This window comes from Solanum stenotomum, chromosome 12 (assembly GCF_019186545.1).
Source record: "Solanum stenotomum isolate F172 chromosome 12, ASM1918654v1, whole genome shotgun sequence".
Taxonomy (NCBI): domain Eukaryota; kingdom Viridiplantae; phylum Streptophyta; class Magnoliopsida; order Solanales; family Solanaceae; genus Solanum; species Solanum stenotomum.
In genome coordinates, this window is record NC_064293.1 from 22,041,213 (window position 1) to 22,095,305 (window position 54,093).

At 36.4% G+C, this 54,093-nt stretch overlaps 1 protein-coding gene and 1 long non-coding RNA gene across 3 annotated transcripts; both read right to left on the reverse strand.

Annotated features, from left to right (window-relative positions):
- Positions 1–25,159: 25,159 nt before the first annotated feature.
- On the reverse strand, positions 25,160–27,159 carry LOC125848600 (uncharacterized). 2 transcript variants are annotated; one of them, XR_007444535.1, is made up of 2 exons: positions 26,740–27,159; positions 25,160–25,493 (listed from the first exon to the last, which is right to left on the reverse strand). It is a non-coding gene; the product is annotated as an uncharacterized LOC125848600 (long non-coding RNA). The 2 variants fall into 2 exon arrangements; XR_007444534.1 differs by having other exon boundaries at positions 25,160–25,490; positions 26,740–27,143.
- Positions 27,160–30,098: 2,939 nt separating this feature from the next.
- Positions 30,099–32,012, reverse strand: LOC125847224 (uncharacterized mitochondrial protein AtMg00860-like). The gene is made up of 2 exons (XM_049526889.1): positions 31,863–32,012; positions 30,099–30,326 (listed from the first exon to the last, which is right to left on the reverse strand). Exons 1-2 carry the CDS (start codon positions 32,010–32,012, stop codon positions 30,099–30,101), a joined length of 378 nt encoding a protein of 125 aa, XP_049382846.1.
- Between the last annotated feature and the right edge of the window lie 22,081 nt (positions 32,013–54,093).

Sequence of the window (54,093 nt, forward strand, 5' to 3'; positions counted from 1 at the left end):
CTTCCCATGACTACACTCTCAGAGGGAGAAGTGATTTTCTTTACCCATGACTTGTACTTCCAATTCTGCCTCGTTTAGATAGAGCATCCAACTGGGTAACTAGTTCATCCCACTCCTGGTTCTTTTTGGCTTTTTTGCTGGCTTATACCATGCCATCAAGGAGTTTTCCTACAACTTCATAGGGCTGGTATAACATGCCTCGCTCGTAAAGTTGATCGGCTACACTTCTATTATCGGGTCCAAGACCCTATAGAAGCACTCTAGTAGTGCCTTATCTGTCACCCCATGAGATGGGCATGGTTGCACCACCGCTTGAAACTTCAGCCACATTTCCTGAAGTGTTTCATCCCCCACTTGTTTGAATGTCAAGAGGTTGTCCCTTAGATTAAACAATTTCAAAAGGGGATGATCTGCGTGGTATCCATAATGATCATCCATTCATATTTCCCGGCTTTGATATTCAAACTAGCAAAACAAAACTACAATTTTAGATTAGTAAAGCTAAAACTAAGAGGAACCAAAACTTCTACTTAACTAAGAATTTCCAAATAACACCACTCCCCGACAGCGACGCCATTTTGATGTTTGCGGTATCAAGACACAACTTCCGATGCAAGTGTCTACAATCGTACAATAGTTTAGAAACTCAACCAAGGGTTGGGATCGTCCCAATAGAGTGGTTTTGACAATTTGTAGAAAAGTAAAATTTAGTTCTAACTAGTCGTAGCTAAAGACATTAACTAGTAAAAACATTATAAAAAGATGGGGGACACAAATGTGTCAATTAACAATGGAGGTTTTTATCACTAGTAAGTAAAAATAGCAAAATAAACAAGGGTTTCTAAATGATGAGAGGGATACTTGGTATGTGACGGGAATACGGGTTAATCTAGATTATTGGGTACATGTTTTCGATCGAAGATTCATAGAATAATTGTGACTAGGCAAGAATTTAAAGGGGATAAGCTACCTCTCGAGCAACTTACCCCGTTTAAAATGTGTTCCTCTCGGACACCCATTTGTCGCATGAGACTAGCCTAGGCCTTAACCAACTCACTCTCTCGAGCTGAATGTGTGGATATAGGACTAGGATTCACTCTCTCGAGTTGAACCTCATGTCGACCCACTCACACTGGCCATCAATTTAGTGTTCTTAGTTTTACGACCTCTCTCTCGAGCAAGCTGAAAACACAAAAATAAACTTGTATTTGCAACTACAAATTCATTAGATTCATCCACAACCACTAAAATAAATCACAAGTAAACCACAAATAAACTATCAACAAGCAAGACCCAACAATTATCTTAACCCATATTCGCTAAATCACACCCCAAGAATTGGGGTTTTCAGCCACACATCAAGAGATAGAAATTTATACCTAAATGAGCTTGCATTCAAATGGGTATGAAGATTTAAGCCTTGTTACAGGCCAAGAATGAAGAATCCAAGAGACCCAACTCCAAATCTTAAAGATGAAACCCTCTTCTTCTTCAAGTCTCCAAAACCCTCTCAAACTTAGAGAAGAAATATCAACAAGTACTATTCTATGTGAAACTTATAATAATTGTTCGACCTCCTTTAAAATTAATAAAGAGTTTAGTATTTATAAACTTCAAAAAATAGTGCTGGCAGATCGCTCGGCGAGGTTAGTCGCGAACGCCGAATGACTAGGTGATTCGCCCTTCTTCTAGTCCATCGTCATTTGTGCTTTGCCTTCAGCATCTATGCATTCTAGATCATTGGACGGTATACTTCTACTTTGCGGAACTGATCGACAAAACGCCGACTGCTCCTTTCATCGTCTTTTTTATCCTTCTCCTTACTGGAACAAAGGGTGGAGTGCGTCCCTTCGGCAAATCGCCAACCATGTTTGGCCATGCTCAGGCTTTTTTGTTCAAAGTTGGCCCACTTTGATTGGCCATAAAACACCTGGAAGGACTCTTAGTCTTCATGTGTGAATGTAAAGTGAGATCAATTGCCTTTACAATTACTGCTCTACAATTCGATCTCATGTCTCTTCCAACTAACTCTCTTTCTACATATAAGGGTAAAGCTAAATTTTTTGATTTTTTTCTTTGAAAGATTTTTGTTATCTTATTTTTCTCATCTCTGTATTTCCTAATTTTCATTCGTACGGATGTAGTTTCTGTTGGAAATTTGAATCCAATTTTTTGGCAATTTTCTGATTTTTTATTAGTTTGCTGTGAATATTTTTACTTGCATGTTCTACCTTTAGATGCCTCAAATTGAAGGGACTAATATAAATTTAATAGGGAACTTTGTTAGTTTGATTTGATCGTGATTCTAAATTTCAAGATGGAGCCTGTTATATTGAGATTTTGAGAGTTCGTTTTCATTTGTTATCAGAGAATATTAAGCTTTGCTCATTATTTGAGATGCTAAAGGTTTGAATTGAAGAAATTGTAGATTTGTTATACCACAAAAGACATATGCTCTCATGCATGATGGTGCCCAGAATTTTTTTCCTTTATTCACGGGTATTATACCCATAACTTCTGAATTCTTTCAATATTTGTGCATTTTTGCTTTAATTTTAGTTTTTTACTCTTTCAAATAATCTCCTAGATATATACATTACGCCTGAGTTGCACAACATCCCATTTAGTGTATTTTCCCCATTTTTTCTTATAATTTTCTCTTTAAGTTTGTAATTCATTCTACGTAATAGGTTAATCCTAAGATACTTGCAATGCTGCGGAGAGTACAAATTTTTGTAGCTGAATTCGGACTCCATCTGTTCACTTCTATAATATAGAAAATAATATTCTTTTTCACTTTTGTGATGCGATCCATGAAGGCAAATGGATTCTTCCTCCCCATCATGATTAAAAAAAAGGGGTTGGATTGGAGTTTCAATTTCTCTGCTTCTCAGATATTCAATTCTTAATCATTGTTATATTATGTCATTCTATATCCTCCAATAGTTTACTTAGTTCTTCGAAAACATTTCGTGATAGGTTTTTCTAATTGTTTCAATGGAAGACAATGATAAGCTTGATGATCAAAATGATGACGAAGTCGATGAAGGTTGCAGAGACTCGGATGAAATCCTAAAATAAACAAAAAGTAAATCCCCCCCAAAAGTTCAAGTGCCTAAATTCATTTTAAAAGCATAGTTTTTTTCTCAAGTAAAGGTACTTCTATTTTCTTTCCGTTGTTCATCTCACTAGATTATTTTTATCAATTTCTTATTTAGAAATTTGTTTTTAGATTTTCAAGTAGATGACGAGTTGATACTATATATCGCAGGGACATAAGAGTAGTTGACCAGACAAGCGAAGTGATAAGAACTAGCAACTTTGAGAAATTATTATTACTTGCCTCCTTGAATTAATCCTAAGGGGAAAACTTGCAATTGGATTTTATTCAAGAAAATTAGTCATTACTCATGTGATTGATCTCTTCAAGGATTTCTAATCCAACTTTATAATAGGATTATTCTTTCTTTGCTATTTGAGCATGTAGTGCGAAATTTTAATAGCTGGTCTATTTTCTTTTCTTTGTTTTCTAAATTGTCAATTCTATTGTGATTTTGCCTAAGTTTTGCACTTTGAGTTATAAGTTAGCAGCTAAGGTTTATATTTATATTGTCATAACTTTTGTGGCTATGTTGAGAATGATATTGGTAAGTCATGGTTTTAGCTGATAATTGAGGCAATGATCTTTTTAAGTGTTTCTTTGTTAGTATAAAAAATTGATAAATTTCAGTTGAATTTTGGTTCGATAAGTTTGACAGTAGACACGGTAAATTTCATAAACTGCTCTTCCTTTTTGTCAAAAATTATTTTAGTTTTATTGTGATTTACCAAAACATTTAACTTTTGGTTAATATTTAGTACTATAGATAACTATTTCTCAGTCATAACCCAAATATATGTACTGCTTAAATTCTTGCACGCATGTTTGCTCGATTCCAGTTCCTACAATAGTTATGTTTTTCTAATGAATATTTGTATCTATTACCTTAAAGGAACACATCTTTCTCCAGGTTTTAACGAAAGGAACAAAAATAATGCCAGGCCTCTAAGTGCACGTGAGGTAGAAATGGAAGCAACAATTGTTATATCTAAATTATCAAGCACAAGGATGAAATTTGAGTCATCCTCACCACCAAAAGAATGTAATGGAGAGTCTTCTTAACTACCTATAGTTGAGATTTGGTTCATTCCATGACTTCTGAATTTATAAGTTTGAAATATAATGTAATTTGAATTTTCTTATTTTATCGCAATTGACCGCCTTAATGTTGTCCACTGACAGAAAATATCTTCCTTATTTTGAGATTTTTGATTGTTGAAAAACAAAACATTTTTGGGTTTTCAGGTGAATGGTATATTCTCTCTTGGTATGGGAATGATCATTACGAACTATGAACGATGAAATAGCGAGGATGATATGCTGGTTATTCTAAGTTTCTTTATTGTCTTAGTGCTCCAGATTTACAGGTAAGTTAATATGCGACTTTATATTAGGTTACTTGAAATAACTTTGACCTTAACCACGTAGGATTAATTAATTTTAGTAGATATTTACATCAATTTAGATTTGACGATTCATCTTTGTATGATTGTTGAATCATGAATGACTATATTTAAAGGTTTCGTGTAGTGTTGTTATGATTGGTGATACGACGTCATTTTAATTGTGTGATTGTTTTTTACCCTTTGCCATGTGAATCCCAATGTCCATTTGCATATGAGAATTAAAACAAGTGAGCATGTTTATGGTTACTACATGGCACATGTACAACCACTAGCACTCTTTGAATTTGATAAAAGAACTGCCAAAAAAAGGTTTATATTCTCATATTGGTGTCTTCAGTTTGGGTCTTAATAAAAAAAGAGGGAAAAACCAGTAAAAACGTTAGATGAATTGTCAATTTTCTGATCCTTGAGAAATTATAATTCATGCATTTAAGGACTCCTTAAGAAGTTTCTCCTTTCTTATAAATCTATTCAAATATGTTTTAGCAGAAAGAAATCTCACATACACTAGACCACATTATTAAGTAATCTCAGTTTCCTACTCCTTTACTTTGAATAACTTGAATGTTCACCTCTTTCTAAGTTCTCTCTCCTCACTCTTATTCTTTCCAATTCTGTTTGTAGTTTCTAAATATATTTGGTAGCTTCTTCTAGTTGTTCTAGCAATGACAAAAATTCCTGAAATCCCAAATAATCATCACAAGTACTCTTTCTATTTTGTGCCCATTCAGTGCGCGGTATTCATATTGGAGCTCGACTAAAGTAGGATTTCCTCTAGGAAATCCTACCTTAAGGGGTAAAGTGTTTCATAATAAAAGTGACTATGTACCCCGGAGACTCGAATCACATAAGTACTCTTTAAATAATGATAAAAGAATATGCATATATAATGTACCAAAATATGAATCTACTATGTTTGTAAATTTTGTGTTGTGTTTGCAATTGTGTGTTGCTGCCATGTAATGGCTTGTTTTTTAGTGAAATTTTGATTATTATTTGGAAGGACCATCCCTTCAATCTGCATTTTGGTCCCTTTTAGCATCAGTTGATGTTACAACATTATGTCTATACATGACCTATTCGCCAACTAAGTGATTACACTAATTAGGCACAAGCATGAGCCAACCATGATGATTTTTTTGGAAGTCTCTTGTGTTGCATGTCCCGATAAAATGATCATTTCTTAACTACTTATAAGTGCATCTGCACATATCTAACCCACAACTTATTCACGGTATAATCTTGCTAGATATTCACTTAAGTAGCCGATAAATGCACAAATTATAGCAAATTTGTAAACTAGGCAATGTTGTGGGTGGACTACCACCAGCCCTGGCAGTAAGTATTAATCTTTGGTTTGATTTTAATTATATTTTTCGTATTCATTTTTTTTTGTTTAAGCCCTTGGACATCAGGTAATGATAGTATCTCCTTGATATTGGTTATTTACTTGATCTTCACATTGTGACTGCTTTGTTCACTGAAAAATATGGAGAAAATCTAAAATAGCTAACATCAAGACACATTAGTTTACTTTACCAGAATAACAAAAAGAATTGCACTTTTACTTATACTTTACGTGATAACAAATCAAACAACAGACATTGACACACTTTTCACTAATTTTTTATTTTTCATTCATCTGAAGTGTCTGCAAATTTGCATTCTCTCTGTTAAATTTCCCCCAAGCGAGACAGATGCATCTTTTGTATTATATCGCTTTGATTTTATTTTTGCAACCATCTTAATTTCAAGTTAATTCAGCTGATTGGTTTTTAGTGTTTTACTAGCTTTTTTTAGGTACCTCAAAATACCTCCTTACTATGTGGTTCTTTGAATAGCCAAGGTTAGCTACCAAGACGTGGAGTGTAGCTCTAGGTCATTAAAATAATAAATCAAGACATATCCGAAGATACAATATACATTTGATATGTCTAATATTATTTTCATAATGTACTTGCATCTTTTACACGTTGTAGAGATAACTATCTTATTAAACACAATGATGTACATAGAAGATACATTTCACATGTAACAATAGTTTCCGGTTAATGTCGTATTTGGAAGAATTTACAATTCACAATTGTGTGAGCATCAATTTTCATTTGTAAGGACTGTTGTTTTAGTTTATAGCTAGGTATTTTTAGTTTGGATGGCATATACCCAAGTGATGATGTCTCTTTTGTTGCATGAGCTTAATGATACCATGTAAGTAGACCATACTAATAGAAATCTACTAAATTTGATTTATACTAGTGACCCAAAACCTCGAGCATTTTGATATGGTCCAATATGATTTTCAATTTCATTTCACAAATTTGATAGTGTTGGGCCCGTGCCATGGCCTCTCTAGTTTAAATATAAATATGTAATATTTACTTTTAAAAAAATCACTTGAAATGAAAACAACTTAAGAGATTGTAACACCCTATATCCAAAACAGACCAAAAGTGCAGATTTTGAGAAGTTGCAGGTGCAACCCACGGTTGCCATCCACGGACCGTAGGTCAGACCACCGCCCGTGCTAGTGGTCTGTGGTTCACCACTGCAACCCCTCCCAAAACCCAACTCAAGAAATCAGCTAAGTCTCGACCCACAGATAAACCTACGGTCCGTAAGTCAGACCACGGTCCGTGGTATGTGTTCGTGGATCAAGACCCCTTTACCCAGCCTCTGATATGAACTAAGGCCTACCAGCACGGACCGTCGATCAATCTACGGTCTGTAGGTCTGACCGTAGGTGGGGTCAAAAGTCAGTTAGAGGAAATTTTTGATTGGGTCAGCTTCAAATGGTCATAACTCTTAGCACAAAATGAATTAGGTGTCCTATGACCTATGATATGATATATAATTGAATCCTCTTTCCAACGCCATCAAGTTAGCTAACATCTGACCACCGAGTAAAAAGTTATGTTTGTTTTAGTGAAGCCTTATCAGGAAGAGTTGATCGACGACCCCAATCTACGGACCGTAGATTGAACTACGGCACATAGGTCCAGTTCGTCAATCACTCTAACAGCAATTAAGCCAAGGGTCTTTTGGTCTTATCCTATTTCGTTTGACCCCTAAGATACGTCGTTTAGACCCTAAATCATGAGGTTTTAGTCAGTTTAAGCCTAGAAACATAACTAGAACTTATCTAAGTCAAATCATTAATCAAAACTTAGAAAATTAGAATCAAAAGAGGAGAAAAAGGTCAAGAACCCTAGTTCAAGAACGCAACAAGGTTCCCTCAGTTCGAGCCCCAAAATCGAAAGATTTCTCCGTGGAATTCGTCACCAAGTATGTGGGATTTCACTAGTGGGTTTCTTTCGCCCATTAGGTCCCTAAAATTCAGTCAGATTCTTCATTCCATGAATATGAACAGACCTAGGGTTTCTAGAATTTCAACAGATCATCATCAATTAGTTATTTAAATGTTCCAAAATCATATTATCATGTTATTGCTCAATTTATTGCATAAATTTCAGAACCCTAGCTATGTAGTTCTTTAGTTCTTGAATTACACATGCTAGGTCAGATATTTCAGTATTCAGTTATACATGCCTCAGTTTATGAATGCATCATTATCAGATTATTTGTTGCATTCTCAGTTTTGCATGTTCAGTTTTGAGCTATCCAGTATTACAGAAATTCAGACATAATATATTAATCACTTAATCTATTGGGAGTAGCATAATACCGAGTTGGACTAGGGTTCAGCGTACTCATATAGTCCCAGAACTACCAGCCACGTAGGTGTAAGTCCCCTTTGTGGGCATTATTTTAGTGATCACGTCAGTATGCCTCTACACCTTTGGCCGGGTGTATTGGGTTCTCTCGATGGGGCGTATACATCGGACTTCACATTTAGCTCATGTGGCTATATGTCAGTTATTAGTAGCTCCCACAGTTCAATCAGATTCTATTGCATTGACTATGTATCAGTATATTCAGTCTCAGCATGTTATACATTGGTCATTGCATTCAGTTAGCTCAGTATTCAGTATCTATATCATGTCCAGATTATTTCATTGTTTTATTGCTTTGTTAAGTTCTATGTTATTTCAGCTTTACTCTATCATGCATGCTCAGTACCTTTCAAGTACTGACACATACATGTGCTACATCTTCTCGTGATGTAGGTCTAGGTTCTCAGCATCTAGATCACGCTTAGATTGGTTCCCGATCTCCAGTTCAGCAGAATTAGTGGTGAGTCCTCATTCTCTAAGGACAATAGTCACGAGTTTCTTTTTAGTATTTTTAGTATCTAGTTTCAGTTTTGCTAGACCTAGTTGGGGCATGTCCAAACATTTCTAGTCAGTTTAGAGGCTTAATTCAGACATAGTTAGATTCAGCTTAGTATTGAGTTAACATCTTATTTGTATTAAACTCATCAATTTTCATATATCTCAGTTATAGTATATGGGTATTCCCCATCTTTTCATTTTGTTTATGATTATAGCTTCCACATAGTTTCTGTTATTCAGTTTATATTTAGTATGCTCATGATCATTCCAGCAGGGTTAGCCTGGGATCACTTGTGGTCCTAGATCCCGTGTCCACATCTCGGGGGGCAGTTCGGGGCGTGACAAACTTGGTATCAGAGCATTAGGTTTAAGTGTCCTAGGATGTCTGAAAAGCCGCACTAAGTAGAGTCCTTTTCATGGGTGTAAAGTGCACCACATCTAATGAGAGGGAGGCTATGAGGTGTTTTAGGAAAACTTCACTCTCTTTGTTATTTTTATCGTGCGTTGGTATGATCTCCTTTCCAATCCGTCGTTATGAGCTTAAGATCATGCCTCCCCGTAGAGCTAACACCAGGAATGCTAACGCAATTTCTCTAGTCCCAGACCATGAGGTTAAGAATGNNTATGGGTATTCCCCATCTTTTCATTTTGTTTATGATTATAGCTTCCGCATAGTTTTTGTTATTCAGTTTATATTTAGTATGCTCATGATCATGCCAGCAGGGTTAGCCTGGGATCACTTGTGGTCCTAGATCCCGTGTCCACATCTCGGGGGGCAGTTCGGGGGGTGACAAACTTGGTATCAGAGCATTAGGTTTAAGTGTCCTAGGATGTCTGAAAAGCCGCACTAAGTAGAGTCATTTTCATGGGTGTAAAGTGCACCACATCTAATGAGAGGGAGGCTATGAGGTGTTTTAGGAAAACTTCACTCTCTTTGTTATTCTTATCGTGCGTTGGTATGATCTCCTTTCCAATCCGTCGTTATGAGCTTAAGATCATGCCTCCCCGTAGAGCTAACACCAGGAATGCTAACGCAATTTCTCTAGTCCCAGACCATGAGGTTAAGAATGAAGAGTTTCAGAATGTGATCCAACTATTAGCTCAGAGTATGACCAACAAGAACAATCAGCAGGTTCCGGTTCCTACTAATAGAAATGGTGAATCAGTGGCAGCTAGAGTTCGAGATTTTTTTTAAGGATGAATTCGCTTGAGTTTTAGCGTCACAAGATGGTGAAGACCCACAAAACTTCATTGATGAGGTTAGGAAAATCTTTTGAGTGATGCAAGTGACTGGTAATGGTAGGGTTAAGTTGGCATCCTACCAGCTTAAGGATGTGGCTCACATATGGTACACACTCAGTGGAAAGATTTAGAGGCTACTTTATCTTTTGTGACTCCCTATATAGCAGTAATCTTAGATGTCAGTCCAGAAACTCTCCCAGAACCCTTCTCAGCCTCTACTCTAGTCAGTGACCCAGTTATAGCTAGACAGGTATACAGAAATTGCCCTGTCACAGTCTCTCAGAAAGTCACCTCAGCAGATCTGGTAGAGTTAGAAATGGTAGACTTTGATGTCATTCTAGGCATGGATTGGTTACCTTTTTGTTATGCCACAGTCGATTGTAGAACTAGGATTGTTCGTTTTCAGTTTCCAGACGAACCAATCCTAGAATGGAAAGGTAGTAGCTTAGCGCCTATAGGTCGATTCATTTCTTACCTTAAGGCTAGAAAGATGATCTCTAAGGGTTATCTCTATCATCTAGTTTGGGTTAAGGATTCAAGCTTTGAAACCCCAACTCTTGAGTCAGTTCCTGTGGTTAATAAGTTTCCAAAAGTGTTTCTAGAAGATCTTCTCGGAGTCCCTCCCAATAGGGAAATCGACTTTGGAATTGATCTCATTCCAGATACCTAGCCTATCTCTATTCCTCCTTACAGAATGGCTCTAGCTGAGCTTAAGGAATTGAAAGAGCAGTTGAAAGACCTTCTAGATAAGGGCTTTATCAGACCTAGTATTTTGCCATGGGGTGCACCAGTGTTGTTCGTAAAGAAGAAAGTGGTTCTCTCAAAATATGCATTGACTATAGGCAATTGAACAAGGTCACAATCAAGAATAAGTATTCCATCCCCAGGATTGATGACTTGTTTGACCAACTTTCGAGTGCTAGTCATTTCTCAAAGATAGACCTCAAATCGGTTATCATCAGCTTAGAGTCAGAGATAGTGACATTCTAAAAACAGCCTTCAAAACTTGGTATGGTCATTATGAATTTGTAGTTATGTCATTTGGACTAACCAATGCTCCTGCAGGTTTCATGGATTTGATGAACAGAGTGTTCAAGCAGTACTTGGACTTGTTCGTTATCGTCTTTATTGATGATATTCTCATTTACTCTAGGAATAAGGAGGAACATGCGAGTCATTTGAGAGTTCTTCTGTAAACTCTCAAAGATCGCCGGTTATTTGCAAATTTTAACAAGTGCGAGTTTTGGTTATAATCAGTTGCCTTCCTTGGGCATATTGTGTCTAGTGAAGGAATTCGAGTAGATTCCCAGAAGATAGAAGTAGTGAAACAATGGCCCAGACCTACCTCTGCTACAGATATCAGAAGTTTCTTAGGTCTAGTGGGATATTACAGACGGTTCGTGGAAGGATTTTCATCCATAGCCTCACCATTTACTAGGTTGACTTAGAAAAAGGTCAAGTTACAGTGGTCAGATGATTGTGAGAAAAGCTTTGCAGAACTGAAAACTAGGTTGACTACAACTCTTGTCTTGACTCCACCAGAGGGTTCAGATGGTTATGTGATCTATTGTGATGCATCCAAGGTCGGCCTAGATTATGTGTTGACGCAACGAGGTAAGGTTNTGGAGACACTACTTGTATGGTGTTCATGTAGATGTGTTCACAGACCATAAAAGCCATCAATATGTGTTCACCCAAAAAGAGTTGAATCTTCGCCAGAGGAGATGGCTTGAGTTCCTCAAGGATTATGACATGAGTGTGTATTACCATCCCGGTAAGGCAAATGTAGTAGCAGATGCCCTTGGCAAACTATCTATGGGTAGTGTAGCACATGTTGAGGAAGAAAGAAAGGAGCTAGCAAGGGATGTTCATAGACTTGCTCGCCTAGGAGTTCACCTTATGAACATATCAGATGGTAGTGTAACAGTTCAGAATGGGGCAAAATCTTCTTTGGCAGTGGAAGTTAAGGAAAAGTAAGACAGTGATCCAATATTGCTAGAGCTAAAGGGTGCAGTCCATCAACAGAGAGTTGAGGTATTCTCCCAAGGGGGAGAAGATATACTTCGCTATCAGGGTCGGTTATGTGTTCCTAATATGGGCGAGTTAAGACAGCATATTCTTGCAGAAGCCCATAATTCTAGATATTCTATTCATCCAAGTGCCACTAAGATTTACCGTGATCTGCAGGAAGTCTATTGGTGGAATGGTATGAAAAGAGATATAGCAGATTTTGTGGCCAACTGCCCCAATTGCCAGCAAGTCAAGGTAGAGCATCAGAAAGCAGGAGGCATGACTCAAGAGATTGACATTCCTACTTAGAAGTGGGAAGTGATGAACATGGACTTTATCACAGGTTTACCTCGTACTCGCAGACAGCATGACTCCATTTGGGTGATTGTTGATAGGGTTACTAAGTCTTCTCGCTTTTTGGAGGTCAAAACTATAGATTCAGCGGAGGATTATGCCAAGCTTTACATTAGTGAGAATGTGAGGTTGCATGGTGTTCCTTTGTCTATAATCTCAAATAGAGGTCCTCAGTTTACCTCTCATTTCTGGAAGTCATTTCAGAAGGGTCTTGGTACTCAGGTTAACCTTAGTACAGCATTTCATCCACAAACGGATGGTCAGGCAGAGTGTACCATTCAGAACTTAGAGGACATGTTGAGAGCTTGTGTGATCGACTTCAAGGGTAGTTGGGACAATCACCTTCCTCTTATTGAGTTAGCCTACAACAATAGTTACCATTCCACATTCAGATGGCCCATTATGAGACATTGTATGGGCGTAGATGTAGATCGCCAGTTGGTTGGTTTGAAGTGGGTGAAGTAGCCTTGATAGGACCAGATTCAGTCCTTGATGCTATGGAGAAAGTGCAACTCATTAGAGATAGACTTAGGACTGCCCAGAGTCGCCAGAAGTCTTATGCAGATGTGAGAAGAAGGGAACTAGAGTTCCAAGTTGATGATTGGGTTTTCCTAAAAGTGTCACAGATGAAGGGGGTGATGAGATTTGGCAAGAAAGGGAAGCTCAAGTCCCAGATAAGTAGGCCCTTACCGGATCTTGAAACGGATTGGAAAAGTGGCTTATAAGTTAGAGTTGCCAGCAGATTTAGCAGCAGTGCATCTAGTCTTTCACATTTCTCTTTAGAAGAAGTGCGTGGGTGATCCAGCATCCATAGTGCCATTAGAGACTGTGGTTGTAAAAGATAGCTTTGCTTATGAGGATGTACCAGTTAAGATTCTCGATCGTCAGGTTAGAAGGTTGAGAAACAAAGAAGTCGCTTCAGTCAAGGTTTTGTGAAGGAGTCAGTCCGTAGAGGGAGCTACTTGGGAAGCAAAAGCAGCCATGAAGTCCAAGTATCCTCACCTATTTCCTTTCGATTCCATTCCAGCTTAAGGTAATAGTTCCTCTTCAGTTTTTCAGTCATTCATGCGTAAATTCAGTCTTAGAATCATGCTCCTTTAGTTTGTACTTGCATTTTTAGCATATTTCCATGTTCTTGGAACTCAATTCAGTTAGAAATTCATTTCTTAGTGTTTAGTGGTAGGGATTGCAACCCTCTCCCTCCATTTCAGCTAGTTTAGTCTTCATTCGAGGACGAATGGTCCCAAGGGGGAGATAATGTAACACCCCGTATCCAAAACAGACCAAAAGTGCAGATTTCAAGAAGTTGCAGGTGCAACCCATAGTTGCCATCCACGGACCGTAGGTCAAACCACCGCCCATTTTGGTGGTCCGTGGTTCACCACTGCAACCCCTCCCAAAACCCAGCTCAGAAAATCGTCTAAGTCTCGACCCACGGACAGACCTATGGTCTGTAAGTCATACCACGGTCTGTGGTCTGTGTCCGTGGATCAAGACTCCTTTAACCAGCCTATGATAAAAACTACAGCCTACCAGCATGGACCATCGTTTGATCTACGGTCCGTAGGTCTGACCGTAGGTGGGGGTCAACAGCCAGTTAGAGGAAATTATTGATTGGGTCAGCTTCAAATGTTCATAAATCTTAGTACAAAATGAATTAGGTGTCCCATGACCTATGATATGATAGATAATTGAATCCTCTTTCCAACGCCATCGAGTTTGCTAAAATCCGACCTCAAAGTAAAAGGTTATGCTTGTTTTAGTGAAGCCTTGTCAGGCAGAGTTGATCGACGACCCCAATCTACGGACCGTAGATTGAACTACGGTCCATAGGTCCAGTTCTTCGATCACTCCGACAGCAGTTAAGTCAGGGGTCTTTTGGTCTTTTCCTATTTTGTTGGACCCATAAGATACGTCGTTTAGACCCTAAATCATGATGTTTTAGTCAGTTTAAGCCTAGAAACATAACTAGAATCATTAATCAAAACTTAGAAAATTAGAATCAAGAGAGGAGAAAACGGTCAAGAACCATAATTCAAGAACGCAGCAAGATTCCATCAGTTCCAGCCCCCAAATCGAAAGATTTTTCCGTGGAATTCGTCACCAAGTATGTGGGATTTCACTAGTGGGTTCCTTTCACCTATTAGGTCCCTAGAATTTAGTCAGATTCTTGATTCCATGATCATGAACAGACCTAGGGTTTCTGGAATTTCAACAGATCATTATGAATTAGTTATTTAAATGTTCCAAAATCAGATTATCATGTTATTGCTCAGTTTATTGCATTAATTTCAGAACCCTAGCTATGTAGTTCTTTAGTTCTTGAATTACACATGCTAGGTCAGATATTTTAGTATTCAGTTATACATGCCTCAGTTTATGAATGCATCATTATCAGATTAATTGTTGCATTCTCAGTTTTGCATGTTCAGTTTTGAGCTATCCAATATTACAGAAATTCAGTCATAATGTGTTAATCACTTAATCTATTGGGAGTAGCATAATACCGAGTTGGACTAGGATTCAGCGTACCCATATAGTCCCAAAACTATGAGCCACTTAGCTGCAAATTCCCTATGTGGATATCATTTTAGTGATCACGCCATTATGTCTCTACACCTTTGGTCGGGTGTATTGGGTCCTCTCGATGGGGCGTATACATCGGACTCCACATTTAGCTCATGTGGTTTTATGTCGGTTATTAGTAGCTCCCACAGTTCACTCAGATTCTATTGCATTGACCATGTATCAGTATATTCAGTCTCAGCATGTTATACATTGGCCATTGCATTCAGTTAGCTCAGTATTCAGTATCTATTTCATGTCCACATTATTTCATTGCTTTATTGCTTTGTTCAGTTCTATGTTATTTAAGCTTTACTCTATCTTGCATGCACAGTACCTTTCAAGTACTGATGCATACGTGTGTTGTATCTTCTCGTGATGTAGGTCCAGGTTCTCAGCATCCAGATCACACTTAGATCAGTTCCTAATCTCCAGTTCAGCAGAATTAGTGGTGAGTCCTCATTCTCTGAGGACAATAGTCATGAGTTTCTTTTCAGTATTTTTAGTCTTTCGTTTCCGTTTTGCTAGACCTAGTTGGGTTCTAGTCAGTTTAGAGGTTTATTTCAAATATAATTACATTCAGCTTAGTATTGAGTTAATATATTCTTTGTATTAAACTCATCAGTTTTCATATATCTCAGTTATAGTATACGGGTATTTCCCATCTTTTCATTTTGTTTATGATTATAGCTTCCGCACAGTTTCTGTTATTCAGTTTATATTTAGTATGTTCATGATCATCCCAGCAGGGTTAGCTTGGGATCACTTGTGGTCCTAGGTCCCGTGTCCTCGTCTCGAGGGGTAGTTCGGGGCGTGACAGAGATCAAAATGATTTAGTAAATCTTGTCAAAATAAGGATTAAAATATTTGAAATAATCTAAGAAAGAAGTGATTTTAAACAATGAGACTAAGTAGATATGTAATAAAATAAAGAACTCAAAAAGTTTTAAAATGTTACTCGTTAGAGGATTTAATTAAATTAAAACCAAAACAAATAAAGTTAGAGTTAATAAAAATAAATAATAAATAATCACAATTAAATAATTTAGGAGAGTAAAGGAGAATATGAATTTGGGCCCTTTTTTGTGCCAAACTTGATGTTGCTTTTAAGCTTCGGTTCAATTCCCATTTTTGTATACATCTGATGTATATAAGTGTATACAACTCATATATCAGCTCTGTTTCTTGTCTTCCAGACATGTAACAGCTTATGTTTCTTCGAACAAAGATGAGGCTGACTCAAAGACGGACCTCAACTCAAAGAAATGCAAGGAACGAGTCCAAAGTGAACTCGAATTGACGTTCATAGGGCAGGAACTACGACCAAACGAGCCGACGGAGAAACTTTTCACCCCACAAAACTCCAACAGACGGCAAAAGAAAAGAATCTAAATGTAAACCCCCAAGTTCTTACCGTTCGAAGCATGTTTCTGTGTATTTCGATCGATTGAAACAATGTGTGGTTGGTGATATTTTTCTATATCATTTGTTCCTAATTCGAATGGCTTTCAATTTCTATTCCTTTTTTCGTCCATTCTCCCATGAACAGTGAAGACAACAAATTATTTATAGAAGGCGAATGGGATTGAAAAAATGGGGAAACGGGTGGAAAATTCAAATTTTGTTTGAATTTTCTTTCCTATTTCCAAGCTCAACAGTGAAAAGGAAAAAGTGCTCTAAGACTTCATAAGAAAAGGGGAAAAGGAGATTGCGCGGATACTGATGGGATAGAACCATTGGTGCCGCTGCCGATGTTGACGGGTTTGGGCGTCTAGATTATTTCATTGGGAATTGTTGTCGTCGTTGTACTTTGGCATTGTTTTAGCCGTTTGCTACAGATTTGCTTCCGAATTCTGCACAGATTTCGGGATAACTGAGATTTCTGTTCGTTCTGCAGAAGAAAACGTTGGCGCGTCGTTTTGGTATTGTTGTATTTGTATTGTGATGTTGGGTTTAAACTAGGTTGGGTGAAGGTTGGAAAAAGAAAGTTGATGTAGGCTGGGAATTGTTATAAAAAAAAAAGGGCCCAAAATTGGCCAGAAAGAGTTGAAGTAATTGGTAAGGAAGGGGTTGGATTTCCAATTAATAAAACGGACAAAGGATTGCAAACTTAGCCAACTTAAATTGAGAAGTTAGTCAAATTGAGTTTAACTAGCAAATTTGACTAAAACTTAAATAAGATGAATTAATATTAGTTAATTAACGAGCTTCTTAATCTTAATGAAATAAAATAATTAACTTAATTATAAACTAATTATGTCAAAATATAAACTATTAGTTTTAAACTAAACTAATTTAATAAAATATTTAAGTAAGAAATAAAATCATTTTGACGCGATTTTTGAATATTCATAAAATATACTAATTATCTACATAATTATCTAAACATATATATTATTTTAAAATTATAAAAAAAAAAGTGACAAACTATTTTTATTTTTAAATCATTTGAAATTGAAGAAGCTCGATGATTAACCTATATTGTGGAGACCCTAAATTGCTTGTCAAAAGTAGGAAAATAGGCTAGTTAACTTTCTGTCAAAATAACTCCACCAATTGGAGATTGTAATCTAACCTCATCAACAACTCCGCTAATCGGAGACCACCGTCTAACAGCGTCAAACTCCACAAGTCTGGAGTTGTAGAAAATGTTACTCAAACTCCACCAATCGAAGATGGTACATAGCAAACATCGTCAAACTCCACCAACCGGAGGTTGTACATAGCAAACATCGATCGAACTCCGCCAATCGGAGCCTGTATATAAGAAAAGAAGAAACACTCCGCCAATCGAAGACTACATCGTAGTGACGTCACTCAAGCTCCACCGACTGGGGGCATGCACGCATAGCAAAGTTGTCATACGCCAACAATTAAATGTTACATTACAAGTTTGGCATAGCCAGATGAATGCTTTTACATTACAACCCCCCACCCTGCGAGTCAGAGGCCTTACATTACAAACTTTACGCTACCAGATGCATGATTTTACATTACAACTGCCTTACCAGTCGGAGGCTTTACATTACAAGCTTTACACAGGCAGATGCAGGCTTTTACATTACAACAGCCCCGCCAGTCGGAGGCTTTACATTACAAGCTTTACACAGTCAAATGCAGGCTTTTACATTACAACAGCCCCGTCAGTCGGAGGCCTCTATATTACAAGTTACTTTACCTACATCACATTCACAACACAAAAAGAGACATCAACAATCATTTGAACATCTACACTCTACTCATTATATTACTATTTCAATTTTAAATTATTTTTTTGAACCGCAATAGGTACATTTCACCCTCTTACATGTTTTGCAGGACAACGCATGACAAGGCGAAACTCCCTCTGTCACGTCACGAGGCTACCCCCTGGACGTAACACGGGACTTAGGATCACGAATGACCCCAAACTAACCCTAAGTTGGCATATCATGAGCAAACTGAACATATCTGTGAAAAGATAACTAATAAGGAAGATTAAAACATGAAATAACTGAATGATGGGGAATACCCAATACTGGTCTCAATATATATAAAATTCTAGGAGTTCAATAACAACTGAAAGATAAAACTCAATCTAAAGCTGAATTTAATACTATGTCTGGAAAAGCCTCTAACTGACTAGAGCTGCTAGGACATGCCCCCAGCTAACTCTAGAAAAACTGAAACTGAAATAAAAAAACTTAAATGGAAAACATGTTTATTGTCCTCGAAGTAGAGGACTCGCCACTGATTTTGCTGAGTATGGATCGAGAACCGATCTATGCGTGATCTGGATGCTGAGTACCTGAACCTATATCATGAAAGGATGTAGCATAGAGTATGTGTCAATACTTGGAATGTACTGAGCATGCAAGATATAGAGAAAAGTTGAACAACCATGTAAACTGAACAAAGCATATTGAGCAATGATGTAATCTGAACATGATGGAAATAGTAAAATATACTGAAAAGAACTGAATTTAATGCAATGACCAAGTACATAACATGTTGAGACTGAATACTGAAATATAACTGAAAACCTGGTCAATGCGCTAGAGTCTGACTGTGGGAGATACTAATAACCGACATAAAACCACGTTAGCTAAACGTGGAGTCCGATGTATACGCCTCATCAAGAGGACCCAATATACATTGCTAGGGGTATAAAGGCATAACTACCATGATCAGTAAATATGATGCCCAACAGAGGGGACTTACAAACTATGGGGGCACATAGTTCTGCGACTTTGAAGGTAACTGAACCATAGTCCAACTCAGTATTAAGTCTACTCCCAATGGAAGTGTGTACAATACAACCTGACTGAAATATACCGGATAGCTCACTGTTCAGACATGCAAAATATGAGAATGCAACATTTAACTTCTAACAATGAAACATTCGTAACTAGAGCATGTATATTTGTTTAACTAACCTAGCAAGTGCAATTCATGAACTAAGAGAATCTACAGAACTAGGGTTCTGAATTTCATGCAAAGAACTAAGAAACAATTTCATGAAAACATGATAATCTAATTTGGAGCACTATAACAGCTAATTCACAACAATTCTACAAGGTTTGAAAAACCCTAGGTCTAAACATGATATAGAGAATCAAAAATCTGACTGAATTCTAGGGACCTAGTGGAAGGAAGGAATCCACTAGTGAAATCCCACATACCTGGTGACGAAATCTATGGAGAAGTCCTTCGATTTTAGTGTTGGAACTAAAGAAAACTTGATGCGTTCTTAGAGGGTTTTGGTCGACTGCTTCTTCACTTTTTGCTCTAGTTTTGATGAATTTGATGAATGAATCACTTAGGGTAGGTTCTAATTAAGTTACTAGGCCTAAACTGACCAAAACTACATAGTTTAGGGGTTAAACAACGTAGTTTAAGTGACCAACACATAGGGGAAAAGACCAAACGACCCCTCACTTAAAAGTTGTAGAGGCCAACGACGGGCCTGATCGACTGACCGTGGATGGACCTATGGTCCGTCCTATCATCTCATCGTTTGGCGTGTAGGACCAGAACCTAAGGACCACGATCCACACACCTGGACCACGGACCTTGGTCCCACTTGAAGTCCGTAGGTCAGGCCGTGGGTCGTGCCTTTCTGGAAATTTTTAGAGCATGTTAGGTGGCCAACCACGGACCACTCCTACAGTCCTGGTTCAGACCACGGGTCATGGGTTGGCCTCGTCGGTGGCACCTGCAACTTCTAAAATTCTGCATTTTTGGTCTTTCTCGAATCTGGGTGTTACATTATCTCCCCTTTGGGAACATTCGTCCTCGAATGAAGTCTAAACTAGTTGAATATGGAGAGAAGGAATTGCAATCCCTACCACTAAGTACTAGAACTTATTTCTAACTAAACTGAGTTCTAAGATCATGCAAATACGCTGAAAATGCAAGACTAACTAAAAGAACATAATACTAAGACTGAATTTACGCAACAGTAATCTGAGAGACCGGACAGGAACTATTACCTCAAGCTGAACCGGAATCGGAAGGGAAGAGATGAGGATACTTTGCATTCATTAGCTAATTCTGCTTCCCAAGTAGCTCCTTCTACGGACTGACTCCTCCATAAAACCTTAACTGAAGTGACTTCTTTATTTCTCAACCTTCGAACCTGATGATCAAGAATTCCAACTGGCACTTCCTCATAAGTGAAACTATCCTTCACAACCACACTCTCTAATGGTATTATGGATGCTGGATCACCCACACACTTTTTCAACAAAGAAAGGTGAAAGACGGGATGCGCCACTGCTAGTTCTCCTGGCAAATCTAACTCATAAGCCACTTTGCCAACCCTTTTCAGGATTTTGTAAGGACCTACATATCTAGGGCTGAGCTTTCCTTTCTTGACAAATCTCAACACCCCTTTCATAGGTGACACTTTTAGGAAAACCCAATCATCAATCTCAAACTCTAAATTCCTTCTCCTTACATCTGCATAGGAATTCTGATGACTCTTAGTTCTCTTGAGTCTATCCCTGGTGAGTTGAACTTTCTCCATAGCATCATGAACCGAATCTGGCCCAATCAAGGCTGCTTCACCTACTTCAAACCAATCGATTGGAGATCTACAGCTATGCCCATACAATTCTCATATGGGACGATCTGTATATTGGAATGATAACTATTGTTATAAACGAACTCTATGAGAGGTAGGTGATCATCCAAACTACCCTTGAAATAAAGCATGCATGCTCTCAACATGTCCTCTAAGGTCTGAATGGTGCGCTCTGCCTGACCTTTCATCTGGGGATGAAATGTTGTGCTGAGATTTACCTGAGTACCAAGACTTTCTGAAACAATCTCCAGAAATGAGAGGTAAATTGAGGACCTTTATCTGAGATAATAGACAAGGGAATCCCATGTAACCTGATGTAACCTGATTATCTTATTAATGTAGAGTTTAGCGTAGTCCTCCACTGAATTTGTAGTCTTAACAACCAAGAAGTGGGCGGACTTAGTAACTCTATCTATCATCACCCAAATGGAGTCATGTTATCTGCGAGTACGAGGTAAACCCATAATGAAGTGCATGTTTATCACTTCCCACTTCCAAGTAGGAATGTTAATCTCTTGAGTCATACCTCTTGGTTTCTGATGTTCTGCCTTAACCTGTTGACAATTAGGACACTTAGCCACAAAACCTACTATGTCCCTCTTCATCCCATTCCACCAAAAGACTTCCTGCAGATCACATTACATCTTAGTGGCACCAGGCTGAATAGAATACCTGGAGTTATGGGCTTCTGTAAGGATCTGTTGTCTCAATTCACCAACCTTAGGAACACATAAGCGACCCTGGTAATGAAGCACGCCATCTCCCCCTTGGGAGAAAACCTCAACTTTCTATTGATCAACTGCACCCTTCAATTAAAGCAATATAGGATCATTGTCTTCTTCTTCCTTAACCTCCGCTACCAATGAAGATTCTGATCTATTCTAAACTATCACACCACCATCTGACATGTCTGTAAGACCAACTCCTAAGCGATCAAGTCGGTGAACATCTTTTGCTAATTCCTTCCTTTCTTCTTCAACATGAGCTACACTACCCATAGATAGTCTGCTAAGAGCATCAGCTACTACATTGGCCTTACCAGGATGGTAAAGCACATTCATATTATAGTCCTTGAGGAATTCAAGCCATCTCCTTTGATGAAGATTCAACTCTTTCTGGGTGAACACATACTGGAGGCTCTTACGATCTGTGAACACATCTACGTGAACACCATACAAGTAATGTCTCCAAATCATTAGGGCAAATACTACGGCCACAAGCTCGAGGTCATGAGTCGGATAGTTCTTCTCATGAACCTGTCATGACCCAGGGGTACACCCTAGATGTAACATGGCGTACTAGACCCCGAAAGGCCTAACACAAGCCACTTAGCATATCATAACATAAAGTAAATAGAAATGATGCGGAAATTTTAAACTTTTTCCATACAATCGAAGTCTTTATAAAAGCAAGTGGAAGTCTATAACACTTTGTCTCAAACCATCTAAAACAACTTTGAATAACTCTTGGGAAGCAGCCCATACAAAAGTCTAAAACATAAAAGAAAAGACATAAAGAAAATGGTGGCTTTATCCTCAATGCTATGAGGACTCGCCAATCTTCAACTACTTGCTCCTACTATGAACCTAGCCTCAAAGATGGAACGCAAGATCTCCGGACCCTACATTTGATAAGAATGTAGACAAGAGTATGCATTAGTACAAAATGTACTAAATATGTTAGCTAGCATAACATCATAAGAGCATAACAAAAGTGTTAGCCAACATAAGAGATAACATAATCTCCAACATAGACATAATATGAGCATAAGTCAACATAAGACCTAATCCAATAACATAGGAGATAACACATATTCATAAGCATAGTCCATACTTAGTCCCTCATAACATAAGAGAAACTTCATAAGTAACGTTCAAGTCATACTTGTGTAATGCATAGATGAGACCACATAATCCCAACTAGGTTAAGTACCACTTTTAGGCCATCATACTTTTTTATCATCTTTTGATCTCATCCTTAACTTACTTCTCATAGACAAGGAAATCTCTCATCTTAAGTCAAGCATAACATGGAAGGCAACTATAGCAACAATCCATCAAAACATATATCATACAAGAGAAACACTTTTTAGGTAACCTTATGTCATACTTATGCAATGCATGGATGTCGCGCCCCATTTTTTCTGCAAAATGGGTTTTGACGCACGACCTAACAACTCTTTTGGGCTTTGGGTGAAGTGAAAAGTCGCCACCTAACGAATTAAGGTGCGTTAGGGCACCTATCTAACCTAACTAGTCTAAATAAAGGTCAATGAACCAGAGATCGGGTAAGGGTTCAAATTACCTCGAGGGGAAGGTGTTAGGCATCCCTCGAGGTCCACAAATGTGAGTCCCGGCCGTATCTCATGCAATTTATGCGGGGGTTACAAGTAGCAATTAAGGTCACTTTATTTATTGGTTATTTAAATTAAACATGCTTTCTATGTGATAACTACTTTAGTTATTTTAATTAATTAATTAATTAACTAAGCATGCATAACTAGGTGATATAATAGATAACAAACAAATACTACACAATTAATAAAAGATAAGCAAGGAGACAGAAATTGCACAATAAGATAAGCAAACAATTTTTATATTTTATTTAAGCTACCCCAAACAATTATAATTATAAGCAAATAAAGGAACAAAAGGAAAGGGAGACTCTGAAGGACTTTACGGATCAGCACTCGACTTTTCTTTATTTCTATTTTTTTTATAAGCTTTCGTGTAGCGACAGACAAAACCAAGGTTTGTCGCTTTGAGCCTGAGTCGATGTCATCATCTCTGTAGGGCCTAAACTACCCCTACCCCACCTTCCGCATGCATTTCATCTCTAAAAGGTGCCTAGAGTCCCCGCTTAAGGTCCAAGAGGCAATGGACTACTAATAAGGAGGTTTTAGACTAGAAATAAAATAAATGTTCCTAATAGGCCCACCTAGACACCAAGTCAAACAAATAGGACGTTCATTTAGCATGTAAAGTCTCAAGTTGGCCTCTAGTTTTTATTAAACATGTTTTCAAACACACGTAATTGTGAAAAGGTCTCATGCTAGGTGTGCGGCATAAAAATACATTACACATAATGGACAGACTTAAAGCAGCAATATTGAGCAAAACAAGCGGAATTATTAAATAGTATGCAGATTATAGTTATTGACTGGTTTTAAATAGCGACAACAAAGTGGTTCCAGATGCAGAAAAATATGTTTTAGAATAGTGGCAGATTAGATTATTGCTAATTAACATGCTGAGAGAGACATTAATTTATTTTAAGTAGCCAAACAGAGCTTACTTTAATGCAGAAACTACTTATTTTGAGCAGAGAATATTCATAACAGCCTTATTTCTATTTTAAAACATGTGAAAAGTTATTAGAAACCTATATACATGCTATCTAAGTGATTAACAGGTTGGTTGGTTAATTACATGCAACAGTACAGGGCAGATTTTAAAACATGTTGGCAATTAATCTTTGAGTGAGGGAATAATTATTGTAGAAAACAAATGAGCGAGCAGATAAATATTTAGAGCATTTTGATCAATTTACTTATGCAAGTTCATTATACGAGCAGAGAGGAATTAGTTATTAAGCATGCTGAACAATTTATTATCTATAAAAAAAAATATTGCAGAAATTATTTAATAGTGAACAGAACATATTCAAAACAGATTTGTTTCAATTTTAACATGCTGAAAGTTATCTTATTATTGTTATTTTTTTAGTCCTATAGGCATGATTTTCTAGTTGATAATAATGCTAAAAATTGACATACTAAAGTTATTAGTATCTGACTAACTGATTAACATGCTTAAACTATTAAAGTAATTTCTTAACCACATCATTATCAAATCAGAGTTATTTAAATTATCTTAATTACGACAAAATAGTGGCAGATATACAAAACTTATAAAAAACATGGTATCTCCTATTTATGCTAAAAGAAACCATTAAAAGCCTTGCACGTTTGTTAACCACAATAATATCAAAGTTATTTAAATTCTAAACATGCTTTCTAACTCTTCATTTGGTGCAAATAGATTATTCAGACAACACTTATTTTACTCATAAAGGGGAGTAAGAGAGCATATAAAAGTTTATTATTTTTTATTATTATTATCATTGTTTTATGTTAAATGTCAATATATATTCAGTAATATAAACATATATACAAAAGGAAGACGACATATATTTAAACCAAAAATTTAAGGAAAATCAATTAATCTACACAGAAAATATCAAACAGTGAGCAAGTAGGCGAACACAACCTATCGACATACTTTCTAACACAACCAAATTGCAATAAAGTAAACACGTAGCACATAAATCCCCATTTCCCCCTTAGACGATCCCCAAGTTATATCATGTATGGAGAGAGTTAGAGGTTTATACAAATTACAAACTGAATAAAGTGAAATATAAATACGAAGTACAAATTCAAAATGTAAAGCATAAAGTCATCCCGTCCGGAATCCTATCCCATGTCAACTCTTCAACACTTGAACTCAAAGTTCAAACCCCTGCTGAGCAAAACAAAACAATACAACCTAAATATAATGCAAAGGACACATAGTATTATATGTTTTAAGCAACGTAGGACATACACATTAATTCAACCAACATACTACACAAATACCATCATACATATAGAAAGGGAGAAGAGAACGGACCTCGATGCTTCCTGTTATTAATATCCATTTTTGGGCTTATGCATACAAGTAACTAAATAATGATGCAAAACAGAAATTAAATACATGCATGAAGGGCATCAACCAGTTAAGCAGTTAAAGATAAATCAGCAATGAAGACAAGTTGACTCCGCTAATCGGTCTGAACACAGCAAAAGCACTTCTTAAGAGTTCATTGGAAATCCTTTCTTTTAAGTAGAGAGAAATCTTTTCAAAGTGTTAAGAGTGTGAATCCGTCCTTCAGAATAATGAAAGGAGGTCTCCTTTTATAGTGAAGGGGAGGGCATATAATAATGGAAGAAAATGATTTTAGGATCAATTCAATATTTTTCATTATTTCAAAGGAGCTAAATCAGAATTATTTTAATTTTATTTTACCAAATATAAAAAGCAAGAAATCTGCCCACTTTTTATTAAGGTAAAGAAAGACAATTAACCATAGTAACAAAATATTCATTAAGGTAAAGAGCATAATCAACAACGATAAATAGACATAACTAAATAAGAAAGATGCAATTACAGTCAAATATTCATGCTCATAATTTCCATAGGCGCGTTCCACTAAATTAGTCAACAGTAAGATTCACTAAGTACGAAGTTGTCCATATTATTCTTATGAAAATATAAAGTTACCATGAATCAGAGAGTACCAAACTTCATTAATTAGAGCAAATGAAACGGATTAAGATTGATTTAGAGATGATTAAAATTCCATAATTATGCATAACAACGGCTATTCCAAATTACACAAGGAAAACATATCAAAGAGACATAATACAATACCAACAATCTTTATGGATTTTGAAAATCAAACATGCTCCAAATCAACAATCTAAGCCTATAGAATTGCTTCTATTTTAAATCTAAGAGGGGACAAATCATTAACAGCACACTACTAACAACACACCATACATAAAGTATGATTGGAACATCATTTAAACAAAGCAAAGGATTGGATACGCAACAAATGGTGAAACGAGATCAAACCAAACATAGAAATCTCAAATTCTTGAAATATTCATCTCACAATAGCCAAAGATGAAATGAAAAAGCTTAAAAAAACATTTAGATTAAAACTTACTAGGACAGATCTTTTGAGATCCATCTTTGAACTCAAACTTCGCCGGAGATGAAAGGAATGGAGACACGAGGGCCTTGCTGGTTCGTTGTTGTCGTTGCTGCTGGTGCGCTGTTGTTTCACCAGTAGCTCGCCAGAGTCAGAGCTGGCTCTCGCGCTGGTTGTTGTTGTCGCTACTCTTGCCGGCTCGATGATCGCTACTCGGAGCAGCTGGCTTCGTCCTCCTCGCTGCTGGCCAGAGAGGAAGAGAGAAAGAGAAGGTGAGGAGAGAGGGATGGAGGAGGCGACGCTAGAGAGAGGAGAAGAGTGAGAGACGCCTGCCAGGCGACTTTCGCCGACTGCTCACCTCGCCAAGTTGTTGGTTGCTACTGTTGCGTCTCGCCGGAGAAGAGGAAGAGATGAGAGAGGGGCGGCAGGTCTTTGGAGAGAGGAAGAGAAAGAGAATAGAAAAGTAAGATTAGGGCTTCTTTTGGTAGTTTAAAATAGGAATGAATGACCTTTTGATCGTGACCGTTCATTTAAAAGAGATGTAAGGCTGAGATTGAATACAAGAGATCAATGGTTAGGATTTAAGGATGAGACTCTTAGGTGTGGTTTCAAAATGGCTAAATTTGAAATAAAAATCAAACCAAACAGGCTAGGATTGAAATGAATAGGTGGCTATAATTGAAATAAAATTGGAATTGAATAGGCTCGAATTGAAAGGAATTAGAATATAATAGGTTAAAATTTAAATGATTTTGAGGAAGATTAAGAAAATGCTATTCAATTAATAAAATAATACATATATTATAATATTTATACATAATTAAACACACCTAAATTTTAAAAACATTTATTAAATAAGTAAAATAATTATTTTGAGTTTAAATAATGATAAATATAATAATTTAATAGATAATATAATAATAATTACAATATTTTTTATAATCATGCATACTAAAATATATAATTTTTAGACAAAATTGACTAAAATTTTAAACTCGAAATATTTTTTAAAAATACTTACTTAATCGAATAGCATTTCTGAAACTACTAAAGGTCGGTCAAAATTGGGTGTCAACAATGGACAAGACTCCATAATCCCATCCACACTAAGTACTTCTTTCGGTCATCATACTCATACTTCTTTGTTGGAGACTAGACCCCCTCTTGAAACCTTAGAACACTATGAGGCACTTCCTTAAGCACATCTTAGTTCATTATTAGGTTGAACCCTATGAGATACCTCTCTAAGCATGTCTAAGTTCATTATTATCTTGAACCCTATGAGATACCTCTCTAAGTATGTCTTAGTTCATTATTATTTTGAACTCTAGGAGATACCTTTCCAAGTATGTCTTAGTTCATTTATTAGGTTTAAACACTATGAGATGCTTCTTCAAGCATGTCTTAGTACATGATTACCTTGAACTCTAGGAGATACCTTTTCAAGTATGTCTTAGTTCATTTATTAGGTTTGAACACTATGAGATGCTTCTTCAAGTATGTCTTAGTTCATGATTACCTTGAACACTATGAGATGCTTTTTAAGCATGTCTTAGTTCATTAATGCTTTTTAACACTTGGAGATACTTCTTCAAGTATGTCTTAGTTCATTGGATACGGAGATTGCTACTAGAAACCTTAACTCCACTAGGTGAAGGCTTCCATCTCATGAAACCTAATTTGGGAAAACCCGAACTATACTATGTGAGAGTTCCCCCTTATCTTGGATAGTCCGGACTTCTACTAGGTGTGGTTCTCCTTTCAACTTGGAGCCCAGACCCGACTATGTGTGAACTTTCTTCTCATTGTCAATATCCACTTGGGGCCAAGCATACACCCCTTAGTTGCATTATTAAGTCTTGCTTAACATTCATGTCTCATGGAAAGAATGTCCTTGACAATCAATCCATTTTCAAGTGATTCTATCACTTAATGCAGTCAAGCACTCATAAGGTATCTAGGTGAGTATAGGCCTTCCACCACAATTATATTTTTTAATCTAATATTCTCATATAGACTTTACTCTCAAAGCCTCAACATACATAATTCATCATATTAGCTTTTATTGTCGAAGCACTGGTGATCAACATTCATGACTACAAGCCTTAATCTCAAAGCTTTACTTCTTACAATCATCATACATATCTATATCACAAGACATTCTAGTCACAAGCTTCATTCTTAAGCAATTCTAGTCATATTTCATCATAAAGGCTCAATCTCAATCATTACTTGTTATGATCCATCATATATAATTTATTCTAATTCAATTTATGTTCACATGCTTCTATTCTTGAACAATTTTCATACATCTCATCATTTCTAGAAGATCATCTATGAATTCTTAATTTCCCTTCACAAGGCATCAACCCACATTACTTCAGTTTCATCAATTGGACTAGGGTTAACCATGGAAAACATGTAATATCATCATAAGACTTGCTACTAATTCTAGCTTAGACAATCAATACCCACTCAATTGGGTCTGCATACAACATAACCCACAACATTGAAGAAATCCTAACTTGAATTGGGGAAGTTCTTTATCAAATTGGGGAATTGTATGGGGATCCATGGATGAATAAGCTAACATACCTTGATTATAATTCCCTACAAAGCTTGGAAGATTGGAGACTTCACCTAGCTTGAACCCTTCTTCTTCTTCTTCTTCTTCTTCTTCTTCTTCACTTTCTAGAGAGAGAATTTCTCGGAGGGAGTTCTTTTTGGTGATTGAAAGAATGACTTAATTGACTTAGTTTAGGGGTCTAAAGTCTTTATATAGGTAGTCTAATCAAAGTTAAAACGACACTACTTAACCCCTAATTAATTCTATAAAGTTCCACTAACCCTCAACTCAACCAACTTAAGGACCACAATGTCTCAACCTACGAGACAATGTTGACGGGCCGTGGGTCTACCCATGGTCCGTGGTGGTCAATCATGGGTGAGGTACTAGGAGTTAACTTTTGGGGTCTTAATCCACGACCCCTCCCCCATGGGGCGTAGGTCCCTCACGAAGGTACTGTTTTGGGCAGTTTCTAGGGTGGTTTTAGGGTCCTTCTCAAGGACCCTTGGTTGGTCCTTGGGGAGTCGTACCTTGATTTTTTAACCCCTAACCCTTCATTCTAAGTACGGGAAGTCAAATCTATGACTCTAACCCTCACGTCAAGCTCTAGTTTACCTACAAAACTACGGGGTGTTACAGAACCTTAAATTGTCTAGAAGCATAAGTCATAACCTTACCTCGCTGCATCAATACACAACCAAGGTCGACCTTGGATGTATAACAATAGATTACATAACGGTCTGAACCATCGGGTAAAGTCAGGACAGGAGTTGTTGTCAACCTAGTTTTCAATTCTGCAAATCTTTTCTCACTCGTCCGACCACTGAAACTTAACATTTTTCTGAGTCAACTTAGTCAATGGGGAAGATATGGATGAGAATCCTTCAACAAATCTCTTGTAATAATCAGCCAAACCCAAGAAATTTCTGATATCGGTTGGAGAGGTGGATCTGGGCCATTGTTTCACTGCATCTATTTTCTCAGAATCCACTCTGATTCCTTCACTATATACCACATGACCAAGGAAAGCGACGGACTGTAACCAGAATTCACACTTGCTGAACTTAGCGAATAACTGGCGATCTTTGAGAATTTGCAGACAACCCTCAAATGATTCGCATGCTCCTCCTCATTCCGAGAATAAATAAGGATATCATAAATGAAGACAGTAATGAATAAGTCCAAATACTGTTTGAACACCCTGTTCGTTAAGTCTATGAAAGTTGCAAGAGCATTGGTTAGTCCAAACGACATAACTACAAATTCATAATGAACATACCGAGTTCTAAAGGCTTCCTTCGGAATGTCACGATCTCTGACTCTGAGCTGATGATATCCGGATCTGAGGTCTATCTTAGAAAATCAACTAGCACCCTAAAGTTGGTCAAACAAGTCATCAATCCTGGGTATGGGGTAGTTGTTCTTGATGGTGACTTTGTTCAACTGACGATAGTCAATGCACATCCTGAGCAAACCATCTTTCTTTTTCACGAACAATACTGGAGCACCCCATAGGGATATACTAGGTCTGATGATGCCCTTATCTAGAAGGTATTGTTCCTTCAATTCCTTAAGCTCAGCTGAAGCCATTCTGTAAGGAGGAATTGAAATAGGCATATTTATTCCAAAGTCGATTTCACTTTCGGGAGGAACTCTGGGAAGATCTTTTGGAAACACTTATGGAAACTAATTTACTACTGGACTGACTCAAGAGTTGGGGTTTCGGAGCTTGAATCCTTAACCCGAATGAAATGATAGACATACCCTTTGGAGATCATCTTTTTGGCCTTAAGGTAAGAAATGAATCGACCCATAGGCACTGAGCTACTACCCTTCTACTCTAAGACTGGCTCGGTTGGAAACTTAAACCGAACAATTCTAGTTCTACAATTGACTGAGGCATAACAAGAATGTAACCAATCCATGCCTAAAATGATATCAAACTCTACCATTTCTAACTCTACAAGGTCCATTGAGGTAACTCTTTGAGAGATTGTGACACGATAATTTATGTATACTCGTCTTGCTATATAACTGGGTCACCAACTGGAGTAGAGACTGAGAAGGGTTCTGAAAGAGTTTATGGGCTGACACCGAAGTTTACTACTATAGAGGAAGTTACAAAAGAAAGAGTAGCCCCTAGATCTAACAAAGCATAAACATATATATGAAAGACTCGTAACGTACCAGTGACCACATCAAGAGAATCTTCCTGATCCTGGCAAGCCTAGAGAGCATACAACCTGTTCTGGCATTGAACGCCACCTGTACTAAATGAAGCACCCTGCTGAGTTGGGCGACCTATTGGGACTGCTGGAGCGGTAGACTGAGACCTATTATTATTTTACCTTCATGCCCCTATCTAAAAGAAGGACAATCTTTCAACCTGTGGCCAGGCTAACCACACCCAAAGCACCCTTCATTTCCTGCAAGACACTCTCCCAGATGATTCTTACCACACTTGGGAAAAGTTGGGAAAGTCTTGTTACCTGAAACACTCCCTTGAGACTTGGAGCCTAATGTCCTACCTTTCTGATCCTGTTGGAACCTGGGGGTTGGAGCACTAACTGACGAAGGTGTTGGGGCTGTAGACCTCTACTGAAACTGAGAGCGATTTCCACGATTTTTGTTGAGAGTACTCATAGTTATGTGTTCTGGCCTTCTTGTTGTCCTTAGCCATTTCGCTAAGCTTGTCTCCATCAACCTGCTGAGCATGAGTCATAAGCCTAGAGATATCCATATCTTCCAGCAACATAGCATTCCTGCACTCTGTTCTCACTAAGTCGGATACTCTATATAGAAACTTACTCATTTGTGCCCTCAAATTGGCAACCATATGTGGAGCATGTCTGGAGAGTTGGGTGAACTTAAGTCCGTACTCTTTGAGTGACATGTTACCTTATCTCAAATTTATGAACTCTTGAGCTTTAGCCTACCTCAACTCTCTCAGGAAGAACCGGTCCAGAAAAGCTCCCGTAAAGCATTCCCAAGTCATAGGAACTGCATCCGTACCTCTATTTTCTTTCCACTGAGTAAACCAGATGTGAGCTACATCCTTAAGCTGGTAGGTTGCCAACTCTACCCTGTCATTACCAGTCACTTGCATCACTCCAAAGATTTTCTTAACTTTATCAATGAAGTTATATGGGTCATCATCAACCCTTGACCCAAGAAATTCTGGCGGATTCATCCGAACAAAGTCTCGAACCTTGGCTGCTCTTGACCAATGATTAGCATAAGTAAGAACTAGGGATTGCTGATTGTTCTGGTTGGCCAAACTCTGAGCCAAACGTTGAATAGCATTCCGAAACTGTGCATTTAAAACCTCATGGTTTGGAACTGGAGGAACTGTGTTAGCATTACGTGCGTTAGCATTTCTTACGTAAGCTCTACGATGAGGCATGATCTGAAATGCATAACGACAGATTAGAAAGAGATCATACCCACGCACGATAAGAATAGCAAGAAAGTGAAGTTTTCTTAGAACACTTCGTAGCCTCCCTCTCATTAGATGCGGTGAACTTCACACCCATGAAAGAGACTCTACTTTGTGCAGTTTTTCAGACATCCTAGGACTCTTAATCCTAATACTCTGATACATAGTTTGTCACGTCCCGAGGCTACCCCCTAGACGTCAACACGAGACCTAGGATCACGAATGACACCAAGCTAACCCTGAGATGGCATATCATGAGTGAATTGAACATATTTGTGAAAAGATAACTAATGCGGAAGCTTAAAACATGAAATAACTGAATGATGGGGAATACCCAATATTGGTCTGAATATATATATAAAATTCTAGGAGTTCAATAACAACAGAAAGATCAAACTCAATCAAAAGATGAATCTAATACAATGTCTCGAAAAGCCTCTAACTGACTAGAGCTGCTAGGACATGCCCCCAGCTAACTCTAGAAAAACTGAAACTAAAATTTTAAAAAAAAACTAAATGGAAAGCATGTCCATTGTCCTCGAAGTATGAGGACTCACCACTATATGGATCAGGAACCGATCTATACGTGATCTGAATGCTGAGTACCTGAACCTACATCATGAAAGAATGTAGCATAAAGTATGCGTCAGTACTTGGAATGTACAGAGCATGCAGGATATAGATAAATGTTGAGCAACCATTTAAAGTGAACAAAGCATACTGAGCAATGATGTAATATGAACATGATGGAAATATCAAAATATACTAAAAAGAATTGAACTAAATGCAATGACCAAGTACATAACATGTTGAGACGGAATAATGAAATATAACTGAAAACATGGTCAATGCGCTAGAGTCTGACTGTGGGAGCTACTAATAACCGACATAAAACCACGTGAGCTAAACGTGGAGTCCGAGTATAGGACCCATCGAAAGGACCCAATATACCTTGCCATGGGCATAAAGGCATGATTGGCATGATCACTAAATATGATGTCCAACATATGGGACTTATAACCTACGGGTCACGTAGTTTTGGGACTATGAAGGTAACTGAACCATAGTCCAACTCGGTATTAAGTCTACTCCCAATGGAAATGTGTACAATACAACCTGACTGATATATACTGGATAGTTCAATGTTCTGACATGCAAAATTTGAGAATGCAATATTTAACTACTGACAATGAAAAATTCGTAACTTGAGCATGTATATCTGTTTAACTGACCTAGCAAGTGCAATTCATGAACAAAGAGAATCTACACAACTAGGGTTCTGAATTTCATGCAAAGAACTAAGCAACAATTACACGAAAACATGATAATCTGATTAGGAACACTATAACAGCTAATTCACAACAATTCTACAAGGTTTGAGAAACCTTAGGTCTAAACATGATATAGAGAATAAAAAATCTAACTGAATTCTAGGGACCTGGTGGAAGAAAGAAATCCACTAGTGAAATCCCACATACCTGGTAACGAAATCTATGAAGAAATCCTTCGATTTCGGGGCTGGAACTGAAGAAAACTTGTTGTTCTCTTGGAGGATTTTGGTCGACTGCTTCTTCACTTTTTGCTCTAGCTTTGATGAATTTTGGGGAATGAATCGCTTAGGGTAGGTTCTGATTAAGTTACTAGGCCTAAACTGACCAAAACTACGTAGTTTAAGGGTTAAACGACATAGTTTAGGTGACCAACGCATAGGGGAAAAGACCAAACAACCCCTAACTTAAAAGTTGTCAGGGACAACGACGGGCCTGACCGACGGACCGTGGATAGACCTACGGTCCATCCTGTCATCTCATCATTTGGCATTTGGGACCAGAACTTGAGAACCACGATCCACGGACCTGAACCACAGATCGTGGTCCCACCTACGGTCCATAGGTCTGGCCGTGGGTCGTGCCTTTCTGGAAATTTTTGGAGCATGTTGAGGTGGCCAACCAAAGACAACTCCTACAGTCCGTGGTTCAGACCACGGGCCATGGGTTGGCCTCGTCGGTGGCACGTACAACTTCTGAAATTTTTCATTTTTGTTCTTTCTCGAATTTGAGTGTTACACCCTCTAACCAGCAAACTAGGGTAAGTTAGTGCAATGTCAAACATCACTAGCTACGTCAAGGATTCACTTTCAAAACTCAACTCGACTCGATTTTTAAAAGTTCAGNACAACTTCTGAAATTTTGCATTTTTGTTCTTTCTCGAATTTGAGTGTTACACCCTCTAACCATCAAACTAGGGTAAGTTAGTGCAATGTCAAACATCACTAGCTACGTCAAGGATTCACTTTCAAAACTCAACTCGACTCGATTTTTAAAAGTTCAGATTTTAATCTTACTCACAACTCTTTCATGTCTCAGTTCATTATAACTCAACACTGGGCAGTCGTTTTTAAAAAAAAATTCATCTCTACCATAAATCTTTAGTAGAAATTGCTACGGGGCATTTCTCATTCAAGTTTCTTAAGAACTATGCCCCAACCCTCTATTCGTGTTAATCTCTTCATACCTCACCACCAGAAGATTTCAGTATTACCGTAATTTGATAATGGGGCAAATTTTAATCAAAATTTTCTATGTTTCTACACTCTCGAACTATATATGACTTGATTTCTCATGAAACCTGAGATATGTCGGCAGCTCAGAAGCCAGAGTTTTGCCATAACTCCATAAACATTTATTGTCAAGTTGCTTTTCAGAGTATATTTTGGTGGTTTCCCAATATTGGATTGTGTCAATATTTCTTTGTCCACATCTCCTTTACTCTTCTCCGTGAACAAAGAAAGGGACAAGCTGTTGACACTCAATTTTGGCTCTCCACATTTATTTAGCTAAATAATAATATTAAATAATAATAATAATAATAACAACAACAATAGTAACAATAATATATATATATATATATATATATGCATACATATGATGAACTTTTGCAAGATTATGATAATAAAATATATATGTTATGAAATTTTGTAGGAATACGAAAAAAACATTTTTTTTAAATATAGTTATTTTTATTCTTATTCGATAAATTTACTTCATAAATATTATTTATTATAAAAAATTAATCTATTATAAATATTACTTAATTTTTCATTTTTTTAAATTTACGCCAAAATAATTGTCGTTTGTAAGAATTGAATCGGTTTTTGTTCAAATATAATTCCTATTGTTGAAAGTAAATATATTTTCCTACATTATTCAAAATTAGGAAGTTTAATTAATTAATGAGTTAATAATTTATACTAATTTAATTTTAAAAGATTGTCTAATTTTGCCAAAAAGTTAATCTTGCAATATAATTATATTTTTTATTTAAATAAATTATAAGTATTTAATAAAGAAGGGGTTATAATTTAAATGATTTAATTGGAGTAAAACTTGGCAATCCATGTCTCCTTAAACTGGCCAATCCATCTATGTCACGTGGGCGAGCACATGGATTGTGCTTCTTCAGCTTTAATCTTGATCATTCAATCTAATCTAACGGCTCTAATTAATCCAACCTTTTACTATATATATATATAACCATCAAATCAAATGATCAGACAGTCCAAATTAAACCAAAGACTTTTCATCATTTCCCAAAAGAGTACACCCATGACCGTGTCACTTCATCTTTTTCAAAAACACATTTGTCAAATTTTTTTCCGTTCCCAGATCATGCTTCTCCTTCCCCATGGCCGCCCCACACCTTCTCTCATCAAACTCAACTCCTCTCCCATCGCCTCTACTAGAAAACGGTTATGGACCGTCGGAAAATGTCAATTTTCCGGTGGTTCCTTGCTTTATGCTTCCATAGGTCACTGAACCCCTTCAAATAAATATGAAGAAAGTAGATTATTGGGAGATTTTCTTCCCTTTTATCATTACTTCTTTCATTTTACTCAAATTTGACTTTCTAAGAATTCAAAATTTGAATATTTGAGACCCAGTAAGAGTGCCAAAATCAGCTATAAAAGAACCCCATTTGTTCTCATGGAAAGACATCCGAAAATCATCCTAGAATCCAGTAACGATCGAGAAAACACCCAAGAATAACTAAAAAGATCTAGCAACTAAGAGTAGAACGGATAGAAAAATATACTTCAAGAACCATAGTTCAAGAAATTTTCAACTTTTGTTCTTTCTATTTTGACTTTGAATCCAAGTTCGAAGAAGAGTTTGAAGTTGAAATCTTTAGGCATCAAAGCTATTGTTTACTGTCTCAAACAAGGTTCGCATCTTTCTTCTATTTCTTTTATACATATTTGAATAAGTGAGTGCCCAGTGATTCGTTAAGTCATGGAATCTTGTATTGTGTTCGAGATGTGATGAGTTGAAGTCTGTGATATGATTTTTTTATTTAGTTTAGTTTGTTTTCTTTTCGTTATTGTTTTGAAGTCAGGAATAGAGGTTATAGATGAGTTACAGTTTAACTATGAAAACTAAGGGAATTAGAAATCTTTGTTTTTTCTAATGTTTCCTAGAAGTTCAAAAGGGGGTGGTATCATATTTGTTTATTTTCTTGTATGCTCATGTCACGACCCAAGGCTAGCCCCTAGATGCGACACGGCGTACTTGACCCCGAAAGGGTCTCATACAAGCCTCATAGCATTTCTTTGCATTCGATAATAGAAAATAGTAAGGAATTAAAACTCATTTAAAATCCATACAATCAAAACTACTCATTTAAAACACTTTGAAACAACAGAAGTCTATTGTCTTGCATGGCCAGATAAAAACAGCATCCGAAACAAAAGTAGGGGCGCAGCCCTTTACAATTGAAAAGTCTAACAATAGTCTTTTACATGAAAGAAAATGAAACATCAAGTACTTGTCCTTGATCAATGAGGACATACCACTTAGTCTTGGAGAATCTCAAATCCAAGCTTCAACTAGAGAGAAAGCAACTCACTTGCCGGAACCTACACTTGTAGTAAAACATGAAAAAATATGGGTTAGCACAATTAAGTACTAAGTATAATAGTCATGCAAAAACCATGCTTAAAACGGACATTTTATTTGAAAGTCATGCTTTTATGTCATTTTGATAAAACTTCATTAACATAAGTATAAGAGGCATAATATTCAAACATAACCAGCATACAAGTCATTTCATCACTATAGAGACATAATCAACATATAAGCCATTACCTTCACATTAAGCCTTCACTTAAAGTAACCCTCAAGCTATACCTTGTGCAATGTATGGATAGCGTCCTATACCACCATACACACTAAAGCACCACCTTAAGGTCACCAAAAGTGAACTTACTATTCAACCTTTCCATCTTTACACAATACTCATACAAAAGAGACATAAGCATTTCATAAGTCATATCATCACATAAGGACCATCACCTAAGACAACCCTAAGTCATACTTGTGCAATGTGCAAGTAGCATCCCATACTACTACTCACACTAAGTACTCCTTTGAAGTCACCATAGACAAGGCACATTCATACTCAATAAATCATGACAAGGAAGTAACTCAAAATACAACCCAAGTATAGCATGCATCTTTACATTAAGCATATAAAAGTCAACATTCTTCATTAGTTTCATTTAGGACACCTTCATACATTAGCCATTAAGACTTAGAGAAATCACTATGACCCTATCAAATCCTACTCATGCAATGCATGGATGGCAACCCATACTACCACTCACACTTCATAGAACTCCTCAAGAAACCATAATGCACATCTCACATGATGGGAATAGGCATTAACCGACATAGGCCATGAGAGATAACCATGGAATCCGGTGTCATATGGCCCCACACCGTAAAAATGTGGTCTACTTGCCTAAGGTAGGATCGGTAACATATTAGCTTGGATGGAATCCACTGGCTAATATCCTATGTGGGCACATAGTTACAGGATAGGAAGATGTTCATTGGAACCCTAGCCTAACATTGGGAGAGTTTTCATCTTACCATATCCACTCGGTGCTTAGCCTCTATTCCCATAGAGTATTTCATTTACATTACATCATTGTGCTTGAGAGGAATATCATTGGCCTATCGACCCAAGACACATCATTACACATGAAAGGAATGTCATAAGCCTATCGATTCATGGTACATTACATAGATAGCTCATTGAATCCTCAAGAAGGGCCATCGACATTGGGTCTACCGATACAAGGTTCATCATTTCACACATGAAAGGGCTACCAACACTAGGACTATTGATTCAAGGTTTATCATCACATTAGTTTCTAGACTCATCATGAAGGGCCACCAATACTAGGTCTACCGGTTCAAGACATAGTCTAGAATACTTCATCATTCATTTATGAAAGGAATGTCATCAGCCGATCGATTCATGTTCATCAAGTCAAGACACATTCATAAATCATTTATGAAAGGAATGTCATAAGCCTATCGATTCATGTTCATCAAGTCAAGACACATTCATAAATCATTTATGAAAGGAATGTCACAAGCCTATCGATTCATATTCATTAAGTCAAGACACATTCATTAGATAAGAAGAGGATGCATAAGCCTGCCAATTCAAGAAAAGGGTGCCTTAAGCCTACCAATTCAAGATACAATCCCCATTACTTTCATTCATACAAGAATAGGATGTCTAAGCCTACCAATTCAAGATACATCAATCCCTATTACTCTCATTCATACAAGAATAGGATGCCTAAGCCTTCCAATTCAAGGTGTACAATACATAGGAGAAAACCCTTCACATTTCATCATCATCATTCATGAGTGTTAATTATGAATATGCGTTCAATCATAACACTATTACATTCTAAACATGATCATCATGCTATCATTGAATTCGCATACATATTCTTCATATCATAATCATACCTTAACATGCATACCTTGCCTTTTAAGGCCATGGATCACATTCACCCACACACCTTAGATCAATACAATTAGGCAAGAGTAATAACATAATTTCAACATTCTATACCCATATACACATAAACAATTCTCATACTTCATAATCAATCAAATCCCAATCACAACTCACAACTTAAGAATTTGGGAGAAAACATGGGTTCTAGGAATAAATCATCTTAATTCATCTTTAAATCCACAATGCATTCATAATTCAATACAATAAAGCCTTTGAAAAACGTTTGGAATTGAACCCACGCATAGATTGAAAACTAGAGTTTTGGGGAAAACATTGGAGACTTGAAATCACTTTTGAAATTGGCTCCTTCAAAGAAACCAAATCAAGGATGAAGACTACCATACCTTTTATGGAAGAATCCCACGAAAATCCCTTGAAAAACTTGAAGATTTGACCTTTAGATCTTGGATCCTTCACCTCCAATGGAGATTTCTAGAGAGAGAACTTTTGAGAAGAGAAGTGGGTTATATTTTGTGATTTTGAATAATGAGTTGAAAAATAGAGTTTAATACTTTTAATACTCTTAAAATATGTTAATAAACCAATAATAACCGTCCCCAAACTTAACTCAACTTAAAATGAATTTACCAAAAGGCCCTCACCTTGGCCGAACCAAACCAGTAACACAGGTGGGGACTCACGACACCAAACCACGGACCGTGGATTGGGTCAAGCCCCATCCTGGTCAACCGTGGTTCGTGGTTGTGGCTTGGTTTTGGGGGCCTTAACCTACGGAGGCCATCCACGGGGAGTGGATGGACCTACGGGGCGTGGACCCCTTCCGTAGGTCACCCTCATTTTGGCAACTTTTCTCTTTTGGGGCAGCCTTGGGGTTAGGCTAAGGGTCCTCCTCAAGGACCCCTAGGGTGATCCTTGGGGAGTCGTACCTTGACGTTTAACCCCTAAACCCCTCAACCATATCTCGGGACAACATTCTACCACATGAAACCCCACAACAACTCAAACACACATTAGTTAGGCTCTAGTTTCACTTATTCGATTTACGGGTCGTTACAGCTCAAGTTGCCAATATAACTTGGAAATGTTGAATGTGAAGAAGATTTAGAACCTCGAAGCCAGGATTTTGTTTCGCTAATTATTTTGGCTCAAAATATTCTCGATGTATGTATGTTTATAAAATTGGGACAAGTAACAGCGAGGAGGAGTCCACAGATTTTTCTGACAATATGAATTAGTGTTTCACCCCAACGACATTTTTGTGTTGTTGATCTATGTTGCCCTCGAGTGCTAAAGTATAGGGTGTGTCGTTTAGGATTAGTGTTGGGATTAGTCAAGTGGATAGCCACACTATTGTTAAGTCTAATGCTAATTTGAACTCTCTCATGATCTTTCCAAGTGACAATCACCCATATATAGATCTGATATATTTGTATAATATGGTCTCTTAAGCCTAGAAATATTAAAATATATATGTATATATATTTATGAATCGTTGTTATACGTCTAGCTTCTCAAAAGCTTGATTGCCTCCTAATGATCATTTCTTCCTCTCTAGATCAAAAGAAACTAGCTAAAGGTAATTTTTATTTTTTGGAAAATCATTGTCTTTTCATAAGCTTAAGAAGTTCGATTTTGATTTAGAATATTAGTTTTTAATGTGTTTAACATAGCTTCTCTTAAATAAATATATAAATTCTCTTCTTTACTTGTTGAATTAACTATAAGAAACAATCACAAATTGGTGTTAAAAATTGTTCAAAGTTCTCTTTTTCCTTGTGGATGGTTTCCTTGAAAGCTTTTGAATAATTTGAATGAGCTCTTCAGCGACTCTGTTTGTCAAGCTATATGTGCTGTAAATTCAAAACTATCCAGTGATATACAATTTTTTTGGTTATGTCTGCCCTTCTTGTTCACGAAGAATCAAAGTATAGTTATTCTCTTTCTTAATTGAAATTGCTACAAGAGTTGTTTAATCTCAAGTTCCCTTTTAAAGTATGTTTATACAATTAAAAGTGAATATATGAGTTATTTAGTTAAGGATGATTAGCCTATTTGTTTTACCATGATTAGTTGGGTTCATCTCTCATTATGTGAAACTTTATAAAGTAACAAGGTACTTTTGCTCATTCTTAAAAGGCCCCCATGAACTACATAAAATTATCTTTGTTTTGAACATTATCGAATTACATGGTTGCCCAAATGATGAAAGACTAAACGTTTACACGTTAAAAATACCATTTTAGCCAAGTCCTTGATATTCTTCTTTTAGTGTAAACTTACATTATTGCACCATTTAATTAGTTACTAATTTTATCTCCTTACTTTTCTTGTGTTTCATGTACAATCGGAAGGCTGGAGTTTTTACTTTGGAACTCATTATTGGCTTAAAATATATGGCCAACGATAATTAGGATCATCGCAATAGCTTGGAGTCTCATAAATAGGAGTCCAACGTTCTTTAGTGTTCCCTTTTACGATTCTGATTATATTGTTTTGATATGTTGACTAACTCTTATACATATTGACATAACTCTCAAGTTGTAATATATTGATCTCTTGCCCTATTTTTTTTTTATTTAAGTTTACTTGTGTGACATAATAATATTTGTCTGTGAATTTAGTGAAAATAAATTTCGAATAAATGATACAAATTTTTATTTTTATTTTTAAAAACGGGTTAACATTTTAAGTTTACTTATAACATTCTTTTAGGCCTTTTAAGTTGAAGAGAGGGGCTTATAGTTTAGAACTCCCAAATAAAGTTTCAAAAGGCTAAAATAATATTCGTTTAGGCCTTTCAAAGTTGAGGAAAAAAAATCCATATCGATTTAGGCCTTTATCTTAAGGAATAGGAAAATTTCTCATCTAAAATTCCCAATTGAATTTTTTTTGTTTTTAAAAAAAAAGCTAAAATAATATTAATTTAGGCCTTTAAGCAGAGAAAAAGGAAAACTCATCAATCGGGACTCCCCAATGAATTTGAGATTAGTTTAAATGCTAAAATAATTACTTTTAGAAATATTTAAGGCTAAACTAATTACCTTTTAGAAATAGTTTTTAAGAAAATAAGTAGGGAAGTTGGCATATATATGTTAGTAACAAAATAAATGTAACTATAGAATAAGTCCCAATAGCTAGGCCTATTTTATATTCTTTACATCACTCCTTGTAAAATATATTTGCTATTCTTACTATCCTAAATCAAATATTGCAAAAATATTTTAATCACTTAACATGCTATTTCAAGATTTTAGATGTAACACCCCGGAAACTAGTAGGTTAAACTAGGGTTTAGTGTGAGGGTTCAAGCCAAGGAAGAGGGCAAGGGCCAAGAGAAGGGACCAAGGCTGCCCAAGCACTGCCTCACCTACACGACCACCACCATGGCCAATGGTGAGGACCACGGCCCGTGGTGTGGTCTGTGGTAGCTAGGCAGTAGCTCCCCAAGGGATGCCTAAAGTTGTTCACCTTCACGAGCCACTTCACGACCAGTGGTGAAGACCACGGCTCGTGGGAAGGCTCGTGGTAATGCCTTCAACTCATGGAGGCCAAAGCAAGGTGTCATAGCCACTGGTCCATGACCATGAGCAGGACCACGCCTAGTGGTGAGGACCATGGCTCGTGGTGTCTCTCGTAAGGCCTGGACAGTGGGCTGCCAAGTAAGGTTAAATTGAGAAATTCCGATTTGAGTTAAATTAAAGTGAGGTCATTTTGCCTAAGCCTAGGACCCGTATATAAGTTATTTTAACCCTTTAAACTCACCATTCAAGACATTATTTCCAAATCCCCAAAAGAATCCCAAAGTTCATCCTCTCAAATATCTCTCTCTCTAGAACTTGAAAAAGAATATAGAGTTTGAAGCTAGGATCAAGGTCAAGCTTCCAATCCTCAAGCTTTTGTGAGCTTTGTGATCAAGGTATGATAGTTTTTCATCCATGGAGTTCCCTAGTTTTCCCCAATTGTGAAGATGAAATCCTCAATTTGAGTAAGGGTTTCTTCCAAAGTTGTGGGTATTGATGAATGTTGATCGAATTGAGTGGATAATGATTGTTGATGATTCAATTGATAGTAAATCATGTTTTTAGGATGAAATTACATGTACCTATGCCTAACCCATGTCTAGAAAGATGAAATTTGATGTAAATGGGTTTTGTGTCATGAAAGGGGAAATTGAAGATTTAGAGATAATCTTCTATGATTGATGAAATACATTGTAGATTGCTTGAGAGTTAAGCATATATACATGAATTGATTGAGATTAAAGTATACATGATGAATCATGATTAGTAGTGATTGAGATTGGGGCAATATGACGAATTATGACTAGAATTGCTTAAGGGTAAAGCATATATGAGAGATTATGACTAGAATTGTCTTGAGAGCTAGGCATAGATGATGATTTTACTATATATTGCTTTGAGAGTAAAGCATGAATGATGAATGATGGTTTGTATTGCTTTTAGAGTAAAGCTTACATGATGATCTATGACTATTAGGGCTTTGAGAGTAAAGCTTATCTGATTAATGTTGTTTAGTAGATAGAATTGTTGTGGAAGGACTTTACCCACATGATCTATATTATGAATGTATAAATTCATGAATGTGAAAGGTTTTCTCACATAGAATGATTCTAGGTTGAAAGGTTTGCTCACCTAAAATTAATCAAAGCATGTTTGACTATGATAGCTTGAAGTTGTGATATGAGATCCCTTCATAAATAGCTTAACTTGGTAAGACAAGACCATGCATGGTAGCTTGAGTTGTAAATCTCATGGATAGCCTTGGATTGAGAAATTATACCCTTCCAAAGGTTAGCTTGAACTAGCATAATAGAGTGCTTGCATGATAGCATCACTTGGTGAGGCCAAACCATTTCATTGGTAGCTTGGATTGAGTAATAGTACCCTTCCTTGAGTAGCTTGGACTTGCATGAGAGTATATTTTACATGATAGCTTGGTCTAGCATGCTGTGGTGCTTTTCTTTGGTAGCCTTGAATTGGTAAATTGTAACCATTCATATGTGATGAATTGTCCTGGATTAGTAAAGAAGTACTCTTTCATGAATAGTAGAGATAACTAAAGAGGGACTAGTCCCTAATCAAAGTAGCATGTTTATGATTAATCAAGGTTACTTCAAAGAAGTATCGTAAGTATGTTTTAATATGAGATTTGCTTGTATGATGTATGATTAGCTTGGAATTTTGCTAGAGTTGCCTTCCTTGATATGTATAACTAGAGGTGTTTCCCTTTGTCTATGAAAGAAAAGCTAAAGATGAGAATGAAAGATGATGAGCTTGAAGGATGGCCCAAGGTGGTCTACTTTGGTGAGTAATATTAGTGAAGGATTAACCATGTCTTGGTTAAGTATGATTTGAGATTACTTATGAAGTATTCTTTTATGTCATGACGATTTAAGTGTATTGACCATGCTTATGACTTATGTTGTTATCTCTTATGATTATGGCATATTTCTTATGTTGACTAATTCCTATGTTGATGATTTATGCTAGCTATCATATTTAGTACATTTTGTACTTACGCATACTCTTGCCTACATTCTTATCAAATGTAGGGTCCGGCGATATTGACTTTCATCCATGTGGCTAGGATCTTAGTAGAAGCAAGGATTGAAGTTTTGGTGAGTCTTCATAGCATTCGAGGAGACATCCACCGTGTTCATATGTCTTTCATTTTATGTTTAGAACTATTGTATGGGTTGTGTCCCAAGATATTCTTTTAGATAGTTTGAGACAAATGTAATAGAATTTCTCTTCATTTTATGAAACTTTGATGTTATGGAAAATGATTTTAATTTCCGCTCATTTCTATTACTTTATAGTATGATATGCTAAGGGGCTTGTATGAGGCCTCTCGGGGTCTTATGCGCCTTGTTACATCTAGGGGTACCCCTGGGTCGTGACAAACTTGGTAATCACAGCACAAGGTTTAGAATGATTCTTGGATGTCTCAAAACCACGTTTAGTAGAGTCTTGTTCATAAGTGTGAAACGCGCCACATTTATGAATGAGAGGCTACGAGATGCTTAGGAAACTCCACTTCTTCATTACTCTAAGTCGTGCCATAGAGTTTAACTCTATAAGGTCTTTCTCATAATCATTACCCTATGGTCTTCAGGATATGGCTACTACAAGGGCTAATGCTAGAAGGAATGAGGAAGGCAATGTGGATCAAGAAGCTCCTCCACAAGCTCCGATTAACCCTATGGCTAAAAATGTGACTAATGCGGAGTTTAGGACGGCTTTTCAAGTGTTGGTTTAAGCCGTGACGGCCCAAGCCAATAGAGAGGTGATAGTCTCCGTGAATCCAAATGTGGGAACGGTGGCTTCAAGAGTGAGGGACTTTACTAGGATGAACCCTCCGGAGTTTTATGGGTCAAAAGTTGATAAAGACCCTCAAAAGTTTATAGATGAGGTCTATAAGGTGTTAACTATTATGGGAGTTACTCCGGTAGAAAAGGCGGAATTGGCCGCTTACCAACTTAAAAGGGTTGCTCAAGTGTGGTACAATCAATGGAAAGAGGCAAGGGTGGTAGGAGCGGGTCCCGTAAAATGGGAAGTGTTTAAATTGGCGTTTCTTGATAGGTTCTTTCCCCTTGAGATAAGGGAAGCAAAGGTGCATGAGTTTCTTAACCTTCGCCAAGGAAGTATGAGTGTGAATGAGTATGCTCTAAAGTTAACTCAATTGTCTAAGTATGCTCCATCTCAAGTGGCCGACCCTAGGTCGGGAATGAGTAAGTTTATGTCGGGTGTGTCTGTGCTAGTAGTGAAAGAGTGTCGTACAGCTATGCTTATTAATGACATGGATATTTCTCGTCTTATGACTCATGCCCAACAAATTGAAGAGGAGAAGCTAAAATGGAGGTCTAGGGAGAAAAAGAGGTCTAGAATGGATGATGATAAGTTCTCCTATGATAGNCAGGAATGAGTAAGTTTATGTCGAGTGTGTCTGTGCTAGTAGTGAAAGAGTGTCGTACGGCTATGCTTATTAATGACATGGATATTTCTCGTCTTATGACTCATGCCCAACAAATTGAAGAGGAGAAGCTAAAATGGAGGTCTAGGGAGAAAAAGAGGTCTAGAATGGATGATGATAAGTTCTCCTATGATAGGTCCAATGGACATTCTAGAAATCGACAAAGGTTTTTCGGAAAAGGTAATTCCAATGCTCCTAAGTATAATGAAGATAGGGTGGCTAACCCTAACCCGCAAGGAATTAGTAATGAATCCCTATGGCCTACTTGTGCTAAGTGTGGAAAGAGACATGAGGGTAGATGTTTTAGCCGGCATAGAGGGTTGCTTTAGTTGTGGTGAAAGTGTCACAAAATGAGGAATTGTCCTAAGGCAGAGGCTAAAGGAAGAGAGGGAAAGCAAGCTCCTCCTAGTGGTTCGGGTTCCGATGCTCCTAAGCAAAACTGATTCTATGCTCTCCAAGCTAGAGGTGATCAAGAGTGTTCCCTCGATGTGGATCCCGGTATGTTGAAATCTTCTTAATTAGATGTTTATGCTTTGCTAGATTTTGATGTCATCCTTGTGATGGTTTGGTTGCACTCCTATTATGCTTCTCTTTGATTGCAGAACCCGTGTAGTCAAATTTTTGGTTCCCGAATGAGCCTATCCTAGAGTGGAAGGGGGAGGGGGGAATCTATGCCAAAAGTTTGGGTTATTCCTTGTCTTAAAGATGACTTTTAAGGGCTGCATGTACCACTTAGTTAAGGTGAGGGAGATAGATTCAAGTGTTGACCAACTCCAAAGAGTTAGTTACCTTCTTAAGATTGACCTTAGGTCGGGCTAGCACAAAATGAGGGTAAAAATGATGATGTCCCAAAGACAGCTTTTAGAACCCGGTATGGTCATTATGAGTTAGTGGTAATGTTGTTCGGTTAGTAGACTCTATCAAGGGTAGTGTTATGATTTAAGATGGTTCTAGATCGTCTTTTGTGTTAAATGTGAAAGTTAAGCAATGTCTTGATCCGACCTTAGTAGAATGGAAAAAGACGGCACTTAGAAAGTCCGTTGAGGCTTTCTCCCAAGGGGGAGATGGTGTGCTTAGATAGTAAGTCATTGTGTGTTCCTAATGTTTATGATTTGGGTTTACTTGAAACATCTCACTTTGAAGGGTGTAGTGAGTTTGATAAGAAGAGGAAGCTTAGTTCCCGCTTTGTAGACCCATAAGAGATCTTGAGACATGTGGTAAGGTTACTTATGAATTATCTTTGCCTAATGAGTTGGCATCGGTGCATTCGATTTTCCATGTCTCTAAGTTGAAAAGAGTGTGTTGGAGATCCGACATCCATAGTTCCCTTAGAATGTTTGGGAGTAGATGAAAGTTCTTTCTATGAGGGAGTTTTGGTTAAGATGTTAGACCGGCAAGTTAAGAAAGTGAGAACCAAGGGAGAGTTCCTCATGATTAGCTCCTTGTTTGAAGTCATGTGTATTTAGGTGTTCCCATGATTTCCCTATATGATGCATGTTCATGAAAGCTTATGTTTAATGAGTTTATATGATTGATTTCCTCATGTTGTAGTGCATTGAGTATGAGTTGCATATAGACTTCATGAGATGAATTGATGAACATGCCTTAGCTCAGATTTGAGAGATTCCTCCTTGAAGGAATGCTTTTTGATAATGAATTGCATATGAGCTCCATGAGATTGTGTTTAGTATGTTTTTAGCTTGGAGATGGTAGTTCCTCCTTGGACGTGATTAGTTATGAGATTTCATGCATAATGGGTTGTTAGATGAAGTTCCTACTTCCTTGTGTTGCATTGAGTATGTTTAGCTTGGAGTCGATGTTTCCTCCTTGGTTGTGTGCATTTAGATGTGTTGCATGCATGATGGGCTGCTAGTATAAAGTCATTTCCTTTAAGAGGTGTTTAGAGACGTCATTCGAGGACGAATGTCCCCAAAGGGGAGATAATGTAACACCCCGGAAACCAGTACGCTAAACTAGGGTTTAGAGTGAGGGTTGGCAAGGGCAAAGGGGAAGGGACCAAGGTTGCCCAAGCTTCCCCAAGCACTGTCTCACCTTCACGACCACCACCACGGCCAGTGGTAAGGACCATGGCCCGTGGTGGCTAGGCAGTAGCTCCCCAAGGGCTGCCCAAAGTTGGCTCACCTTGGCCTTCATGAGTTGAAGGCATCACCACGAGACTTCCCACTAGCCGTGGTCTTCACCACTGGCCGTGAAGTAGCTCGTGAAGCTGAGCCAACTTTGGGCAGCCCTTGGGGAGCTACTGCCTAGCCACCACGGACCACACCACGGGTTGTGGTCCTCACCACTGGTCGTGGTGGTGGTCGTGAAGGTGAGGCAGTGCTTGGGGATGCTTGGGCAGCCTTGGTCCCTTCCCCTTGGCCCTTGCCCTCTTCCTTGGCTTGAACCCTCACACTAAACCCTAGTTTAGCCTACTAGTTTCCGAGGTGTTCCAATAGATATGTCAACAGGGTCAAAAAATACAAGGTACATACATATATATGTCATGCACATAAAGGTATAAGTTCTATATTTTTTTTAGTTTTCTCTATACATGACTTATTATTTTGTTACACTTTATATTATTTTTCTCATATCTACTATCCCTTTTACGAATGTTATAAATCCCTACACTTTAATATACATATTATTTTACTACATATAATCTATCGTCAATTTGTCTATATATGTAAATAAAATAGTAATTATTCATATGTTTTAAACAACTTACATGTATATACTATACTTTATAATAAATCTAGCTAAAATCATAAACTTTATATGATATTTTAACATTTTAGTACCATTATTATTTATTTTATTTGTTTATTTTTAGAAAACTCCATTTTATCTATTTTCATTCAAATTATATCACACATACTATTATATACATATGCCCGACTATTATCTTATTTTATTTTATTTTTCTTTACGTCTTAATTTTATATATATATATATATAAAACGACAAATTTTCTTATCCTTTAAACTCAACATTTATATATTTAGGGTAAGTTTATATAAGACACATCTATAATTTTTCAACATATAAATTTGTCATACATTTAAGTACATTTATTTATTTATTTTACTATATGATAAACATACTACTATTAAATTTATTTTATAGATGTATATATGGCATACCTTGTATTTTACCTCTTTTTTCTCTTAAACTAACGAAATTTACTTATCATTGATTTTAATGCAAATAAATGAACAAATTTTCCTTATTATTTTTTCCTAAATTGAGTTTAAGGACTATCCTCGGTAGGGGTGTTCATGGTTTGGATAAAAACCGATCCAAACCGAAAAACCAAACCAAACTGATTTAATTTGGGTTTTGGTTTGTTTTGATTTTAGATTGTTAAGAACCGATAGTATTTGGTTTGGTTATGGTTTTGTTCGAAAAAAATCAAAAAAATAACCGAACCGAACCAACAAGTTATATACATAAATTTTATTATTATACATACATAATATATTATATTCATAAACAATTTTAAAAAATTTATATATGTTTCATCAAAATTTATTTTTATAATTTACTTGTGAAAGAAAAAATGTCCACGGTGAGAACATTTTTCTTATTGGTTTCATGTATACGAGTGTCTATGAAAATTCTTTGTAGAACTAAAAATGTCATTGTCTCTTCCTTCTATGCCAAAATAGTGAATTTTGAAGTTTTATTCAGTAAATTCAATGATCGAAAGTTCTGTAATGCCAGTCATTCTAACTATTGTTTTGTTTGAATGGATTGTTGTCACTTTTTTCACGTTTTGAATGAGTTGTTTATTTTATTTTTATGTATGGTTAATAATCGAATAACCGAACCAAACCAAACCAAAATCGAAAACAACCAAACCGATAAATGTATATTATTGGTTTGGTTTGGTTTTGATATTTTTAAAACCGACTAAGTTGGTTTGGTTTTGGTTTTGACCAACCGACCCAAACCAAACCGTGAACACCCCTAATCCTCGGATAGGCTCTGAGGGATGCTTAATACATTTCCCTTGAGTAATCAAAACCCTTACTTAGAATCTCACTGGTTTTCGCAAATTAAAACAGAGTTTACATTTACATATAAAAAATAGTTTTCCTAATATTTTCTTTAAAATTAGATGGCAACTCTAAAACAAAACAGATTTTCAAAAATCAGAGTGGCAACCATATTATGTTGTGAACTGTTTCGACTAGCTCGAAATAGGGTGCGACAGTATGTGAAAAGAATAAAATGTTGCAGAATAAACACGTTGTAACATATAGAATAAACATATTATCACGTTTTATTAAGCAATGGGCCCTCTCTTAACCAGAGGTAGGCCTAACAAATATTTTAAGGACAAACATGTATTTTATATATCATTGCAAACTTTCAATAACTTAAGTTTTACAATAAAATGTATAAATTGAAATTCTCTATTGCATGTTGAAAATAAAATGAATACATTCATATCTAAACTATTTAATTTTTTATCTCCACTAATCTTCTTGGTGGTCTTGGGACCTTGGCCACCAATTGGATATATCATAGTTACCTGCAATAAAATTTTAACTTGTTTTTCAACAGATAACTATTTGTAGAAAGTAATAGGTCCACATAATTGAGAATTTTATCCTTCAGATGATGCATATAAAGTATGATAATTGTCACTTAAGATCGTAGACCCGTTATGACATTTGGTAAGGTTGACTAATGAACTTAATATTCCTAAGGTATTAAGTTTCCTAAGTTGACGTTATGCATGTTTCTTACAAGGTTTTGATTTAGCTCTATCGTGAGTGGACTAACAGTGGGTTTACTAGATTCAAGGTTTTCAAGTGGACAACTCGAGTAAGAAGGCTACACGGTCACGCGATTTCATTATTATTATTTTTGTTGGATATTTTAGTGTTATTAATCATATCATATTGTGTTTTTTTTTTAAAAACACCTTAAATAGTTGTATTTTGGCAAGACTAAAGAAATATTTGAAGTACAAGTAAATAATATGTTTGTATGAATACTTTATCAAAAAAATCTGAAACAACCCGAAAAATCGAAAAACCCGAAAAAACCCGAGGTTGAAAAACCCGAGTTTTATTGGTTTGGTTTGGTTTATAAATTTAAAAATCCGACATAAATGGTTTGGTTTGATATTTGAAAAATCCGAACCAACCCGGCTATGTACACCCCTAATATTCACTTCATCATAAGAAGATATTGTATTTTAGAAAATATAATGACTCATAGGCATAATATTAAAGATGTGATATCTTTACAGTCACATCTTATGGCAGATGAAATAAAATATGCATAATAGACGATATGATATTCAAGTTTTACCTCATAAATGAACCTAAAACATGACCAACATTCTGTAATTTGAAGATGTTAAAGCAAACCATATAGATTGAAATAACACAAACAAATAGAATGAGATTTGAATTTTACCTTTCACTAGGTAATGGATGAAGTCTTTGAGGTCTTAGATCCACAACTCTTTTACCGATAATAAAATAAGATTTAAAACTTAAAGAAATTGAAATAGAAGAGCAATAATGGATGAGGTATTTTTGAAGGTCCAAAAACTTGATCCTTCGCTAAAGATGTAAAAATGTATTTATAGATTAAACAGACTTGCTTTGAGCGGAATTTGAAGCCATTTGAAAGTTAAATCTTTGATCAAAAGATCTGAATTTGAACATTGATAATTTTGGATGAACTTGTAGATCTTCATGTGATTCATCAGATTATACTAAAAATGAAAAAATACGTAAGTACTTTTCAGGTGAACGTCCTTCAAACATGAAAAAGGAAAAAGGAGATGATGAAGACGTGTCGGTTTGCATGAAAATGATAAGGAAAACGCCTGTTAATGACGAAGGTATTTGAAAGTTTCACTTAAAAAGAAAAGAAGGACGAGACACAACACCAAAAGAGAACCCCAACTTCTAAACATTATTTGGAAGAAGAGAAAGGGTTGTGGGCTGTTGTATTGTATCAAAATGGCCATTAAAATGGATTATAACTTGGAAAAAATATTGTTGAGTTTCACATTTAAAAAGGGGTGAAATTTGGTCTAGCTTGGACCTTATTTTGAACGATTCTTCATGTTTTTTATTTTTATTTTATAATTTTCTGCTTCTATTTTTAAAAAATTAGAAATTTTTAGCTTCTTCCTAGTAGTAGAAAAACTACTTCTGCTTCCATTTAAAAATAACTTTTTAATTAGCCAAATACGTAATTATCTAAAAAATATGTTTTTCAAAACAAGTGTTTTGGGTCTCCCAACAGGCCGAACATGCTCTGTTTGATTACTCTATTTAACTTAATAGATATATTAGTTATACACCATATGATGTCTTATTGTATTCCAAAAAAATGGAGGAATAACTTATCCTAAGTTTAACAATCACCTTTAACTGACTAAACTATCTCCCAATCCATTTTTCTAATTTTTTTTTTGTAATTTGATGTCATTTTTAATTATATTAGATTAGTTATAAATGTTCTTTTTAATTCTCCATATCCGTTTAGTGTAATTTGATGGTTTTATAAACTAATATGTTTTCTCCATATTTGGTTTGCTATATTGGGTTGATTTTTTTTCTTTTAAATGTAGTTCGTCGATTGACCACCTTAACTACCTTTTTTTTTTTGGATAAGACACAAGTACCTCCCTAAACTATGACTAAAATTCTAGAGACACACCTAAACTTAACTCGGGTCCTATTACCCATTAAACTAATTTAAAATAGAATAATTACACCACAGACACTAACATGACATAGAGAGTGTGCACACTCTCTTAAAGGCAAGTGACGATTGCATAAAATGAACACGTGTCATTTTTTGATTGGTAACTTTACAATTAGTTAGTACACATATTTGTTGATATTAAAATTTATATATATTTAATTATTTTTATTTCATTTTTTGTAAAATATTTATTTTAATTTCTTTTCACTTTAATCTTTTTTTTAAAAGAATAATTATTATCTTTTCACTTTTAATTATTTTTTAAAAATTATGTGTATTTTTGTTTTAAAAATAATTTAAAAGTGTCATTTAATTTTAACGTTTCAATTTTTTTTTGTTATTTGATTTTCTTCACTTATTTTGATGTCCTTTCCAAATTAACATATTTCAAATACGAGACATTTTGAATTAAATTTGAAATCAAAGCAAAACGAATGACAAAGAAAATAATATCAATAGAAAAAAAAATAAAAGAGAAAAAACAATGAAGGAAGGTAAAAAAAAAGTTTTGATACAAGGTAAAAAAATGTGTATTAACTTAATTTAAATACAAGTTAAAGAAAATAAGAATATTTTTTGTTTTAAAGAAAAACTTTAATTTTTTTAAAAAAATATATAAAAAAAACAAATATTTACACATGTGACAGACGAGTGTGTACAAAAACAACCAACTTGGATGGTTGAAGGTGCCACGTCAGCACAAAAGGTATAAAAAATACGAAAAAATGAGTTCATAAAGATAATAAGACTCTAGTTAAGTTTAGGTGTTTCTCTGAGATTTCGGTCATAGTTTAGG

Coding starts and splice junctions, on each gene's coding strand:
- LOC125847224 (XM_049526889.1), bottom strand. CDS start 32,012: ATGACTCATGCTCAGCAGGTTGATGGAGACAAGCTTAGCGAAATGGCT. Junction 30,327..31,862: donor TCTACAGCCCCAACACCTTC/GTCAGTTAGTGC, acceptor TTCTGGTTACAG/TCCGTCGCTTTCCTTGGTCA.